This window comes from Hemitrygon akajei, unplaced genomic scaffold (genome assembly GCF_048418815.1).
Source record: "Hemitrygon akajei unplaced genomic scaffold, sHemAka1.3 Scf000041, whole genome shotgun sequence".
NCBI lineage: Eukaryota > Metazoa > Chordata > Chondrichthyes > Myliobatiformes > Dasyatidae > Hemitrygon > Hemitrygon akajei.
In genome coordinates this window covers 8,449,836-8,521,924 of record NW_027331927.1, presented here as the reverse complement: position 1 = coordinate 8,521,924, position 72,089 = coordinate 8,449,836, and the positions used below count along the sequence as shown (strand labels likewise).

Genomic DNA, 72,089 nt, shown 5'->3' with positions numbered 1-72,089 from the left:
CTCATTCCTGATGAAGGATCTCGGCCCGAAACGTTGGCTACTCTTTTCTCATAGATGCTGAGTTCTTCCAGCGTTGTATACGTATGCATACGATACTCCGCTCTCGAACAATAAACATCGAATCATTCAGAATCATCCTGCAGCAATCTGGAAACAAAACTAAAAGAGACAGATGTCTTGAAGTACCTATATTACCTTTCATTTGCAAATTTGGTAGATTGAGCACTCACGTGCAAAATAGCTGAAAATTCAGCAGGTCCGACAAGATCTTTAAAAAAAAACGCAAGCTGAAACTCTCTGACCGGATACCGTGCAATGTGCGCTGTAACTGCGGGTTTACATTGATTTCTCTAAAGCGCCCTCGGCGATTAGTTGCCAAACCATGACCCTCTTCCAGTAGCGAGTACTGTACCCTTTCACCCAGCATGTACTTGTGCGAGGCATCTTCCACTCCCGCTCCACACGCTTCAAATCTTCAGAAATAAGTTGTCTGCAAAGTATGATTGTTGTCAATTACCAGCTTATTTCTTTCCTGTGACATAGTGAGCAGCGAGAAAGTAATAATCATTCTTTTTGCTGTTTCCCAGTGAATTTAGTGGCGATTGTGATCCTATCCCGGGGCAAGTGCGGCCTCTCCACCTGCATCACGTGCTACCTGGTGGGCATGGTAACGGGGGATCTACTAACCATAATCTTTAATCTTATATTCTGGCTGGTCAGTTACTATTATTTCCAGGGGACTTTCCTTGACATCACCCCGGTATGCAGTGTGATCTTTGTCCTGGGTGAGGCAGCCACTGACTGTTCTGTCTGGTTCACCGTCGCTTTTACATTTGATCGGTTTATCGCCATCTGTTGCCAGAAGCGGAAAGCAAAGTATTGCACCGGGAAAACTGCGGCTGCGGTTCTGACAACAACCGGCGTTCTGCTCTGTTTTGAAAACGTGCCCCACTTCTTTATATATCACCCAGTGAAAGTGATCGACAATATACCCTGGGACTGTATTACAAAGCCAGGCTACTATACGGATCCCGGGTGGGTGGGATATGACTGGCTTTCTACCGTTCTAGTGCCATTACTCCCGTTCGTTACCGATAGGTTTGTGATGCCGATGTATCAGTGAGTGCGGCGCCGACATTGTGAGAAAATTCTCAGTTCGTTCGATGTCCCCTTTACATTTATTACGTGATCTCGGCAGAAATTAAGCCGGCAGTTGAAACAGATGTAGAGCGGATGATCGGTGAGACGGATTCATTGTGTGGCTTCGTAGCAAGCAGTTTCCAAATATCATTGCAAAGCCGCTATATAAAAAACAAACAAACTCCAATGCGCTCGGCGCCTTCAGGAGCTACTTGGAGTTGTTCCGTATCTATAGTGCAACAAGCTTTAAATTCAGATTGAAAGGTGATGCGTCATGTTTTAAGATAAATGTTGCAACGTTGAAGGGAAAGCGGAAGGCGATGCGCCGCTGTGATTCAGGGGAGATCGTTCGTCATTAGTTATGTGTTGCACCCCGAACCATCGGGAGTTTCGGAGATTCCAATAAGCGTCTGTGTGCGAATTAATCTAGCAGGGTTTGTTTCCGTATCGAAGCATTTAGAATTGTCCCGCAGTAATTTGGAGCAAATCCGAAAGAGGCAAATCCGTAAGTTCAAGCGGACTTATATTATCTTTGATGATTTCAGCACGAACGTACGAAGTAGATGAAAATTTCGTCGAACCAGACAGAATCTTTCAATGCGAAGATCGAACTTTCTGGTCGGATGGTTTGACACATTGTAAAATAAAGCCCGGCGAGGAGTAGTTGCAGAATTTAAAAGTGGCGAGCTAAGCGGGTCTCCTCTGTGCGGGTGACGAACGGAAGTCGAGGAGAGAAGGATGAAAATGAGTCTGCTGAGAACGTTGTTCAGAGGCGGAGGGAGCAGGCAGTCGATGTATGGAGAGAGTTACAGAACCTGGGTGAGAGAAACGCGGCAGTCAATATATCTGGTTTCCAGGACTTGACCATCAGCAGAAAACCTAATGGTTGAAAATTTAGAATGATTTCCTCAAATCGCCGTCGACGACCTGTTGACAATGCCTCCTTCCCCAACACTAGTCCTCTGCCAGTACCGAGTACCGTACACGTTCACCCCACGCTCACGTGTGATGGCTGCGACTTCGGGTTTACACGTTTTTAACTGACTGAAATTGTTGTCAGCAAAGTTTGATTGTTCTGAATTTCCAGCTTATCTCTCTCTGGAGACTCACGGAGTGGCGAGACAGTAATTCACTTTTTTTTCTCTGTTCCCCCAGTGAACTTAGTGGCGATTGTGATCCTGTCCCGGGGAAAGAGCGGCCTCTCTACCTGCACTACTCGCTACCTGGTAGCCATGGCAACGGCGGATCTATTAACCATCATATTTCGGGTCATATTGTGGCGGATCAGTTATTATTACTTCCCCGGGACTTTCCTGGACATCACCCCCGTATGCAGTGTGATTTATGCTCTGGGACAGGCAGTCACAGACTGCTCTGTCTGGTTCACCGTCATGTTTACATTTGATCGGTTTGTCGCCATCTGTTGTCAGAAGAGGAAAGCAAAGTATTGCACCGGGAAAACTGCGGCTGTGGTTTTGACAACAACGGGCGTTCTATTCTGTTTTAAAAATGTGCCCTTCCTCTTTATATATCACCCAATGAAAGTGGTTGACAATATACCCTGGGATTGTATTACAAAGCCGGGCTACTATACGGATCCCCGGTGGGTGGGATATGACTGGCTTTCTACCGTTCTGGTGCCATTACTCCCGTTCGTGTTAATATTACTGTTCAACGCTCTGACAGTCAGACACATTTTAGTGACCAGTCGCGTCCGTAAGGGGCTGAGGGGTCAGAGCAAGGCGGAGAACCGCAGTGACCCGGAGATGGAAAGCAGGAGGAGGTCTGTTATCTTACTTCTCACCATCTCCGGAAGCTTCATCATCCTGTGGTCGGTGAATGTTGCCGAATTCCTTTATTACATCATTGCCAGGCTGGATCCAAATAATTACAACGATTCGGAATACATACTTCAACATTCCGGATACATGCTGATGATATTAAGTTGCTGCACCAACACGTTTATTTATGGCGTGACTCAGTCCAAGTTCAGAGAGCAGTTCATCAGCGCAGCGAAATATCCACTCACGACATTTTCATTTGATTTCTTTTATTATTCTTCCAATTATTTATTTTCTAAGTTTTAGATTTGATCAGAAAGTCTTTCCTCTTTTTTTGGTTGAAGCCTCAGAACGAACTGCCCAGCGCATTTTCCCCCTTCTCCTCCCACCCCTTTTCATATAGTGTAATGGGTTTTTTCTTGTTTTTTTTTAAATTAATTTTTCTCTCTCTTTATGAACTGATAAGAGCAGAATTAGCTGTTTTCTGTTTTTATTATATACTACATATTATGATTACACATATTCACATATATTTACATATATTTGTATGATTTTGATAATGTTTATGTCACTTTCTGTTTGTATTGTTTTTGATATGTATATTTGAGATAATTCTCTTGTTTGTATACATGCTCTTTTCGAATCAATAAAAAGTTTAATAAAGAAAGAAATATCCTCTCACCTCAGTTAGACAACTAAATATCTTGCCTATTTTCACACGCGATCGCTGTCTTCTCACCCAGACACTACAGAACTGTCGTCAGCGGAGAGCGCGACAGCCGGGAGAATTAAACTTGTTCAGAAGCCCAGAGAGACTCAGCACCATTCGGCTCACGCATCCCACCATCTCCACGTTCTACCAATTATCACTCTCATCCTACGTTTTATTCGCGCTCTCGTCACTGCCACGCCCCTTTCGATCATGACAGAGCGGGTCAGGGTTGGAGGGTATTCAAGGGAAGAAGGTACCATTCCAGGGGAGGGCAGTGAATTACGACTTCAGTTTGCACAAAGCCTTGCGTCCGAGTAGATTAACGGGTGAGTTATTGGCTGTGACTAATGTTTCTTCAATCCCTCCACCTTCTACACTGATCTCTACGGGCTGGGAAAATGGGTCGGTCATGGGGAGTCCGGTTATCCGCACGGTCTCTATACTCATAGTACTCTCAGGCCGTGCCACAGAGGAGTTACGGACGGTATAGTGGCGCCGGAATCGACCAGGACACGAACTCGTTTCTCAGCTATTTCTACATCCGGGGATGGATCCTCCTGCGGCTTCTCATGGAGCCCGATCAGAACCGATTGTATCGTCTTCCCCTCGTGGCCTCCCTACTGGAACCTGAAGGGGTTATGCAGAGTGAAATGAGTCACTTTCCAGGGGTACTCGCAGGTCATCCTTTCTCCATATCCTCTCCTATCACTTCCCTCCTCGTCGCCTCAGCTCTGTCTGGCCTAATGCCCCTCTCGTGCACATTTCCTACATACGCCCTGCCGTTTGTCGCGGGGCATTGGCCGAACTCCCGCCTTCCTCTCCGCTTTCTGTGTGTACTGCCCTCTTTCTCCCGTGATCTTGAACAACCCATTTCGTTCCATGTCGGTCAGGGTCTGGGTTACCACATTCCGTTGCTGCGTCTGTCCGTTCAGATTGGTCCATTAAAAGGCATGGGCGACCTCGGGTCGGAGTCAGTTCGGGAAGGTTCGTACAGCCCACCGGACATTTTGTTGGTCCAAGTGTATTCCAGCATTTGTGACCCAGGTGTCTTTGAATGGACCGATGACGTCAGTGACGGTCTTTCCTTTATTTTGCATGCACCGGAAAACTTCTCAAAAGCCCCCATGTTGTCGAGCTGCGGCAAGAATAGGGGGATTTAAGTTCGCACACCCTCGTTTCCATAGCCTGTCGGGCTTCCTCGCCGACTGACGGTGGCCAGTCTCCCTCGGGAGTAGCCTTGGCAGCGAGAAGTTGGTCTCCGCCCTAGCCTAGGAGGTTCCGTATATGATACAGAGGAGCGCCCGTAGATCTCCAGGCAGCGGGTTAAACATTTGACAGTTCCGAGTGAGCTAATTATGAAAAGCTACAGGTTTTCTTAGTGGATCCGGGGCGTCGCTGATCCGACTGCGAACGTCAGCCGGGGTCCAGGGTTTTAAAATAGGGATATCGTCCAATATTATCCGGGGGATTTGAAGGGTCCCTCTCCCCTGTCGGATGGAAACTCGACCCTCCGTGAACAGAGCGTCCGTTCCCGCCCGCGGGCTCCGGGAGAATCGGGCAAAGGGGCAGGGTTCCAGACCAGGCGACCGAACATCTGGTGCCGTCACCCCCTGGGCTGGCTACCCGTTCCGGGGTCTTTATTGTTGCAATCCCGCTGCCATTTCTACAATCTCGATATCATTCATGGGGAGTCCTAGGGCGGGGCAGGCGCCAGCTGAGGCTACAAACCTCCCAATGGGGCTTCGGTCTGACGCCAGAATCCGCCATTGAACTGTTATTCTCCCATTTCTTGGCCTTTACCTTAGGGCGCTGGTGCCGCTTTTCCACCTCTTCCCATTCAGTAAAACATGCAAGTCAGTTCCCAATTAGGATCCTCACGCCCGTTCTCAGATTCTCCCTTCCGATATCCGATTCTTACCAAACCGAAAGAGACTCTATGGGGGCCAAACTACTTGATCGATCACTTAAATCACTAGAAAAGGTAGCAGAGTACCTGTTGTCCCCGGTTTCCACCCAAACCTTATAGGCGGGCGAAACCCAGAGGAATTAACGTGTCGCGCAATAATTGTTCTGTGTGCTTGTATTTTGCAATTTTCCTCTCCGTGTCCTTATTCACTAAGGCCTTCGTGTTCGGATCGGCCGGGCGTCGTTCATGGGGGCGTCCTTTGTTCTTCTCCAGTTCGCTTGACCAAGACTTACTGGCCTTAGGGAAGAGAGGGTAGAAGTCGGGAACAGCGGGTCTGACTGTGAGCAGGTTTGTGCTTCGGTAGGGGGTTGCTCTGTTAATGAACCGGAGTACTGAAATGAACGGATATATCACTGCGCTTTTCACCTGCTCTCGGAATCTGGACTGAGTGGCGGCGTAAATGAATGTGCTCGTTCAGCAGCTGAAATTCCTTAGCAAATATCCGGCATAGGCGGAAATAATTTCCGAGTCATTCCCCTGTGTTCCTATCCCGGTGATGTGATAGTAGATAAATCCTGCTACATTCGTCATCCACAGGAGGATGAAGCTGCCGGAGAGGGTCAGGAGCAAAACCACAGACCTCTTCCGGCTCTCCATCTCCGGGTAACTGCTGTTTCCCCCCCTTGCTCTGACCCCTCAGTCTCCTACGGACCCGACTGGCCACTAAAATGTGCCTGACTGTCAGAGCGTTCAGCAGCAGAATTACGCCGAATGGGAGGAACGGAGTCAAAACGATGTCAAACCAGTCATAGGCCACCGACGCCGGTTCAGTGAAGTAACTTGGCTTCGGACAACAGAACATTGGTACATTGTTAAGGATCTCTCTGTAAGTGAAGTCGAGTGGGCCGTTTTTCAGACAGAACAGACCGCTAGATGGCGCTAGAACCACGGCCGCCGTTCTCCCCGTGCAGTACTTCGTTTTCAGTTTCTGACAGCAAATGGCAACAAACCGATCGAAAGTGAAAGTGACGGTGAACCAGACGGAACAGTTCACGGCAATGCGGGACAGGACACGGAGAACAGTGCACACAGAGGGGACGTTCAGGAAACAAACGGGAAAATAATGATAATCGAGTTGATACAAAACGACCTCAGTGATAATGACCAGTAGATCCGCCGCTGCCATAACCACCAGGTACCGCGTGGTGCAAAAGGACAGGCCGCACTTTCCCCGGGACAGGATGACAATCGCCACGAAATTCACTGGAGAAGGAGAATGGAATGACATTTTAAAAATATGATTCGCAATCAGGCACCTCCATCCTAATCGCCCTCCACTATCTATCACGGGTAAGGTTGAGTTACTGTTAACCTCAGATTCACTGAAGGTGGGAGTGGAGGATGCTATCACGTATTTGCTGCACAAATCACTCTCTCACCTAGATGGGGTCAGTTGTGCTGTGAGGATTACATTCCTTGACTTCTCTAGTGCCTTTAACACCATCCAGCCCAAGATCTTAAAGCACAAACTAACGGAGATGGGAGTAGACTCTCACATGGTGGATTGGATAGTGGACTACTTGACAGATAGACCTCAGTATGTACGGTTGGGAGACTGTAGGTCTGACACGGTGGTCAGCAGCACAGGAGCGCCGCAGGGAACCGTACTCTCCCCGGTCCTGTTCACTCTGTACACATCAGACTTCCAATATAACTCGGAGTCCTGCCATGTGCAGAAGTTTGCTGATGACACGGCCAAAGTGGGGTGTGTCAGGAATGGACAGGAGGAGGAGTATAGGAAACTGATACAGGACTTTGTGATATGATGCAACTCAAACTACCTGCGTCTCAATATCACCAAGACCAAGGAGATGGTGGTGGACTTTAGGAGATCTAGGCCTCATATGGAGCCAGTGATCATTAATGGAGAATGTGTGGAGCAGGTTAAGACCTACAAGTATCTGGGAGTACAGTTAGACGAGAAGCTAGACTGGACTGCCAACACTGATGCCTTGTGCAGGAAGGCACAGAGTCGACTGTACTTCCTTAGAAGGTTGGCGTCATTCAATGTCTGTAGTGAGATGCTGAAGATGTTCTATAGGTCAGTTGTGGAGAGCGCCCTCTTCTTTGTGGTGGCGTGTTGGGGAGGAAGCATTAAGAAGAGGGACGCCTCACGTCTTAATAAGCTGGTAAGGAAGGTGGGCTCTGTCGTGGGCAAAGTACTGGAGAGTTTAACATCGGTAGCTGAGCGAAGGACGCTGAGTAGGCTACAGTCAATTATGGAAAACCCTGAACATCCTCTACATAGCACCATCCAGAGACAGAGAAGCAGTTTCAGCGACAGGTTGCTATCGATGCAATGCTCCTCAGACAGGATGAAGAGGTCAATACTCCCCAATGCCATTAGGCTTTACAATTCAACCGCCAAGACTTAAGAACTTTTTTAAAGCTATTATTAATGCTTTTTGAGATAGTGATTTAGATGCATATCATATTTTACTGAGTTATGTATTGTATGTAATTAGTTTTGCTACAACAAGTGTATGGGACATTGGAAAAAAGGTTGAATTTCCCCATGGGGATGAATAAAGTATCTATCTATCTATCTATCTATCTATCTATCTATCTATCTATCTATCTATCTATCTATCTATCTATCTATCTATCTATCTATCTATCTATCGGATTCCAATGATTCACCACTCACGAGCGGTAAAGAATTCCATCTGATATCCGTCGTGAACAGTGTATTCATTCTTCTGATATTTTGCCTCCCAGACCTCGACTGCACAGTACGGGATACATATTCCCTGCTCCCAGACTGTCAATCATAGAATCATAGAAATCTACAGCGCATTACAGGCCCTTCGGCCCACGATGTTGTGCCGACCATGTAAACTCAGACGGCGATTATCTGCAATATTTGCAAATCATTCATCTTGCTCAGTGTGAATGAATGCACAGGTCATTGTTTGAATAAAGCAGCTTCGTGACGGAGCGTCCAGTCCACGTGATCCAATCCCCGTCACAGTACAGCCACGTCAGAAGCCAAGATGGTGAACATTCCTCTATTGCGAGCAGGTATTTCTTAAGCAAGGAGCACAGGCTGCACGCGATACAACAATTTTTGCCTCATAATGTCGAGACGAAGTTGGAGTAGGAAAACATGACTCTGACAGGGGGATAAAAGTTACTTGCTGAGAATATCAACTGACCGTCTCTGAATCTAACTGGTTGCTCGATTTACACAGTGAAGAGTGTTCCAGGTGACCTGAGAACTGGCACACGAAAAATTTCGAATATATTATGCAAATCGATATTTTGGTCGAACATCTCTTTTAATTTTCTCTCTACATTACATTTATCCACGTCATTTATTTAATTGCCATGGATTTTCACACATATGGAGAATCACTAAATTGTACTGGATCATCCCGGCCTCCTCTTAATTCTCAAGATCGATCAATTTCACCTCGACCGGAATGTCAGAAAAGAAAACGTCCAGGTCTTTCTCCACATCGCCTAATTTCACAGACAGACAGACAGGCAGATAGACATACTTTATTGATCCCGAGGGAAATTGGGTTTCGTTACAGTCGCACCAACCAAGAATAGTGAAGAAATATAGCAATATAAAACCATAAATAATTAAATAATGATAAGTTAATCATTCCAAGTGGAAATAAGTCCAGGACCAGCCTATTGGCTCAGGGTGCCTGACACGCCGATGGAGGAGGAGTTGTAAAGTTTGATGGCACAGGCAGGAATGACTTCCTGTGACGCTCAGTGATACATCTCGGTGGAATGAGTCTCTGGCTGAATGGCTGACTCCTGAATGAGTCTCTGAATCTAACTGGTTGTTCGATTTACACATTGAAGAGTGTTTCCAGGTGACCTGAGAACTGGCACACGAGAAATTTCGAATATATTTGCAAGTCGATATTTTGGTCCAACATCTCTTTTACTTTTCTCCATACATTACATTTATCCACGTTATTCATTTAATTGCCATGGATTTTCACACATATGGAGAATCACTAAATTGCACTGGATCATCCCGGCCTCCTCTTAATTCTCAAGACTCATTCAGGAGTCTGCTCCTGTGCCTAACCAGTACATTATGGAGAGGATGGTAGTCATTGTCCAAGATGGCATGCAACTCGGACAGCATCCTCTTTTCAGACACCACCGTCAGAGAGTCCAGTTCCAGCCCACAACATCACTGGCCTTACGAATGAGTTTGTTGATTCTGTTGGTGTCTGCTACCCTCAGCCTGCTGCCCAGCACACAACAGCAAACATTATAGCACTGGCCACCACAGCCTCGTAGAACATTCTCAGTATCGTCCGGCAGATGTTAAAGGACCTCAGTCTCCTCAGGAAATAGAGACGGCTCTGACCCTTCTTGTAAACACTCAGTGTTCATTGACCAGTCCAGTTTATTGTCAATTCTTATCCCCAGGTATTTGTAATCCTCCACCATGTCCACACTGACCCCTTGGATGGAAACAGGGGTCGCCTGTTCCTTAGCCCTCCTAGGTCCACCACCAGCTCCTTAGTCGTTTTCATATTAAGCTGCAGATGATTCTGTTCACACCATGTGACAAAGTTTCCCACCGTCGCCCTGTACTCAGCCTCATCTCCCTTGCTGATGCATCCAACTATGGCAGAGTCATCAGAAAACTTCTGAAGATGGCAAGACTCTGTGCAGTCGTTGAAGTCCAAGGTGTAGATGGTGAAGAGAAAGGGAGACAGGACAGTCCCCTGTGGAGCCCAGTGCTGCTGACCACTCTGTCTGACACACAGTGTTGCAAGCGCACGTACTGTGGTCCGCCAGTCAGGTAATCAATAATCCATTACACAGGGAAGCATCCACCTGCATCACTGTCAGCTTCTAACCCAGCAGAGCAGGGCGAATGGGTTGAATGCACTGGAGAAGTCAAAAAACATGACCTCACAGTGCTCGCCGGCTTGTCCAGGTGGGCGTAGACACGGTTCAGCAGATAGACGATGACATCCTCAACTAGTCGGGGCAGATAGGGCGAAATGGAGGGGGTCTAAGTGTGGCCTAACCATAGGCCGGAGCTGCTCTAGAACAAGTCTCTCAAGGGTCTTCATGTGTGGGAGGTCAATGCCACTGGTCTGTAGTCATTGGAGCCACTGGGGCGCGGCGTCATCAGTACAGGAACGAGGCAGGACGTCTTCCACAGCCCAGGAACCCTCTGGAGACTCAGGCTCAGGTTGAAGACATGGTGAAGTACTCCACATAGCTGGGGGACACAGGCTTTATCACCCTGTGGCTGACACCATCCGGGCCTGCAGCCTTGCTTTCTTCTTCATGTTTCAGCTGTCTTCTCACCTGTTCAGCTGTGAAGCCCACCTTGGTGGTTCCAGGTGTGGGAGGGGTGTAGTCACGAGAGCAGGGTGGGGGTCTGTGTAGAGGAGGAAACTGCATCAGTGATTGCCCAGGTTTCAGAAGTGAAATAAAATTAAATGGCTTTTATTCGTCGGTGAAGTATTGCTACGATTTGTTGGAACCTATGCTCACAATCGTGAAATAACTGAATTCGCAATATACAGCTTGCAACCAGTCGCAATGTCCTGCCAAAAACTTGACAAGTTTGGAGATTTGCTCCAAGTGAAATTAGCAAGAACCCGTGGTGTTCAAGGGATTTCACTGGCTGATGTGACTAAGGTGCATGTGAAGGGTTCGTTTTCCACGAAGTCATGGGCAAACGACGGAAGACGTGGGAGAGGTTGCAAATTAATACGTTTCGTCGGTATTCGTCAAGAGGGCGGACGTTAGACTTACGTGATTCACGAAAGGGAAGGGGAATTCTACAACGGGCGTCCATAAATACGGTCGCTATCGGAATGTGCTTAAACTAGAATCACTCACCGGTCTGAGTGAAACCTTATTCCATGGGGTAGGTTGGGCGAGACAAGCAGACATGTTTCTAAAGACTAGGAGAGAATAGAGACAGGGAGAACTGCAGCCCAGAAACAGGCCCTTCTGTCCATGTAGTCCATGCGGAACTATTCTGACTCGACTTGTGCCTGGGCCACAACCCCGCATACCTCTCCCACCCAAGTATTTATCCAAACTTCTCATAGATTTTGCAACCGAACCTGCATTCATCACTTCCGACAGCAGCTTGTTCCACGCAGTCAGCATGCTGTGAGTGAAGAAATTCCCTCACATTTTTCCCTTTAAACATTGCACCGTACGCACTTAACCTCTGACCACTAGTCTCACACAAACTCAGTTCTACAGGCCAGCTTGCATTTACCCCATTTATACCCCTCATAATTTTTTTACACAAACGTCAAATATCCCATCGTTTTACTAGGCTTCAGGGAATAAATTCCTAACCTATGTAACATTTCCCTATAACTTAGCTCGTCAAGAATCCGCAATAACCCTCGTAAAATATCTGTGGACTTTTTCGAACTTATTGATATCTTTCCTTTAGGTAGGTGACCAGAACTGCACACAACACTCTTCCAAATTAATCCGCAAACGTCTTATACAACGTTAAAATAAAATCAAAATGCCTGGACTCGACTCTTTGGTTTGTGAAAGCCAATGTGCCAAAGCATCTCTTACCGACTTTGATGTCATTGTCAAGAAATTCAGTACCTGTATTCCAGGATCCCTCTATTCCACGGTACTCCTCGGTACCTATGAATTCTCGCCCTAAGTCTTACCCCGATTTATCCTGCCGAAGTATAAAAACTGGCACTTAGCTGCATGAAATTGCATCTGTCACTCCTATGCAAATTTCACTAGCTTTCGTTATTTAATCGAATGACCAGTGTTGTGGGTCAGTGATCGGCCTTGCGTTGTTCTACTGTTTTCTACAAACATGATTCATTGACTTTGATGCATGTTGGAAAGTCGGGTATGGTTAGAACACAAGCCAGCGATAGCAGACCTGTGCTGAGTCTGAAGGGACAAGTATTTCTAGACGTTTAAGCCCATAGATCCTCAGAGGTAACAACAGGTCAGAATGTACGTGGCATTTCCTACGTGTTTCTTTGCCCGGACCGGAGTAAGAACAGAACATCTTCCTGGATATCGCAGTTTCCTGGAGCCACGGATCGAATAATCACCAGCACAACATTTCCATCTCAAGTAAAATGTATGCTTTCTTTATTTACATGAAGCACAGTGTACAAGAACAGAATATGTTATTGCAATTGTACTTGGCTCGTTTCAGCTCCGACTAAAGCGCTACACGCAGCTTTCGACAACGCGCTATCAGGAGAAAGATTCCCAGCACAAATGTTTCTGGGATGGAAATTGTCATTACAGGGACACAGAGAAAGATTCAGTTTCACACCTACAGGGCGGGGGGGGGGGGTGGGGAGGTGCATTGTGGCTCCGGACTGCAGCTGTAATTATCATTACAGGGACACACGGAAAGATTCAGTTTCACACCTACAGGGCGGGGGGGGGGGGGGGGTGGTGGTGCATTGTGGCTCCGGACTGCAGCTGTAATTATCATTACAGGGACACACGGAAATATTCAGTTTCACACCTACAGGGCGGGGCGGTGGGGTGGTACATTGTGGCTCCGGACTGCAGCTGTAATTATCATTACAGGGACACACGGAAATATTCAGTTTCACACCTACAGGGCGGGGCGGTGGGGTGGTACATTGTGGCTCCGGACTGCAGCTGTAATTATCATTACAGGGACACACGGAAAGATTCAGTTTCACACCTACAGGGCGTGGGGGGAGGGGGGGTGCATTGTGGCTCCGGACTGCAGCTGTAATTATCATTACAGGGACACACGGAAAGATTCAGTTTCACACCTACAGGGCGGGGGAGGGGGGCGGTTGCATTGTGGCTCCGGACTGCAGCTGTAATTATCATTACAGGGACACACGGAAAGATTCAGTTTCACACCTACAGGGCGGGGCGGGGGGGGTGCATTGTGGCTCCGGACTGCAGCTGTAATTATCATTACAGGGACGCACGGAAAGATTCAGTTTCACACCTACAGGCCGGGGGGGGGGGGAGGGGAGGGGGGGTACATTTTGGCTCCGGACTGCAGCTGTAATTATCATTACAGGGACGCACGGAAAGATTCAGTTTCACACCTACAGGGCGGGGAGGGGGGGGGTACATTGTGGCTCCGGACTGCAGCTGTAATTATCATTAGAGGGACACACGGAAAGATTCAGTTTCACACCTACAGGGCGGGGCGGGGGGGGGGGGTGCATTGTGGCTCCGGACTGCAGCTGTAATTATCATTACAGGGACGCACGGAAAGATTCAGTTTGACACCTACAGGGCGGGGGGGGGGGGGTGGTGGTGGTGCATTGTGGCTCCGGACTGCAGCTGTAATTATCATTACAGGGACACACGGAAAGATTCAGTTTCACACCTACAGGGCGGGGGGGGGGGGGGGGGTGGGTGCATTGTGGCTCCGGACTGCAGCTGTAATTATCATTACAGGGACACACGGAAAGATTCAGTTTCACACCTACCGGGCGGGGGGGCGGGGCGGGGGGTGCATTGTGGCTCCGGACTGCAGCTGTAATTATCATTACAGGGACACACGGAAAGATTCATTTTCACACCTACAGGGCGGGGGGGGGGGGGTGGTACATTGTGGCTCCGGACTGCAGCTGTAATTATCATTACAGGGACACACGGAAAGATTCAGTTTCACACCTACAGGGCGGGGTGTGGTGGTGCATTGTGGCTCCGGACTGCAGCTGTAATTATCATTACAGGGACACACGGAAAGATTCAGTTTCACACCTACAGGGGGGGGCGGGGTGGTGCATTGTGGCTCCGGACTGCAGCTGTAATTATCATTACAGGGGACACACGGAAATATTCAGTTTGACACCTACAGGGCGGGGGGGGGGGTGGTGGTGGTGCATTGTGGCTCCGGACTGCAGCTGTAATTATCATTACAGGGACACACGGAAAGATTCAGTTTCACACCTACAGGGCGGTGGGGGGGGGGGGGGGGGGGGTACATTGTGGCTCCGGACTGCAGCTGTAATTATCATTACAGGGACACACGGAAAAATGCCGTTTCACACCTACAGGGGGGGGGGGGTGGTGCATTGTGGCTCCGGACTGCAGCTGTAATTATCATTACAGGGACACACGGAAAGATTCAGTTTCACACCTACAGGGCGGGGAGGGGGGGGTACATTGTGGCTCCGGACTGCAGCTGTAATTATCATTACAGGGACACACGGAAAGATTCAGTTTCACACCTACAGGGCGGGGGGGGGGGGGGGGGTGGGTGCATTGTGGCTCCGGACTGCAGCTGTAATTATCATTACAGGGACACACGGAAAGATTCAGTTTCACACCTACAGGGCGGGGGAGGGGGGGTGCATTGTGGCTCCGGACTGCAGCTGTAATTATCATTACAGGGACACACGGAAAGATGCAGTTTCACACCAACAGGGCGGGGCGGGGGGTGCATTGTGGCTCCGGACTGCAGCTGTAATTATCATTACAGGGACACACGGAAAGATTCAGTTTCACACCTACAGGGCGGGGGGGGGGGGGGGGCGGGGGCTACATTGTGGCTCCGGACTGCAGCTGTAATTATCATTACAGGGACACACGGAAAGATTCAGTTTCACACCTACAGGGCGGGGGAGGGGGGGTGCATTGTGGCTCCGGACTGCAGCTGTAATTATCATTACAGGGACACACGGAAAGATGCAGTTTCACCACCAACAGGGCGGGGCGGGGGGGTGCATTGTGGCTCCGGACTGCAGCTGCTCTGCATCTGAACACAGAAACTGGGGAGTTGTGGAACCAGCTCAGCTCGGTAAAGCAGCCACCATCATCAAAGGCCGACCCACGCCGTTAATTCTCTTCCCCCCCCCCCCCCACCCCACACCTTCAGCGCCACCATCCATCGGACCGAGGATACAAAAGCCGGAAAGCCCCAGCCACCAGGTTCAGTAACAGATTCTGTCCCGCTCTAATAAAACAATTAAATGTTTCCATAGTCCAATCAGATTAAATCTTCGCCCGCACAATCTCCCTCGTTATGATCTTGCACCTATTTGTTTACATGCACGTTACCCACTCCGAAAAGTTACACTTTTTACTGTTATTGATTTACCTTGTTCTATCCTAAGTATAGTGTAGTCACTGGCGTTTATGGAACGAAACGTAAGTCACATTTTCACCATGAGAAAAATATCTAAAATAGTAAAACAAACAATAAACCCAGACAGAGGAAGCACTGGACGGGCGTGCGTGTGTCCGCTGGAGCGAAACACCAAAGTGAGAGAGTCACAATTATCAGCAGAGCATAGTCAGTTTTATTTTATTCCACACAAGGCAAGCGTCTTAAATCCGGCGGGATGCAGTACTGTGCGAAGGTCTTAGGCACCACGTGGTAATTTAGCTCAGTACTGTATTTTGTCAACGTGGAGCGGAGAGCGAGTTTGTAAACCCCGGCGGGAGCAGACGATACTGGGAATGGCGAGGGTGGATCGCCGCAGGAGGGGTGTGGGACAGGCGGCAGAGAAGGAATGCGAGAGGCGGGACTGGCAAATGTGAAGATACACCAGTCCTGAGACACCAGGCAAGTTCGACTGTTTCCAAACAATTGATCAATTGGTTTATTGATCATTACAGTGTCCCTCCGGTGCCTCCCGCTCCCTCCCCTCTCCCTTCTCCTTTCCCCAAGTACAATTTCCTTCTCCCTACTTCCTTTCCTCTATCGTTCCAGGATAGAAATCTTTATCAGAATCAGCCTTATCATCACTCAGAATTGTCATGAAATGTGTTGTTTGTTTTTTTTGCGGAAGCAGGACGGTGTATATATAGGTCAGTGTATATAATGTATCTATATACAGAGTCATTGCATTAGAAATGTGCAGATGAACATTTAGATAGAGGGGGCAGAGAATCACCATCATCAAACTCTAGTAAGTGAGAATAACTCACTTGGAAACGCTGCGTCACCGTTTCGTAATTCTATCAATGTACATACCTGTGACGTTAAAGTAGCCGTTCACCTCTCATTGTGGTCTGGGCAAGTCAACTCAATGTGGGCGGTCTGATCAGTCCACGGGGTGTGACATCCCCGCCCCCAATGGTGGGAAATCTGCTTCCGATAATTTCCATGTTTCACCGCTGGTGAATGGAATTGGAATCGGTTCAATATTGTCAGATTTACCGAGATGCTGTGAAATTCCAGCCTTGTTCACCGATCGTGCAGATCAAATCGTTATATAGGAACAATAAATTAGAATCATTTAAAACAACAACAATGCTGAATACAGTGAAACCACAACAGATACAATGAACAGCAAGTAGACAAGAAACAACAAAATCACAACGAAATAGACACTCTGTCTTAGACACGGAAGTGAAGAGTCCATATTCTCCCACTAGGGAACCTTTCAATAATCTTACAATCAGCGGAGCAGGCGGTCTCCAAGAGCCAGTGTTTGCCGTCTTTCGCACCTTACCAATGTTTTCCCGATCTTTTCCAGACAACAGTTTCTCGGTCAGCTCTCCCACCTCTCTGCGCAATGGGACGCGTGCAGTGATACAGTTTTCCTCTCAGTTGGCCTCCGTAATAAAGACAATCCGACCAGTGACGGCTCTATTTAACCGAATCAGCATTGCATAAAATATGGCAGCGTCCATTCTTGAAATTACACCTATACCATAAGACGATAAGCTATAGGAGCAGAGGTAGGCCAATCGGCACATGAAGTCTACTCCACCATTCAATCACAGGCTGATCCAATCCTTCCAGTCATCCCTACTCCCCTGATTTCACCCCATATCCTTTGATGCCCTGGCTAATCAAGAATCTATCTATCTCTGCGTTAAAAACGCCCAATGACTTGGCCTCCACAGCCGCTCTGGGCAACAAATTTCACAAATTTACCGCACTCTGACTGAAGTATCCGTCAGTGATGTGCCTGTTGCAGAAATGACGTTTCTATTTGTGTGCGTCGGTTTGAAGGTGGAAACTGCATCAGTGATTACAAAAGTTTCAGAAGTGCATTAAATTTAAGTGCCTTATTTCTGTTATTGGAGGGTGAAATGTTGCTCTATTGGTTGGAATCAACCAGGTATTTGACGTAGATGAAAAACAACAGGCTCAAAACACCATTAATAACAGGGCACCAGTTACAGAAACAACTGCAATTTCTGCACAAGCCCCCGACATCATCTGGGGGTATTTCTTGGCCTTCGGCTGAGATCTTTTTTCTAACCACGCCTGAGATGCCGGATGACTGGACACATTAACCGCCAGAAATAAGGAAATAGGGCACGTGATGACGCGTTAATCTTTGACAATTAGCAGCATGCTTCACATAGACCTTGAGGGGCAAAGGGCTTGAATCTGTGTTGCCCCGCTTTCTGTTATTTTGAATCTAATGACCAATGTTATTGGCAATTATCGGTGCCGCGATGCTCTTTTGGCCCAATATCTCTAATGCATTTCCAAAGTCCGGTAAGGGTGGAGCAGACGCCGGTGACAGAGGTCTGTTCTGAGTCTGAAGAGACAAGCTGTTCTACACGTTAAATCCACAGATCCCCATAGTCAACAACACGGGAGAATGTGCGCTGCATTTCCTCCGTGTTTCTTTTCCCAGGGCGAGTGAGAGCAGAATAGTCAACACGTACAAAAGCTGGGTGAACTCAGCAGGTCGGGCAGCATCCGTTGAAATGAGCGGTCAACGTTTCGGACAGAGACCCTTCGTCAGGACTGAAGAAGGAGAGGGCAGGGGCCCTAGAAAGAAGATGGGGGGAAGGTGGGAAGGTGCCAGGTGAAAAACCAATCAGAGGAAAGATCAAAGGGTGGGGGAGGGGAAGCAGGGAGGGGATAGGCAGGAGAGGTGAAGAAGGAATTTAAGGGGAAGGCACTATGGGTAGTAGAAGGAGGAAGAATCCTGAGAGGTGATAGGCAGCTAGAAGAGGAGACAGAGTGAAGGTGGGATGGGGGAATGGAGAGGGAGGGAATTACCGGAAGTTGGAGAATTCAATGTTCATACCAAGGGGCTGGAGACTACCCGGACGGTATATGAGGTGTTGCTCCTCCAACCTGAGTTCGGCCTCATCATGGCAGTAGAGGAGGCCATGTATGGACATATCCGAATGGGAATGTGAAGCAGAGTTGAGGTGGCTGGCAACAGGGATATCCTGTCTTTTGTGACGGATGGAGCGGAGGTAAATAGCGGAGGAGCAGAATAATCCCTGGATTCCACACACTCCCGGAACCAACGAGCCCAACGTTCCCAGCTAAACCAAAATGTAACTTTCCTTTAATTGACTGAAACATAGTACACAAGAACAGAGATGTGTACTTACTATGATTCAGGATATTTACAGAGACAGTTGCATAAGAAAAAGGTCCGAATGATCATCGGCGACCCGAGTCACCCGAACCACAAACTATTCCATTTGCTACCACCCGGGAAACGGCACAGCAGCATAAAAACCAGGATGACCAGGCTCCGTGGCAGCTTCTTCCACCAGACCATCAGACTGATTTGTGCGTATTTCTATGTTACCTTCTATTTATTATAAATTGTTATAAATTACTATGACTGCACATTGCACCTTTAAGCGGAGATGTAACGTAGAGATTTTTACTCCTCATTTATGCGAAGGATGTAACAAATAAAGTCGATTCAATCCAAAACATCCCGATGGCTTTTGGAACCGCCGGTAAAGGAAGTCATTGAAATAGAACTAACGAGGACAAAGGTCTCGCTCTAAGTAAGAACTGAAATTCGATTGTAAACAAGTTGGGGAGCGGGCACCTGATTGGAAGAGGACTATCGAATCAGGAGGGACAATACAGGGGAATAAATACCACTGGACTAGACAGGCCCAGGCATCATCCTTGAGGAAGATGACAGAGTTTGTCATCGTAACGTTGGTTACAATTGGTATTTGTATCTAGCTTGAAGGCGGAGATGAGTTTATTCATTCAACTATTTGCTTACATGCACATTACCTACTCTGTAAATGTTACACTTTATTTTTCTTATTGATTTACATTGCTTGAAAATACCACGTGGCATCATTGAATTTTTGTGGAATGAAACGCCAGACAAATTTTTCACTGCATTTCGGTAAATGTGAGAATAATAACTCCAGAACAGTACGAAACCAATAAACCCAGTCGGAGGAAAGGATTAGATTGGCAAGTGTTTGTGTCCGGTGAAGCGAAACTTTCTGAGGCGGAGTGAATCACAATTATCAGCGGACGATATCCAGCTTTAACCTTTTCCACATAAGGCAGGCGTCTTAATTCAAGCAAAATGCTGTACCGTCCAAAAAGCCTTAGGCATATCTATACACTGTAGCTAGGATGCCCAAGACTTACGCAAAGTACTGTATTTTTGAACGTGGAGCGGAGAAAGAGTTTGTATATCCGGCATGAGCAAACGTTGTTGGGACTGGCAAGGATGGAGCGCCATGGGAGGAGTGTGTGACAGGGGGCAGAGAAGAAGTGCGATGGGCGGCGAAGGTTGGGGGAAGGGGGGTGAGTGGCGTTGGTGCAGACACACCTAGCCCTGGGACACCAGGCAACGTCAGGCAAGGTCCGAACAATTGGTTTAGTGATCATGACAGAATATGTCTTCGGTGTTTCCACAATCCCTCCTCACTCCGTCCCCCTTCCCCCAAATATGATTCCACTCCCCGTGCACCCTTCCCACTTTTAATCCACAGCAGAGACCCACATCCGTATCAAATTGATCATCATGCATATATATGTCATGCAATTTGTGTGCTTCTTCATTTGCGGCACCAGTACAGTGCAATACATAAAATTACTACAGTACTGTGCAAACGTCTAAACCGTTTACTGTGTGTGTGTGTGTGTGTGTGTGTGTGTGTGTGTGTGTGTGTGTGTGTGTGTGTGTGTGTGTGTGTGTGTGTGTGAGTGTGTGTGTGTGTGTGTGTGTGTGTGTATGTGTGTGTGTGTGTGTGTGTGTAGTACTGTAGTAATTTGATGTGCATATGCCCAAGCCGGTACTGTAGATTTTTATAAAGAGTAGCGAGCAAAGAGGTTATCAGAATTTTTATTTCCCTGACCGGGAAAGCGGCTACAGACCTGAAACACGTTGCGCGGGTGACCGGCGAAGGCGGATAGTATCTAATATTGATGAACGCTTGAGTAGAAGGGGCAGTGAACTATCATCGTCGTTCTAGTAAGTAGAAATAACTCACCTGGACTTTACGACTTCATGACTTTAGGAACCTGTGATATCCAAGTAGCCGTTCACTTCTGACTGTGGTCCTGGCAAGGCAGCCCAGTGTGGGGGGGGGGGCTGTTCAATCTACGGACTGTGACACCCCCCCCTCCCATGGTGGGAAGTCGGCTTCAGATATATTCCATGTTACACCGCGGGTAGATGAATTAGGAATCTGTTTAATGTTGTCACTAATCAGAGATACTGTAAGATTCTAGTCCTGTGTACAATTCATGCAGATCCAATCACTTTTTTTTTTGAGTAATGAAGCTGACCAGGGTGATACAATAACAACGCTGGATAAAGATATAACAAGCCGACAAAAAAGGAGGAAAATCACAACGAAATAGACAAGGAAGTGAAGGGTCCACATTACCATACTCGGGAGCCATTGAATAATCTTATATCAGCAGAGTAGAAGGTCTCCCCGGGCCTGGAGCTGCGTGTTCCCAGGCTTTTGTACCTATGCCTATGCTTTCCCGATCTTTTCCAGAAAACAACTCCGCTGTCAAAATTCCCTCAGTGAGACGCATTCAGTGATGCAGGATCGCTTTTATAAAGCGTCTCTAATGGACACAACCCGTACAGTTTCACCCACTTTTAATAACTCTCCTGGTTGGATACAACCTGATAACGTTCATGCTTCAAAGCATTGCTAAATTTCGCAAAGACACGGCTCCAGAAAAATTTAAAAAAGACAGGTGAATGTGTAATAACTGTCCGAACACATCTTCATTTACCGATCTTCAGGCCTTGAAATATCACAGCCGGGTAAGACGGTCTTACGCGTGTTACCACACGACACACCTGCCCACGGCATCACCTGCGGTCGAGATGAGGTTAAAAAAAGAACAACCTCCTCCCCTCATTCCGGATTGGCACTCGCATCTGCACAGCCCGGACATCGAATTTCCAAACATCCGTTAACATTATGATTGCAAGACGTCTCTGGAATCCCTGAAATAGTCACAGAGGTTTCCGGGGCAACAGCTGATATCAAGTCGCCGTCTGCGAAGTGGGGTAACTAGACCGTTAAACAGCAGTGGCTTCGGGATCCCAGAATCGCACGTCGGGGCGGAGCAGTGCAGCTGAACCAGCCGGACAGTGCGACATGCAGGGCGGAACTGGGGGTCACAATGTTGGCGGTGCTCTACAGTAACAAACACAGGTTGTTCCACTGGGGAAGAGAAAGGGATAAAAACCGGCAAATGCAGAAAATAAAAGCATTGATTGGATCGCCAGTGAGCAAGTGTGAGGAATCATCCGCGATAGTAAAGTGGGTGGACAATGATCTAACAAGGAAAACGCCGGACTCTATACTCATTCCTGCCTGTTTATGCCCCTCACTAAGAACTGCACAACGCTGCTCTCGTATCTGCTGACATCAGCGCGTTTTCAATAACAGTGTGCCGCACACATTATTTCTCCATAAAACTGGTCCCTTTCGCGTTAAACCGAAGCCCACTTACACTTGAATATAAAACGTGGCAATTGCTGATCCAGATGCATAAAATATTGACTGGACTGCGTTTGCTGATTATGGTCCCTTTCACTGCGGAAGAAACCTGCTATTCATGAAGAATTAGTCAGGAGACATCAGTGATTTATGAGATCCTTCCGAAAGTGAGCGCCAGGGGATGTTTTATCGCGATTTTGAGTTGCTCCCTGAACTTGGTCTGGGTGACGGTGTAAAGAGCCGTGTTTGTGCAGCAGCTCAGAAGCTGCAGCATCGAGCCCAGTTCTCGCAGAGAATCAGGAGGACGCGTCACCGCAGAGGAAGCAGACAGTCAGTTCCACGCAGAATACACAGTGAACGGTGCCCACAGCAGGACGAAATTGCCAGAGATGATTAGTAGTAAAACGAGGGATTTTCTGCGGGTTTCCATCTCCGGGTCTCTGGCACCCTGTCCCTTGTCAGCAAACCGGAGTCTCCTGCGCCCTCTGCTGGCGATTAAAACGTGTCGGACGGTTAAACCATTCGTCAGGAGAACCAGCAGGAATGGGATTACAGGAGTGAGAAGGTAATTAAAAAAATCGATTGGCATTGAGACAGATGAAGACAAATAATACACCGTATCGAGACAAATAAATGGAGCAATTATCAATGTATAGTGCCCTGCGAGCCGAAAATACCAGTACGTGTTTCTTAAACAGCTGATCACAGTCACCATCCCCAGAATCACAGCCGCAGTTTTCCCGGTGCAGTATTTAGTTTTCAGCTTCTGGCAACAAATGGCGACAAACCGATCAAAGGTGAACGTGACGGTGAACCAGACCGAACAATCGGTGGCGATGTAAAGCAGGACGGCGTGGATTTTACACACTGGTGTACCCGCAGCCCAGAGGAAAAGTTTCACTGGCACGTAAGTGTATGGAATCTTGCTCAATATCAGGTCCAGGACAACGACCATAAGATCCACCGCTGCCATGGCAACCAGGTAGCGAGTGACAACTCTGGAGAGACCGCACTTTCCTCTGGACAGGATTAAAATTGTCATCAGGTTCACTGCAAAGAGTATGAAAAAGATAATCAGTGGGCACGCATCCGGAAGCGTCCAATGTTACATGAACATACAATTTATACGATTTGTTCCCGGTTCCTTGTCGTGTTAGAAAATCCTCAGGAAGTCTATCGAAAAAAATCAATCATTAGAATCAAGTCTTAAGTGAAGCCAATGAAAGATCAAACGCAATAGTTGCGGACGGATATCACCCAAAACAGCAGCGAATAATACAGATAACAACCACTGATAATTGGTAACTTTGTACATGATGAGGGAAAAGATGTAAATGGGACATAAAGTGCGAAATCTACAGACACTTAAATTTCATTAAATAACTTTCCTCAACACTGACTGTTTAGATCAAAGGCAGCTCCCTCTCCTGATCACTGTACACTATTATGCAAAAGTCTTAGACACATATATATATAGTTGGGGATGCTGGGAATTATTGACAATTACAGAATGTAACCATGGTGCTGCCCGCTCCATTCACTCTCTCACTCCCCCCCCCTAAAAAAATTTCCAACTATGATGCCCTCTCCCCAACTCCATCCAACTCTCAGTCTACAACAGAGACCCATATCAGAATCAGGTTTATCAGCACCAGCTTACGTTCACAAATCAGTTCCTTTTTTTTTGCGCCGGTAGTACAGTGTAATAGACACAATCACTCGGGTACGGTCTCGGGCATCCTCGCTATATATGCAATGCTGTCACCGATCATCCTGTCAGCAGTAGCTCCTTTCAATCCGCTCGGTGAGCGAGTGATTCTGAACAGCGGAACCGAACCAAGTCTCACCCGACCCATGAATGTATTCGAAGCCGCTGACCTAAAGCTGCGAGAAACTGGTCGACTCTCTCGGACATGTTGAGCGGGAGATCTGACTTTGCTGCGGCGGATGTTAGCTCACAGGCCGAGAGTTAACTAGGCAAATCGTATTCCTTCGGAATCTTTCCTACAACGTTCTTTATCCCCTTCAGATACTCCTGGCCTTATGGAAGAGATTTCCCTCCATTCCTTTGCATTTATTACACTCCCGATTAAGTTTTCCTTCCCCGCATTGTCATCCGTCTTTTATCCCCAAAGAAATGCATCACTGTCTGAATGTTATGACCTGTTTGTCATCTTCCAGTTTGCAGACTTTCTGAACAACCACCGGGTGGACAGTCAAATGTAAACGCAGACGGTAATAAAATAATCAGTTGAGGACGTTTTTGAATTGCAATCGGAGGAGGGAATCAGTTAGAGCGAGGACTACTCTAAATCACTGAGATCACAGTGAAATGCGGCGGCCGTGAATTAAAAACAGGACAACAGTAAGGACATTGGCGTTTTATAATTGCCGAGTTCCAATTGCAGAATGACGTCTGATGCAGACATCGTTTGGAGGAGGATAGTCAGAGGAGAGAGAGCGTGTGATCGTGAGATTACTTTAACGCAAATGCACTGGAAATTACGAATCCTTTCCTTTTTTTTTGAATAGAATTTAAATGAAATTCGACGAATAATTCCAAGCTTGGAACGGTATTGCACAATTCAGTCGATGCAGACAACTACAGTGTCTGTTGTGCAATGTTATTCAGATCACTATTGTGTGAAATGAGCAGAGAATGAGAGAGTTGCAAATATTCACCATAATGTAACTTCGTTCATGAGAAGACAGATAATGAGCCGTCTCTATTTTCATTGTAACACAATTCTGCGAAATCCTCAGAGAGACATTTAAAAAGCGAACATAGGATTAAAAAAAAATCACGTGAATGAACGCAAGAAAGGGCAGTGGAACATTTCGAAGCGATTGTCTGCGAGAATAATGCGTATTAGGAAGTCAAATTAAATTGCGTTGCAAACACAAGGAGTTGAAGCAACTTGATTCAAAAGCCGATATTTCCGAGGGGAATATGGAGAGACTGAAAGGAGGCAACGCTCCCGGAGGCAAAATATTAAAGCCTCGGTCATGAAATGACGTGAGCAACGATTGAACGGAGTTTGCCGATTGGATCATTGGCCATTACACCCGCACAATGACAAGAGCCACAGTGAACAGCATCGTTGCAGAATTTGGAGATTTCTTACCTGGAGTGTGCGACAGGAGCAATAATTTCAAACGGGCGATAAACATTAGAGAACAGTTAAATACTGTTGTGTAGTTGAGCTTTGGACAGACACTCACCGGGAACTGCAATGATAGCGAGGACGGGGAAGTAAATCACTTGAATGACTTTTAATGCCTGTGCGATTCGAAGATCCAAGGTCATCCATTCATACTTCGCAAAGACAAACTGAGCAGCCCAGAAGACATTTTTCGGAATTTCTGCCACACTCCACGCTGCTGTTCCCGGACTCTGATCCATTCCGGAACCAGCAAACCTTCCTTCTGCAGCGTGCTCTCTCTGTCCCTCTGTGTGGATCGGCGAATCACTGTGAGTGCCGGAGCGGCTGTTCAGTGAGAGCTCAGTGATTCAGATGCGTATTAATAGGAGAGGGAAACTCTCTTGTGGCGCTGAAACCCTCCGTGGAAATAACGATATCGGCCTTTAATTAAATGACACATGCAGTTAACACTTTTTGCATAGTACCTGAGCAGCAGTTGTGGGGAGGTGTTGTCAAATAGGTTTTAGCTGTTCATAATCTGTATCTCAACAATTCAGTAGTTTTAGCGAAAAATTAAGCTAAGCAAAATTTGAAGATAAAGGTAAAATAAAATGTGCAGATTCTCGTTTACAGGGAAATGATATTTGTCTCAAAAGCTTACTTTGAATATTGTGAATGTAAGGAAGAGTGGCATGAACATTAGTCTTAGAGAGAGAGGGAGAGAGAGAGGAGAGAGAAGAGAGAGAGAGAGGAGAGAGAGGAGAGAGAGAGAGAGAGAGCGAGAGAGAGAGAGAGAGAGAGAGAGGGAGAGGGAGAGAGAGAGGAAAGAGAGAGAGAGAGAGAGAGAGAGAGAGAGAGAGAGAGAGAGAGAGAGAGAGAGATCATTATTATCCTTTGCACTCGGTCTTTCTGTTGCTTTTTAAGTGTTTAATAACCAGTTTTTATATCATCAGAATAAAGTGGTTTTCTCCATGAAACGTGCGGGAGAGTTTTTAAAGTACAAAAGCGGTTGCATTGAGGAAATACCACTCTCTTGACCTCAGAAGTCCATGACGCTGGTCAGTGTAGGATCAAGCGTCATAAGCTGACCTCTTTCTTGGTTACAGTGACGAATCATCAGGTCACCTGTGCCTTGACAGGCCCTTCGCTCTTCCCGGAGCGTTGCAGTACCGAATGTAAACAGATATTTTCAGAATTAAAATCAGGTTTATTAACAACGGCGTGTCGTGAAATTTGTTAACTTTGCAGCAATAGACAGTAGGTGTGGATGTAGGCCATTCGGCCCCTTCTAGCCAGCACCGCCATTCACTGTGATCATGGCTGATCATACACAATCAGTACCCTGTTCCTGCCCCCTCCCCTTATCCCTTGACCCCGCTATCTATGAGCTCTATCTAACTCTCTCTTGAATGCAACCAGAGACTTGGCCTCCACTGCCATTTTCTTAGTTACATCCTCAAAAAACTCCAGAATGTCAGTCAAGCATGATTTCCCCTTCATAAATCCATGCTGACTCGGACTGATCCTTCTACTGCTATCCAAATGTGTCGTAATTTCCTCTTTTATAATTGACTCCAACATCTTTCCCACCACTGACGTCAGGCTATTGACTCCAGCATCTTTCCCACCACTGACGTCAGCAGCAGTTCAATTCAATACGTAATATAGAAGAAAAAAGTAAATCAGTTAAGGTATATGTATATTTAATAGATTAACAAATCGTGCAAAGCAGAAATAATACATTTTTTTTGAAAGTTAGGTAGTGTTTGGCAGAGAGGAAGACGCTGTTGTTCAGATGGTCTCAGGCCGTGTGAAGAGCTATTTAGATTGCATCTGCCGTTGACCTGTTGTGGCGATAGGCAGTCTGCAGTGGGTCCAGATCCTTGCTGAGACAGGAGTTCAGTCCAGTCATGACCAACCTCTCAACGCATTTCATCGCTGTAGATGTGAGTGCGACCGTGCGATGGTCATTAAGGCAGCTCACATTAATCTTCTAAGACAATGGTATAATTTTTGCCTTTTTGAAGCAAGTGGAAACTTCCGCACGCAGCAGTGAGAGGTTGAAAATGTCCTTAAATACTTCCGGCAGTCGGTTGGCGCAAGTTTTCATAGCCTTACCGGGAACTCCATCGAAACCTTTCAGCTTCTGAGGGTTCACCCTCTTAAAGACAGCCTAACATCCGCCTCGGAGACAGAAATCACAGGGTCATCAGGTGCAGCGGGGATTTTCACAGCTGTAGTTATAGTCTCCCTTTCGAAGCGCGCAGAGAAGGCGTTGGGTATATCTAGTAGTGAACCATCGCTGCCATTCGTGCCATTGGGTTTCGCTTTGTCGGAAGTAATGTCTTGCAAACCGTGCCAGAGTTGTCGTACATCCGATGTCGCCTCCAACCTCGTTCAAAATTGTCTCTTCCTCCTTGAAATGGCCCTCCGCAAATCACACCTGGATTTCTGGTACAGGCGCGGGAGGCCAGATTTAAAAGTCACTGATTTAGACTTCAGCAGACGGCGGACCCTCTGTTTCATCCACGGCCTTTGGTTTGGGATTGTACAGTAATTCTTTGTAGGAACATACTCATCCACACAGGTTTTAATGTACTCCGTAAGAACTACACCATACTCAGCCAGGTTGGAAGATGAATCGCTGGATACAGTCCAGCCCGCCGATTCAAAGCCGTCCTCTAGTCGCTCCTGCGCTTCCCTGGTCCAAACGTTCTTGGTCCTCACTGCGGGTGCTGCGGTCTTCAGTCTCGGCCTATACTCAGGGAGCAGAAGTACAGCCAGGTGATCAGACTTCCCGAAGTGAGGGAGTGGAACCACACGGTAGATGGTGGTGTAAGAATGGTCCAGTCTGTGGTTTCCTCTGGTACTGCAAGCGATCCGTTGTTGTTAATTGCTTGGTGATTTTGTCAGACTGGCCTGGTTAACATCCCCCAAAACGCCGGTGAAGGCGTTAGGGGGCGCTGTTTCGTGCATGTTGATCCCATTGCTCCTTCCTTATGCCACCAAAATTCGGGCTCACACCTATTAAGTTTGTGACTGAAATGTCTGTTCTCTCTCTTCTCTCTAACAACCTCGAAACTAGTGGAGTGACGGTCATTCGTCCCAAACGAATTCCCCACCGAACAGGAGCGACGTGAAACGTCTCGTCCCCTCACAAGTGATCGAGTGTAACGGTCTGACTTTCAGTATCATCTTCACTTCACTTCTCAAAACAGTCCCGGAGTCACATAACACATTTGACCCGATCTACATTGGCGGCACTTCGACAGTCTCGGGCAATATTTGAGAGGAATTCTTCAAGTATCTCTACTACTTCTATTATTATTGCTATTATAGTGATTATTATTCGTATGCCTATCTCCGAATTCCCCACGTATTCGCACCTCTACTTCCTGCTCACGACTGGGTGTCCTGGTGTGCTATCCCAGGCATTATGGATTGCCCTATCCGCAATACTGGATCGCTCGTCATGTTATTGTAGGCCTCTGGCTCTAAAACAGGACGCGGATTGTATTTATAGTAATGTATAGCACCTTTTATGCGTTTACCACTTAAAGCAACTCTTTGGTGAATGATGTTTGCCACGTGATCGTGTCCGTGTCAGTAACCAGATGAGAAGCTCCCGCACGGGAGGCTGGTCACGAAGGTTCAGTCGCTCGGCATTCACGATGAGGCAGTAAATGGGATCAGACATCGGCTTTGTAGTGGAAGCCAGAGAGTGGAGGGAGATTGTTGCATCTCTGACTGGAGGCCGGTGACTCCTACAGTGCCGCAGGGAGCAGCACTGGGTACGTTTTTGTTTCTCGTCTATATCAACCATCTGAATGATAATGTGGTTTACTGGAAATCTGCGGATGGCAACCTGATTGGAGGTGTAGTGGACAGCGAGGGAGGCTGTAATGACTTACAGCGGGATCCGCACCAGCTGGAGAAATGAGCTGAAAATGGTTGAAGGAATTTAACGCAGACAAATGCGAGGTGTTGCTCTTCGGTAGAACTAACCAGGGGAGGTTGAACGGTCGGGCACTGAGGAGTGCGGCAGAACAAAGAGAGCTGGGAATACAGGTCCATAACTTGTTGAAAGTGGCGTCACAGGTAGATCGGGTCGTAAAGAAAGCTTTGGGCAAACTAGTCTTCATGTATCAAAGAGTTAAGTACAGGAGATGGGATGTCGCGCTGAAGTAGAATGATACATTTTTGAGGAAATTTACAAGGATGTTGCCGGGTCTGGAGTTCATTCTGTTCCACTGATTAACAGTTTCTTCTGTCGTGATACTTCCTTCATTTTACATATTTACACCACACGCAGAATCCGCAAAGGAAACAGCATTATGACGGACCCCATGCTCCCCTCATACGATCTCTTCTCCCTCCTGCCGTCTGGGAAAAGGCTCCGAAGCATTCGGGGCCTCACGACCAGACTATGTAACAGTTTCTTCCCCCAAGCTATCAGACTCAATTCCCGAAGCCTGGACTGACATCTTGCCCTACTGTTCTGTTTATTATTTATTGTAATGCCAGTACTGTTTTGTGCACTTAATGCAGTCCAGTGTAGGTCTGTAGCCTAGTATAGCTTTCTCTGTGTTTTTTTTTTAATATTAGTTTTTTGTACTGTGTCATGTAAACCATGGTCCTGAAAAACGTTGTACCAGCAGTTATGGTCGAAATGGCAATAAAGTTTGACTTGACCTGACTTGATTTTCATCCTTCTGCTTACATTTCATTTTAGTTTCATGTACTTCATATCAGAATAGTTTGATTCCCGCATTTGTCTGCCTGTCTGACTGTCCCTCTCTTTTTTCTCACTGCCTCTAAATCTTTCTGTATAACAACCACCCTTCTCTCTCCTCGCACTTCCTCCCGTGGGAGATTCTGGGGTTTGAGATGGAGAGAAAGGGACTGCGGCATCAGGAAGAAAGAGAGAGAGAGAGAGAGAGAGAGAGAGAGAGAGAGAGAGAGAGAGAGAGAGAGAGAGAGAGAGAGAGAGTCTGGAGCGGGTCGGAGAGTCTGAGGCAGACAGAGGAGGGTGAAGAGTGGGGAAGGACCCTGGAGGAAGAAAACCCTGCCTAATTACCATCAGCAGATATGTTTCATTGATTCTATGATGGTTATGATGTTATGTTGTTTTGTGTATGTTCGGCTCAGCTTTGTGGGCCGAAGGGCCTGTATTGTGCTATATGTCTGTGTTCTATGTTTCTAAACTGAATCTCAGAGCTGTTTCTGGTGACATAGATGTGCTTTCATAATAAATTTGTTTTTAACTTTGACGGAGAGAATTGGAGAGAGGGAGTCTGGGAGAGAAAGAATCTGGGAAGGCGGAGAGAGAACGACGAGGGAGGGAGGATAGTGAGACGGTGAGAAAGGCCATTGAGGGAGCGGGAGAGACCAGGTTGGGAGATAGACCAGGAGGAGAGAGAGATAAGTCGTAGATGAGAGAGCAGCCGGGGTGCGGGAGAGATTTGGAATGAGGCCAGGAAAAAAGAGATGGGGCGAAGTGGCGTGGGGGAGGGTAGAGAGACTGGGGGCCTAGACAGTGTAGGAAGATGGTAGGAAGAGACGGGTGGGAGCAAGTGAGCAGGAGAGGATAAAGAGTGATGGGGACGGGGTAGAAAGGAAATAAAGGGCAGTGAGGGGGTGGAAGGAGGAGGATAGGGTGGGGAGAGAGTTGGGGGAATAGATGGGGGGAGAATAGGGAACAGAGGAAGAGAGAAAGGAATGTGGGAGAGGGAGGCTGAGGGGGTGGGGAATGGAAGACGGTAGAGTGATAATGATTTTATTCATCTCGTCTTGTCTCCCCGCATTTTCTTCTCCCCTCTCCTCCTCAATCTGATCCCTTCCTCTCATACCCCATCCGCAGAGAATAGTGGTGATCCACGCTCACCAGCCCGCATCACCGGTCCTCGCCTTCATCTCCAGCGAGCCAGCGCCCACTCCTGCCTTAGACGGGCCTCAGTGACGACACGTTCCCCAGTCTACGAGACAGTCTGAAGGATTCGGGCCGAACCACCTGAGGACGGGTTGAAAAATTATCGAAGCGGGACTTTGGAGACGCTGGTGGTGGGGGCAGGGGTTATCGGTTCCAGCCTCTTCCTCCTCATGGTGCCCCACAGTTACAGCCCCCTTGTAATGGGTCGCCCTCTCCCATCTTCGCCATCCCGCCACTCCTGAAACACTCCGCTCTCTATTCCCTCGCTCTCCCCTCTATTACCGTCCATCTCACCCTAGCTGACGGCCATTTTGTGATGGTTACCATTGGCAACCGTTCTCCCAGCATCGTAGAATGGGTCACACACTTTTCCACATCTTCCACTCACTTCTTTCCCTGTTTATTCAAGCTCAACTGCCCATCCTTCCTCGCCTTTCCCTCGGTACCCGCTGTCACATCTCTCCATTTAACCTTCTGCAGACAGCCATTTTGTGACAGGGTGAGACCGTCCCTCCCTGTCCTAGCTCTTACCCTCCCTCCCCGTCCCATCACTCCAGCTCCCCTCCTGTCGTCTCACTCCTCGCCCCGTCTGGATCTTCTCCATGTCGGCCACCAGTTTGTGACAGGAACATTCGCCCCTCGCCTTACCGTCCCCTATTGAGTCAGTGGACTTCGCCACGCTCACCGTCTCATCAGTCCAGTCCTCGTCCCGTCACTCCTCTTCCTCCCAAACCCCTTACCCCTCCTCCCCAAAACCCACATGTACATATGTATGTGTGAATATCTGAGATATATACATTAGTTTATTCAATGACAACATCACTAGAATTAAAACATATACACAATACCCAGGACTGTTCGAAACACAAATTAAAATATTGTTATTACATTAACCAAGGATTCGCCCATTTTAAATCAGCGCGTCGCTCCCTCTCTTGGGCTCACTTCTATCAAAGCCCTCAGATCCTCCCCAGCGGCCATTTCAAGTGAAGCGTCGGCCATTTGAGGTCAAGGTGTCCTTCACTCCTTTTCTGCCGCTCACTTTAACAGAGGCGTCGCTCCGTCCTTGGTCCCGTTTCAACCCGGCCGAACGGGGTCTCCTTCAGTCACCACATCTCTCCCTTTTCCTCGACAGAATTAACCATGGTGGCGGTCATTTTCAATCGACCATTCACGCCCTCCCTACACGGCGCTCACTTTAAACAGGGTATCACTAACCCTAAACTGCCTCATCAGACAGCTGAAGCGAAGCAATGGCCATTTCATATCAGAGCGTCACTTTCTCACATTAGATCATTTTACATCGACCCATTGCTCCCCCTCTCTTCTCAATGTGCAACTGTCTCCATTTCGGCCATTTTACCCGGTGCGTCTCTTCCTCCCTGTTGGCCATTTGAAGTCTGTCCATCACTCTCTCCCTGTCGGCCATTGTAACAAAGAAATCAGGGACTATTTCAGGTCGGGCCGCCACTCCCTCCGACTTGTCACTTTCTGGGCTCCATTTTCTCACTGTGCATCCCTCCCTCCCTCCCTCCCTCCCTGGAGACCGTTTTCAATTCGCACGTCTCTCGCCTGGTGGCAATGTTATGTTGGTGCGTCACTCTGTCCCGGTAGTAATTTTATTTTCTGGTTTTAATCCATAATCCTACTTTTAGTCAGCAGGTAACTCCCTCACCCCGTGATAATTTTCACTCAGTGCGTCATCCCCACCCTGTCGGTCATTTTAACTCTGCCTGTCACTCCCACTGTCTTGTCGGTGTATCACTCCCTCCCTGTCGGCCATGAGAAACGGCCATCTTAATTCCGCCCATCGTCCCCTCCCTGGCGCCCATTGTCACACAGTCCATCACTTTCTCCCCGGAGACCATTTTCAGTCAACCTTTCACTCCCTCCCTAGTGACCATTCTAAATCCTTCTGTCGTTCCCTCCCTATTCACCATTTTCAATCAGGAGCCCCTCGCAGGACAGACACTCTCGACCACCCTACACACGATTGCGCAGACTGTTTATCACAATTAATAAATATATCCCAAACGATAGAGACCGATCCGACATCCTCATCTCCGGACCCTGTGCGTTATCACTCCGCGTGTCGTAGAGAGAGGAGACACCAGGAAACGTGTGCGGTATTAATCCCGGTGTCGATACAGAGACCCGATACCGTGCGCGGTAAAACTCTCGGTGTGGAGACAGAGATCGGGAACCGTGCCTGGCAAAGTTTCCAGTTTGGGATATGGAGTCGGGGAACCGTGCCCTGTATAACTTCCTGTGTGTTATGTGGACACCGGGAACCAGGCGTAATGAATCACCCCGTGTTGGGACACTGAAACCATAAACCTCTCTCTCACGCACCCCACCCCATTTGCAGGAAGACCTGCCGAAGGTCCTTCCTTTCGATCGTATCCACCGTCTCCGCCAGAAGTGAGAACCCCGTCAGTGTTACAAAGTCGTCAACATCCTCACGACCCTCGACTTTCCTTGTAACTAATAAAGCATCGGCGTTCTCGTCAAATTCCCTAAACGCAGCCCTGAGTTCTGTCAAACACGGAATTCAGGAGTGCCCGGCAATTTCCAGGTTCACAGACCCGTTGGAAATGAACTGGAAGGGGTGTCATTGGGAGGCAGATGATGGCAGTGAATAGGAAGCGGTGGGGCCCAGTTGAAATGTTCGGACGATGGAAACGAATGGGTAGGGGTGCGTCCCGTTAGGAATGCGGATGGTTTGAGTGAATGGGAAGGGGTGTGTGCGGAGGGAGATTTACTCTGTGTCTGACCCCGGAATTATGTGATGGGATGGTATGGAGGGAGATTCACTCTGTGTCTGACCCTGGAATTGTGTGATGGGACGGTGTGGAGGGAGATTCACTCTGTGTCTGACCCCGGTATTTCATCCCCAGTCCCTCTCGTACTACGGATTTTAGTGGTGTCACGTCTGATATTACAGTCGATTTTAACTGTCTCCCGGGGGGGGGGGGGGGGCGAGAGCGTGTCAGTTAGCCAGGAAGGGGCTTTGGTGGAGATGAGATCCTGGGCATCCGACCTCCCTCAGCACGGAGCTGAGACGCTACTGTGTCAGTGTGAGGAGCTCCGACCCACTGTTGCAGTGCACAGGGTGCGGGGGGCAGCAGAAACCTCAAATAAAACTCGAGTCCGGCACCAGGACAGGAAGTTACAGCGGTCTATTGATTTCATCATGACAAATGTAAATTAAACAATGTGTGAGCTGCTGACGTGCGGGAATAAATAAGCTGCTCCTGATTCACTCCCAGTCACACACAATTAACTGACCGGCGACAACGAGTGACCGGTTGAATAATCAGTCCCGTCTTTCACCGTCACTCTACATCGGGGAACCGATGATAATAAAATCACACTTTAGGGCTGTATTCGAGATCGCTGCAGATCCAGGGTCACTGCCGAGGTATTTTTGTCAATTAGACATCATTATTTCTGCCAGACTGTGAATTCATCGTCCTCAGCAAAGGGAGTAAAGGGATTCTTTCCAGGGATAATCCCACCCCGGGACACCGGTGTCCCGGACTGAGTCCCGGACCACGGGCTCTTCCTGTCAGTGTAATTTCCCGGGGTCTCACGTGGGGGAGTCTCGAACCCGCACATCCGGCGGAAGCTGCGCCGCCGAACAGCAGGCGGAAATACGTCAATGCGGGATGGCTTCCGATGTCACTGAGCTGGAGACTGGAGACGGTTCCGTTAAAACCGTTGGGAATTACCCCCGGCGCGCGGTCATTACAGGTAAAGGCGGCAGTTAAAGGGGAGAGGGAGTTAAAGGAGAGTGCGGGGAATCGGCCAAAATGTCCCCATCCCGCGGGCGCGGATGTTCACAGTCCACTCTCAGTCCGGGTCTGGGTTCCTGCAGAGATCTCAGTTCCGTCTCCCCGGTCCGACTGAACCGATTCTCCCCCAGCCTGAAACAGATGTAAGAATAAAGATGAAATAAACATTTTGCACAACAGTGTCAGTAACAGGGGACTGGGGTTAATGTTTCAAGAACACTCACAGACAAATATCACCAGAAAACCCGCGGATCCGCTGATATTTTATCACTTTGAACATTAACACAAACACTCACCAGATCCGCTCCAGTCTCGGGTGGGTCAGTATAAGGCGGCGGAGAGCGGGGACAGATCGGTCTGTCAGCGAGTTGAATACCAGGTCCAGCTCCATCAGTGATGGGTTTGTACTGAGAGCGGAGACGAGATCCTCGGCACCAGAATCTGTGAGACCGACACACCACAGCCTGGAGATGAGAGAGAGAGAGTGAGGGTGAAGGACACAGAGAGACAGGAGACGGTACAAATCCCCAGTGTTTATCAGTAACACAAATATTGATTACATTAATGTTCAGTGTCAGACACCCAGTGACTGTAAACACAATCTCCCACAGTCTGGTACTTACCGCAGTGTCTGTATTTTACACTCCGGGTTCCTCAAAGCCGCAGACACCAGTTTCACTCCTGAATCTCCCAGTTCATTATGACTCAGGTCCAGCTCTGTCACTGATGGGTTTGTACTGAGAGCGGAGGCGAGATCCTCGGCACCAGAATCTGTGAGACCGACTTCCCACAGCCTGGAGATGAGAGAGAGTGAGGGTGAAGGACACAGAGAGACAGGAGACGGTACAAATCCCCAGTGTTTATCAGTTACACAATTACTGATCACATTGATGTTCAGTGTCTGACACCAAGTGACTGTAAACACAATCTCCCACAGTCTGGTACTTACCACAGTTTCTGTATTTTACACTGCGGGTTCCTCAGAGACTCAGACACCAGTTTCACTCCTGAATCTCCCAGTTTATTATAACAGAGTCTAAACACAAACAAATTGATGAACAAAGTGAATCAAACCGTAGGTTTGTGGGAATTTCTCTCACTCGGATATTTCAGGAAACATTAAACCCTTCAGTAAATCACTGACCGGAGTTCCCATCACTGTCAATGTCCCTCAATGACCAGCTCCAGGGTTTTATTCGAATGTCAGTAATTTAGTCTGTCAATGTGACCCTGTAAACTCCACATATTCTGCTCCATTCCCGATGGAGAGAAAAGTGTTCCTGACCGAAATGCAGAAATGTCAATGCAACACAGTGAAATAGACCCACCCGAGCTAAAGGGACGGGGAGAAGAGATCCCACAGCAGGAATGTATGGGGAAGAGAGATCCCACAGGATGAAGGGAGATGGGGACGAGGGATCATACAGGACGACGGTGGATGGGGAAACGAGATCTTACAGGATGAAGGGGGATGGGGAACAGAGATCCCACAGGATGTGGGGACATGGAACACAAGATCCAAAGGAGGAAGGGGGTGGGAACGAGAGATCCCACAGGAAGAAAGGGGGTGGGGAAAACAAATCCCACAGGTGGAAAGAGAATGTGGAAAGGAGATCCGACAGGAAGAGGAGAGTCGGGGAAGGAGTTCATACAGGAGGAAGGGAGATAGGGAAGAGAGATCCCACAAGAGGAAAGTGTATGGGGACGGAAATCCCACAGGATGAAGGGGGATGAGGAAGAGTGATCCAATAGCAGTAATTTGATGGGGAAGAGAGATCCCACAGCAGGAAGCGGGATGGGGAAGAGACATGCCACAGGAGGATCGAGAACGGTGAAGAGAGATCAGACAGGAGGTTGGGGGATCAGTAGGAGAGAAACCACAGGAGGAAGGGGGATGGACGACCGATCCCAAATAAGGACGGAGGATGGGGCAGATATCTCACCGGAGGAAGGGGGTTGGGGAAGAGAGATCCCACAGGAAGTGGGGTGATGGGAACAGAGACCGCACTGGAGGAACGTGGATGGGGATGAGATTCCACGGAACAAAAGGGAAGGAGATAAATCCCTTAAGAGGAAGGGGATGTGGAAGAGGGATCCGATAGGAAGAGGAGGGACGGGGAAGAGAGATCATACAGGAGGATGGGGAGTGAGTATGAGAGATACCTCAGGAGGAATGGGTTTGGGAAAGAGAGGCCCCAGAGGAAGAAGGGACATGGAGCAGAGGACACACAAGAGGAAGGGAGATGGGGAAGAGAGATCCCACAGGAGAATGCGGATGGGGAAGAGAGATCCCACAGGAGGAAGAGGGGTGGAGAAGAGAGACCCCACAAGAGGGTGTCGGATGGGGAAGAGATATCCCACTGGAGGAAGGGGGATGGGGAAGAGACACACCACCGGAAGTCAGGGGATGCGAACACTGGCCGCATAGCAGGAAGGGAAATGGGGCAGAGATCAAACGGGAGGAAGGGGGTTTATGGAAGAGAGATCCAACAGGAGGAAGGGGGATGGGGAAGAGAGATCCCACAGGATGAAGGGAGATGAGTAATGCAGATGCCACAGGTAGAGGGGAATGGGAACAGAGGCCCAACAGCAGGAAGGGGATGGTGAAGAGAAAGCCCACAGGAGGAGGTCAGATGGACTGGCTATCCAAAATCAGGAATGGGGATGTAGAAGGGAGATCACACAAGAAGTGTGAAAGGCCCAACTGCAGGCAGTGGGATGGTGAAGATAGATCCCACAGGAGGAAAAGGGATGGGAAAGAGAGATCGCACAGGTGGAAGGAGCGTGTGGAATAGAGATCCGACAGAAATAGGATGAACGGGGAAAAGAAATCATAGAGAAGGATTAGTGTGCAAACTTAAAGCAAACGGTATTGGGGGTATGGTATTGATGTGGATAGAGAATTGGTTGGCAGACAGGAAGCAAAGAGTGGGAGTAAGCCGGACCTTTTCAGAATGGCAGGCAGTGACTAGTGGGGTACTGCAAGATTCAGTGCTGGGACCCCAGTTGTTTACAATATATATTAATGATTTAGACGAGGGGATTAAATGCAGCATCTCAAAGTTTGCGGATGACACGAAGCTGGGCGGCGGTGTTAGCTGTGAGGAGGGTGCTAAGAGGATGTAGGGTGACTTGGATAGTTTAGGTGAGTGGGTAAATTCATGGCAGATGCAATTTAATGTGGGTAAATGTGAGGTTATCCACTTTGGTTGCAAGAACAGGAAAACAGATTATTATCTGAACGGTGGCCGATTAGGAAAAGGGGAGGTGCAACGAGACCAGGGTGTCATTGTACACCAGTCATTGAAGGTGGGCATGCAGGAACAGTAGGCGGTGAAAAAGGCAAATGGTATGTTGGCATTCATCGCAAAAGGATTTGAGTACAGGAGTAGGGAGGTTCTACTGCCGTTGTACAAGGCCTTGGTGAAACCGCACCTAGAGTATTGTGTGCAGTTTTGTTCCCCTAATCTGAGGAAAGACATTCTTGCCATAGAGGGAGTACAGAAAAGGTTCACCAGATTGATTCCTGGGATGGCAGGACTTTCATATGAAGAAAGACTGGATCGACTAGGCTTATACTCACTGGAATTTGGAAGACTGAAGGGGGATCTTATTGAAACGTATAAAATTCTAAAGGGATTGGACAGGATAGATGCAGGAAGATTGATTCCGATGTTGGGGAAGTCCAGAGCGAGGGGTCACAGTTTAAAGATAAAGGGGAGGCCTTTTAGAACCGAGATCAGGAAAAACTTCTTCACACGGAGAGTGGTGAATCTGTGGAATTCTCTGCCACAGGAAGCAGTTGAGGCCGGTTCATTGGCTATATTTAAGAGAAAGTTTGTTATGGCCCTTTTTGCTAAAGGGATCGGGGGTGTGGAGAGAAAGCAGGTACAGGGTTATGAGTTGGATGATCAGCCATGATCGTACTGAATGGCCGTGCAGGCTCGAAGGACCGAATGACCTACTCCTGCACCCATTTTGTTATGTTTCTATGTTTCTAAGAGGGGAATGGGAACAAAGGCCCAACAGCAGGAAGGAGGATGATGAAAAGAGAGCCCTCAGGAGGAGGTCGGATGGAGGAACGATCAAAAGCAGGAAGGGGGATGTGGAAGGGAGATCTCATAAGAAGAGTTGGACATGGGGAAAAGAGATCCCACAGGAAGTGGGGTGATGGGAACAGAGACCCAATAGCAGGAAGGGGGCTGGGGAAGAGAGATCCCACAGGACTAAAGAGGATGGGAAAGAGAGATCCCACAGGAGGAAGGAGCGTGGGGTAGAGAGATTTGACAGGATGAGGAGGAAGAGAGATCATACAGGAGGATGGTTGGTGAATAGGAAAGATACCTCAGGAGGTATGGGGAGGGGAAAGAATGATCCCATATCAAGAGGGGAGATGGAACAGAGGACCCACAGGAGGAAGGGGGATGGGAAGGATAGCCCACGGGAGGAAGTCGGATGGACGAGTGGTCCCAAAGAAGGAAGGTGGATGGGGAAGGTATATTCCATTAGAGCAATGGGTATGGGGAAGAGAGATCCCACAGGACAAAGGGAGATAGGGAAGAGGGATTCCACAGGTGGAAGGGGGATGGTGAAGAGAGATCCCACAAGAAGAGGTCGGATGGACTAGCGATCCAAAAGCAGGAAGGGGAGTGTGGAAGGGAGATTCCACAAGAAGAGTGGGGGATGGGAACAGAAGCACTGCAGGAGGACGTGAGATGAGGAATGGAGATCCCACAGGAGGAAGGTGATGGGGAAGAGAAATCCCACAGGAAGATGGGGGATGGGGAAGACAGATCCCAGAGGAGGAAGGTGAATGGGGAAGGGTAATCCCACAGAAGGAAGGGGGATGGGGAAGAGAGATCCCACAGGAGGCTCGGAGCATTGTGAAGAGAGATTAGACAGGAGGATGGGGGATCAGTAGGAGAGATCACACAGAAGGAAGGGGAATGGGGAAGTGAGACCCCACGGGAAGTGGGGGGATGGGAACAGAGGCCGCATAGCTGGAAGGAGGATGGGGCAGTAATCCCACGGGCCTAAGGTGGTGGGGGAGAGAGATCCTATAGGAGGAAGGTAAATAGCGAAGACAGATCCGACAGGTGGAAGGGGGATGGGGAAGATAGATCCCACAGGAGGAAGTGGGATGAGGAAGAGAGATCCCACAGTAGGAGGTCGGATGGACTAGCGATCCAAAAACAGGAAGGGGGATGTGGAAGGGAGATTCCACAAGAAGAGTGGGGGATGGGAAAAGACATCTCACAGGAGGACGGGGGATGGGGAAGAGAGATCCCACAGGAGGAAGGGGATGGCGAAGAGAGATCCCACAGAAGGAAAGTAAATGGGGAACAGGGCTTCCACAGGAGGAAGGAGTATGTGGAAGAGAGATCCCACAGCAAGAAGGGGGAATGGGGATGAGAAATCCCACCGGAGGAAGGGGTTTGGGATCAGGAGCCCCATTTGAGGAAATGGGATGGGGAGGAGATATCCGACAGTCAGAGGAGGGACAGTGAGGAGAGATCATACAGAAGGACGGGGGATGAGTAGGAGAGAAACCTCAGGAGTTATGGGGATGGGAAAGAGTTATCCGACATCAAGAGGGGACATGGAACAGAGGACCCACAGGAGGAAGGGGAATGGGACGAGAGATCCCAAAGGAGGAAAGTGGATGGGGAATGGATATCCCATTAGAGGGAGCAGTATTTGGGAAGTGCGATCCCACCGGAGGAAAGGGGATGGGGAAGAGAGATCCACAGAAGGAAAGGGGTTGGGGAAAAGAGATCCCACCGGAATAAGGGGGATGGGGAAGAGAGATCCCACAGGAGGAAGGGGATGGCGAAGAGAGATCCCACAGAAGGAAAGTAAATGGGGAACAGGGCTTCCACAGGAGGAAGGAGTATGTGGAAGAGAGATCCCACAGCAAGAAGGGGGAATGGGGATGAGAAATCCCACCGGAGGAAGGGGTTTGGGATCAGGAGCCCCATTTGAGGAAATGGGATGGGGAGGAGATATCCGACAGTCAGTGGAGGGACAGTGAGGAGAGATCATACAGAAGGACGGGGGATGAGTAGGAGAGAAACCTCAGGAGTTATACGGATGGGAAAGAGTTATCCGACATCAAGAGGGTACATGGAACAGAGGACCCACAGGAGGAAGGGGAATGGGACGAGAGATCCCAAAGGAGGAAAGTGGATGGGGAATGGATATCCCATTAGAGGGAGCAGTATTTGGGAAGTGCGATCCCACCGGAGGAAAGGGGATGGGGAAGAGAGATCCACAGAAGGAAAGGGGTTGGGGAAAAGAGATCCCACCGGAATAAGGGGGATGGGGAAGAGAAATCCCACAGGAGGAAGTCGGATGGACGAGTGATTCCAAAGGAGAAATGTGGATGAAGAAGACAGATCCCACTGAAGGATGGTGAATGAGGAAGGGTAATCCCACAGGAGAGTGGGGATGGGGAAAATAGTTCCAACTGCAGGAATTTGATGGGGAGGAGAGAGCTCACAGCCGGAAGGGGGATGGAGCAGATATACCACGGGCGAAAGTGGGTTGGGGAGGAGAGATCCCATAGGAGGAAGTGGGGTGGGGAAGAGAGATCTCACAGGAGGAAGGAGATGGAGAAGAGAGATCTCACAGAAGGAAAGTAAATGGGGAATAGAGATTCCTCAGGATAAAGAAGTATGGGGAGGAGAGATCCGATAGGAGGTAGTGAGATGGGTAAGAGAGATCCCACCGGAGGAAGGGGTTTGGGAACAGGAGCCCCACATGAGGAAGGGGGATGGGGTGGAGAGATCCCACAAGAGGAAGGGTGTTGACATAGAGAGATCCCACAGGAGCAAAGGGAATGGGAAGGGAGATCCGACAGTAGGAGGAGGGACTGGGAAGAGAGATCATACAGGAGGATGGGGGATGAGTAGGAGAGATTCCTCAGGAGTTATGGGGATGGGGAAGAGAGATCCTACATCAAGAGGGGACATGGAACAGAGGACCCACAGGAGGAAGGGGGATGGGGAGAGCCCACAGGTGGAAGTCGGATGAACGAGAGATCCCAAAGCAGTAAGATGGATGGGTATATTCCATTAGAGTAAGGGGTATGGGGATCCCATGGGAGGAAAGGGGATGAGGAAGTGAGATACCACAGAAGGAAGGGAGATTGGGAAGAGGTATCCCATAGGAGGGTGATGGTTGGGGAATAGAGATCCCACAGGAGGAATGGGGATGGGAATGAGAGAGCCGTCCGGTAGAGGGGACATGGAACAGAGGACCCACAGGAGGAATTGGAACGGGGAGAGCCCACAGGTGGAAGTCGGATGAACGAGAGATCCCAAAGGAGGAAGGCGGATGGGGAAGGGATATCCCATTAGAGGAAGCAGTATGGGGAAGAGCGGTACCACCGCAGGAAAGAGGATGAGGAAGAGAGATCCACAGCAGGAAAGGGGATGGGGAAAAGAGATCCCACCGGAATAAGGGGAATGGGGAATAGAGTTCCCACGGGAGTAAGGGATTTGTGAAAGGAGGAATTTGAATGGGGAAGGGTAATTCCACCGGAGTTGCCAGCGGAAGAAGGGGGATGGGGAATAGAGTTGCCAGCGGAGGAAGGGGGATGGGGAAGAGAGTTGCCAGCGGAGGAAGGGTGATGGGGAAGAGAGTTGCCAGCGGAGGAAGGGGGATGGGGAAGAGAGTTACAACAGCAGGAGGTTGATGGGGAAGAGAGATCCCAGGGATGGAAGTGAGATGGAAGAGAGATCCCACAGGAGTAAGGGTTGGGGAGGAGAGTTCCCACAGGCGGAAAGGGATGGGAAAGGAAGATCCCACAGGAGAAAGGGTTGGGAAAGAGAGAACCCACAGCAGGTTGATGTGGAACAGAGATCCCACAGGAGAAAGGGAGATGGGGAGAGGGATCCCACTGGAGGAAGGGGGATGGGGAGGAGAGGTCCCACACGTGGAAGGGGGATGAGTAAGAGAGATCCCACAGGCGGAAGGGGGAAGTGGAAGAGAGACCCTACAGGTGGAAGGAGGATGGGGTAGAGAGATCCACAGGAGGAAGGGGGATGGGGAGGAGAGATCCCACAGGCGGAAGGGGGAAGTGGAAGAGAGACCCTACAGGTGGAAGGAGGATGTGGAAGAGAGATCACACAGGAGGAAGGGGTTGGGGAAGACAGAACCTACAGCAGGAAATTGATGGGGAAGAGAGATCCCTCAGGAGAAAGGGGGATGGGGAAGAGAGATCCCACAGGAGAAAGGGGGATGGGGAATAGAGATCCCACAGGAGGACGCTGGATGGGAAAAGAGGCCCCACAGGAGGAAGTGGTTTGGTGAATAGTGATCCCACAGGAGGATGGGGTGTGGAGAAGAGAGTTCTCACTGGAGGATGGGGGAGGGGGAAGAGAGATCCCACAGGAAGAAGGAAGATGGGGATGAGACAGATGAAGGGGGTGGGGTAAAGACATCCCACAGGAGGATTAGAAAAGTGTAATAGGGAACCCACAGGAGAAATGGCGATGAGGACTTGATCCCAAAGAATGGAAGAGGGATTTGGATGAGGAGGATTCCAACGGTAAACGATAATCCTACAAGACGAGAGGATGCAGAAAATATTTGTACGTGTGTGTTGGGTCTGAACAGAGGCCCAGAGGAGATGCGCCCTCACTCGAAGTGAGCAAGTTCACACATGGGGAAGGGCAGTGGGAGGACAATCTCACAATGGTATTTCTTTCCTTCTCACTGGGACAGTCTGCTGACGGTCTCTTGTCCCTCACCGGGAAGGGGGTGTGAATCTCTGACCCAACTGCTGCAGTCAGTGTCGGTCTGGGGGTCAGTAACAATGAGAAGGAACATTGTCAATGGACGTGTCACAGGCAGCGAGAAACACGGCCATTCCTGTGACCTACTACCATTAAACCAATGGTCGTTGTTCACTGATCTGATGAAGTCTCCAACATCCCTTCACAAGAAAACACAGTACCCTCCCGTCCTTGGGGAATTACTGACCAAACCTGGGCATTTGTCATAATTCTTCTTAATCTGATTTACTACAAATTTACCGAAATTCCTTTACATTGGAACAACACAATGAGGCAGTTTCACAGTTCAGAGTGAGAGATAAACCAAGTTACCTCAGCTTCTGGCACTTGTGCAGCCCGGGTCCCAGCCGCTGGATTCCTTCACACTGAATGTGGCAGTTCTCCAGGTCGAGGTGTTTTATTGTGTCACAGAATCCGATGACATGAGACAGGACCGCGCAGTCAATCGGGGTCAGTGTCATTCCACTGAATGAAAGTGTTTCCACTGATCCCAGTGTTTCCTGAGCCAGCCCATGATTCTGAGACTCAAACAGGTAGTGCAATGTGTTCAGGAGGCTCCTTTTACGAGCTTCAGTCCCAGTGTTTCCAATCCGGTGCTTAACCTCCTCCTTCACCCAGTCAATTACCCGGCAGGTTGTTTCACGATGAAATGGACCCAGAAACTCCTCCAGGCCCCGAGCTGACATTGGGTTGGAGAGACCAGCAAGAAAACGGAGAAATACCTCAAATTGCCCATCTGTAATGCTGTAGGCTTCAGTGAGGAATATCAGGATATCCCCTGGATGTGGATTCAGGAATTGTGCGACTGCAGCTACAAACTCTTGGATGGTGAGGTGTGGGAATAAGTACACCACGCTCCAAGCGGAATCCTCTCTCTCTAAAAGCTCCATCAGGAATCCGGACAGGAACTGGGAAGGCTGCAGATCGTACTTGATCAAATCTCCATCTGTAAACACAATCTTCTTCTCGGACACCCCTCTGAAGGCCATCTGACCAACCCTGAATAACACATCACGGGGGTTCTCAATTTCACGGCCGTGGTTTTTCAGGATGTTGCAAATATAGTAGGAGTACAGTTGGGTGATGGTCTTGGGAACTCGCTGTGGGTCCCTGACTCTTTGTGTGAAGAAGGGGCCTAGTGCCAGTGCGAGGATCAAGCAGTAGGAGGGGTTGTAGCTCATGGTATACAGGATCTCGTTCTTCTTCACGTGTTTGAAAACAGCTGCTGCCACTGTCTGATCTTCAAAATGTCTGATGAAATATTCCTTCCGTTCCTCACCAACAAATCCCAGGATTTCAGCCCAGACACTGATCTTCGCCTTTTTCAATAAATGTAACACAGTGGGGCGGGTGGTCACCAGCACTGAACACCCGGGGAGCAGCTTGTGCTGGATTAAACTGTATACAATGTCAGACACCTTGCACTTGAATTCAGGATCTGTGCATGTGGAGCGAGGTTCTGCGTCTTCCCGACTGTCAGCAAAATCAATTTTATCATTGAATTCATCCAAACCATCGAATATAAACAGCAATCCCTCTGGGTTCTTCCAGACTTCTCTCAGGATATTCCCAAAGTAAGGATATTGATACAGAATCAGTTCCTTCAGGTTTATTCTGCAGTTAATGGAGTTTAAATCCCGGAATTTGAAACTAAATACAAACTGGAACTGTTGGTATATTTTCTCCGTGGCCCAGTCATAAACAATCTTTTGTACCATTGTGGTTTTCCCGATCCCCGCGACTCCGGTCACTGCTGCTGAATCCCCAGGTTTGGATTTACTCCAGGAAAAGCGGTTCTGGAACAACTGGTCAGTCCGGATTTTCTCCAGCTTTCCGCAGAGATGTTTTTCTCTCCACTCCTCGTGGTCTCTGACTCTTGCCAGCAGCTCATGTTCCACCATTCTCCGATCTCGAACAGTAGAAATGACCGTGAGCTCAACGTATCGATCAACCAGCTGGAAAACCTTCACCTTCTCCCTCATCAGGATCGTGTTCACTCTCAGTGTTTCAGTTTGTGCCCGCAGAGTCTCCTTGTGTTTCTGTTGAACATCTTCCATGGCAACAGAGAACATAATCAAAATGTTAAATGGCTCAACTGACAAAGAACATTATAACTGCATTTCAACATTCAGTGTTTGAGATTACATGAATTAATTCAATGCTACCATGGATATTAGGACAGAAAGTTAAATTCTGTTGATAGACAGTGGAATTTGACAGCGATGGATGTCCCAGAAAATGTCCAAACCTCATATTCTGATATTAACTAATCTTCAAGTGAACGTTCCCCTGATATCTTATCGCAATCCTGACTGCTCTTCCGTTACAATAACATTTGACTATATTTAAAACATCATTAGCAGACGATGAACACAAAGGAACTGCAGAGACTGATAGAGCTTGGCACCAGAAGTTTCCCCCATGAGGGGTACAGCGTGAAATCACTGTTTTCCTTCATCTGGATGAGCTGCCAATCACGGCCGACGAGCCCCGATTGCCCGAAATGACTGGTTATCAGGTGGCAGTAACCCGCATTTGTCCTTTCTACTATCGGAAGAAATGCCTCTACCAAGCTCAGTAGCTAAGTCACACGTGAAGGCCAGGAGCTGGACCTGATTGTCAGAGGCTGTTTGAGTCGCACGCCACTGGGAGCATTTAATAGGTCGTGGGAGCGTATCCCCGCTACCACGCCTGGGTGTAACAATCTTAAACAACCAAGCAGCTCTGTGTTATTGACAACAACAACTTGGCAAATTGTTTTTTTATAGTCACATGTACCAAGATACAATGAAAATGTTTATGCATGCGATCCAAATAAATAATATCATCACGTCGGTGCAATGAGGTCCTACAAGGAAAAACAGAACAGTTCATGGGAACTACTGCACAGGGTCGGCCACTCAGGCACACTCAACGTATGAGAAACAACTTCTTATTCTCTACCATCCAGTTTCTGAATGGACACAGAACCTATCGATACTGACCCACTAATCTCTTTTTTATTTCTATTTCTACACAACTTATTTAATTTAATATTTTATAGAATCACATAGACATGCATAGCTATATATGCTATGTATGGTTTCTTTGGAAATTAGTTCCATTATTTGAATTAATTGTTTTAGCTCCACTGATGCAAGAGTAACTAATTTCCAATCATCCCTGTATAGCTGTGTAAGGTAAAATTCGTTGTTTTTTCCCCCCGATTCGATACAGACTTTTGTCTGATTCAGGAAATTCAAGAGTGGATTTGACGCCAGACGAAACCATAGTGGGCTTAGTGTGTCACTCTGGAAAAAGTCTGCATTTATTTTGGTAACAGTGGTTTTTCCGTTGTGGTTGTTATTAGGGCGTTTATTGTAATTCATTAGATGTTGTAGAAATTTCACAAGTAGTGGATGCATCTTTTATAATATTGGAACCTCCTAACCATGTGAGAGACAGAATCAAATGGTTTTTGATAGACAATATAACATTGAAAGATTTCTACTCTTCCCAGTGCTCGATAGATACATAATCTATTATTAGTTGCTCCTTAAATCCGTTCATACACTAAGTGTATTCTTTCTGCTCTTCTGTAAGTATATTGTGGTTATCTAAGTGAGTGGTTATTAGTTACGAGATGCACGATGTTGCAATTTTATAAATAAAGTTGTCTTATTATTATTAAGAGCCAATAATAACATAGTTGCTGACAATCAATAGCCTTATAAATGCAGAATTAAAGCTGTCCTTGAGGCTGGTGGTACGGACCTTCTGCCTTTTATATCTTCCGTCCCGCGGGTGTATGACAGAGAGAATGTTTGAGGTGGTTTGGTGTTCAGCAGCGAGGTTTTGGGCGGGGTTAGCGTCTTGTTAACTTGATGGAGTTCTTCCAGGAGGTGACAAAGGTGACGGATGAAGTTACACATGGAGATTTTTTACTTGGATATCAGTCGGGTGTTTGACAAGTTCCCACAAGGAATGATTATACAGAAATTTAACATGCTTGAGAACTGTGTGAATTGTCCTGGCTGGAGGTGATCCACATTGGGAGAAACTTCTTTCACTGGCAGGTGGTGAATCTGTGAAATTATTATTATAGACAGCTGAGGAAGACAAGTAATTGGGTATATTTAAAATGCAGGTCAATAGGTTCCTAATTAGGAAAAGCATCAACGTTTACTGGGAGAAGGCATAATAATGGGGCTGAGAGGATTTGCAGAGCAAATTGACTGAACCGATTGGCTTAATTCTGCTCCTGGACCTTATGGTTTTGGGTGCATCTGGAATATTGTATTCACTTCTGATTGTCCAGCTCTTGGAATGATTGGAAAGGGTGCAGAACAGGTTCATCAGGATGTTGCCTGGATTCGGTGGCATGTGCTACAAGTGGAGGTTTGATAAACTTGGTTTGTTTACTCTGGAGTTAGAATAGAGATCTGACTGAGGTGTACAAGTTTGAGAGATAAGAGTTTGGGTGGACAGCCTGTATTTTGTTTGTTTATTTTTACATAAGACTGGTGTCTAATAGCAGAGGGCATTTGGTTAAGGTGAGATGGGGTAAATTTACAGCAATTGTGGGTAGTTTTCTTCACAGACTTGTAGGTGCCTGGAATTTACTATGTCGGTCGTGTTGGAGGCAACTATGTTATAGATGCTCCTAGATATACATGAATATGCAGGAAATGCAAGCAAATGGTCAATAATAGAAGAAAAAATACCAAATACCAAATACCAAAGTATTTTTTCTTTCTCAGATATATAAAGAATAAAAAAAGAAGATAATCGGACATCTGAAAAATGATGTTCTAGATGCAGTAACAGGTGTAAAGGAAATGACAGACAATCTCTGTGGAGGTCAATAGCGAATTGTACCTCTCCCTATAGATGCTGCCTGACCTGCTGCGTTCCACCAGCATTGTGTGTGTGTTGCTTCAAATTCCAGCATCTGCAGATTTCCTTGTATCAGCGAATGATTAATGGTGAATTTTGATTCCCAGATTTTGCGAAGTCCCAGACTAACATTTGAGGCGTGATTTGAACTGTGCATTTCATCACTCACCTATCAGTTGAGTGGGTAACTCAAATAACCCATGGGCAATGTTCATGTATTCCTGTGGATTAGGACCTGTTTAAATATATTTTTTTTTAAATCCATGAAAACAGAGCCAAAATAATTAAATAACTAAAATTTATTTCAATGTACCTTAGTGTTCAGTGTGTGTTTTTAACATACCTCGCTCCTGTATTTGCCTCAGTATTCTGTCCAACTTCGGTAACTCAGTCCTCAAAGTCACAAAGGATTTCCACATCGCCCTCCGGGCCCGAGAGCCTTTGTCCATCACCAAACTGAGGAAGAGTCTGGAACTCTCTGCCCGGTTTCCCTTCTCTGTCAGGTCAGTGACTTTCTACAAAAGGAAAACAATGAACTTATTATGGAGCAGACGGACAGACATGGAGAATGTTGAGGAAAATATATGTTCATGGCCCCACTAGCTTCATAACAGATGCAGTCACTGGCCTGCTGTCTCATCCTTACTGGGTTTAGTCGTTAATAGAGAAACAGGAGCTGAGGGAAATTCTAAATCAATAGTGTGTAAGAATAAGGATTCACTGACGCCCTGCCGTAGATGCAATGTGATTAATTTACCCGATCTGTCAACGTGCAGAAGTACCTCAACAAGATGTGACAAGAAGAACGGAACGGAGGGGAGAGCGAGAGAGCAAAAAATAATGCATGGTGGGAATCACTGAATCATGGCTGAAAGCAGTTCATAGTTGGGTGCTCACATCCAAGGATAAATATTGAATCGAAAGGATAGGCAGGTAGATGAAAGGGTTGGGTTTACTATGCTGTCATTAAAAATGAAAAGTCCTGAGAAAGAGGTGATATCGGACTGGACGATGCAGATGTTAAGAGACTGCATAGGTAAAATGACCCTGATGGAAATTATATACAGGGCTGTTAATAGTAGCCAGGATGTGAGCTACAAATTACAATGTGGGAGAGAAGAGGCCTGTAAAAATGTGAATGATAAAGTTGTCCTTGGCAGCTTGGAAAATCAGTTCGGTGCTGAATCCTGAGTCAGGGAAATTGTAGAATGCCTGTGAAATGGCTTTTGAGGGAAGCTTATGATTGAGCCCACTATAGGAAAGGCGGATCTGTATTTTGTGTTGTGTATTACACAAGATTTGATTAGGGAGCTTAAGGTAACTAAACCCTTAAGAGGCAGCGATCATAAAATAAAGGAACTCCCACTGCAGTTTGAGAGGGAGAAGGTAAAGTTAGATGTATCAGTGTTACCGTGGAACAAAGGAATTACAAAAGCATGAGAGAGGAGCTGGGCAAAATAAATCCGAAAATGACACTAACAGGGACAATGGCAGAGCGGGAATGGCTGAAGTTTCTCGGAGCAATTCAGAAGGTGCAGGACAAAGGATCACAAAGATGAAGAATTATTCTAAAGGGAGGGTGATCAACCGTGGCTGACGAGGTAGTCAAAGCAGCTGAAAAGCAAAGGAGAGGGCACAGAACATTACAAAATATAGTAAAAAGCTGGAGGACTGTGATGTTTTTACAGATCAACAGAAGGCAATTAAAAAGCCGTAAGTAGAGAAAATATGAAATATGAAGGTATGCTAGCGAATAATGTAAAATAGCTTAGCAAAAGGTCCGTCTGATATATGAAGAGTGAAAGAGAGGGAAGTGCATATTGGGCCGCTGGAAAACGACAGTGGAGAGGTACTGTCAGGGAAGAAGGAAATGCCAGAAAGTATTAGTAAGTATATTGCGTCAGTCTTTACTGTAACAAACAATAGAACGTGCCAGATATTTGAGAATGTCACGTGGCAGAAGTGAGTGTATTTGCAATTATCAAGGAGAAGGTGCTCGGGAAGCTGAAAGTTCTGAAGATAGATGAGTCCAGATCAACTGCACTCGATTGCTTCTGAAAGAGGAGACTGAAGAGATTATGGAGACATTAGTAATGATCGCTCAAGAATCAATAGATTTTGGAATGGTTCCGAAGGACTGATCATTTTAAATTATAGGCCAGTTAGTGTGATCAGCGTTTGGGAAGATATCAGCAGTCGATTATTGAGGATAAGGTTTCGGGGTATTTGGACGCACATGATAAAAAAAGGCCAAAATCCATGGAAGGGATCTTGCCTAACAGACCTGTTGGAAGTTTTTGAGGGAACAGCATGAAGATGAAATGATGAAGATGGTTACTGCCTGGCACTCATGCTGTAAAATGGTGATCACTTCCTGAATGCAGTCTTGGGCTCCCTCATTAACTGAAGAATTATGAATTACACATCGAATAGTTTTCAAGAAACATACAGCGATAATGGAATTAAGGTAATTGATGATGGAACTGAATATGGATGGGCTTAGGTCATTGCTCTGAGAAATAAGAGGAATGATGTTCATCATTCTGAGACATTGATGCCTGTTTGATTAATAACATAGAGCGCCAATGAATCCCAATGAGAACAGAGTCACGCAGGGGTATAACGCACTTGATTTTCTAATACCACTCATGGCTGAATAGGTCAGATCTAGGACAAGACAATCACTGTTTGTGAGCTCCAGGGAGAGTGACCTGAAATGGTGTATCCTTGTCTCTCATTAGTTAGATATTAAGCAAGTTATCAGATTTCTTTTTCGGTTGCCAAGACCGGATGTGGTTAGCAGGTTTCCCTCCGTCAAGTGCCACAGTGAAGCCGGTTGGCCCAATTTACAATCTGACTGTTTCATGTTCATACTGTATCAATGAAATGAGGTGAATCTGCTCGGCGGTTCAGCCAAGATTTCAAATCAGTTTCAGACTGAATGCCTGTTCAAAGTCCAGATATGCAGCCACTGTTCCTATTTCACACTGATAAATACAGCAGGTGAGAGAAGAAAAGGTGATGCTGAACCCAGTGCTCCTCACATGAACAGCTGAAAGCAGATCTGCGAGAGACAAGTCAGAGATCAAAGTCTCCATTCCCATGTAGAACTCGTAGAACGTGCAGGAGATTAATACTGATTACTATTCCCTCTGATACCAGCAGTTCGGTGGCAATACATTAAATACACTCACCTCATTTTCTTCTCTACTGAAATGTCCCTCCTTTGTCAACATTATACCGAGTCTCTCAACCTTTTCTTCAATCGCTTGTTTGAGTCTGTCTCTGTAGAACTTTGTCAGTTGGTACAGTCGATATTCCTCCCCCTGTGCCAGGAGGTCAGAGATTGTGAACTCTGACTCTGTGAATATAAAAAGGAAACTGTAGACTTGAACTCAGATATCACTCGTCTCCACCGCTCTCACCCAACTGAACAAAAACAAAAAAAAACATGACTTGAACCTGCTCACAGACACTGAAACGGTTTAATTCCCCATCTCCAACACTGGCCTTAAAACCGAACCCACAATATCCTGGGCATTAGGTTCATAGTAGGACCCATTTCAATTCTGGATGGGCAATCAATGTTGGGACTGTCGGTAATATTCACTTCCCAGAGATACTCTTTCCATCCTGGCGAATACATTTCCCCTGATTCACAACCCGGAAATACCCTTCTCATCTGGATAGCTGCTTTTCCTCCAATACACATCCTAGAAATCCTCACAGTAGGTAGTACATTTACTGCAGTGGGGTAACGGCTGCCCACTACACCACATGTACCACACCTACACATTCCCCCTCTCACCTGACAACCTTCCAACAAGGCCTCACCTTTACCCTCCTCCCTGCCATATTCTGAGTACCCCTCACCCTCATATTTCACTCACCTGCTCCTTGTTGGGGACTTGACAATTCCATGTTCAATGAGCTTCCGAGCTGACAGGCAGTCGCCTCACTTGTGCTGGTTCCAAGGTCCTGATCGGTGTCGCTGACGTCACTGTCTCTGGGCTGAATTTGCTCCTCCTCCTCTGCGGCGAGACCACTTTCCATTGGGACATCGCTCTCAATCTGACCCTGATTTGGTACCTTGCGTCCCGTGTCCCGATCATCTTCCCTCGATGATCCGCCTGGTAAAATCCTCTTCAGTCCTATCGCTGCTCGTTTCAATTTCCTAACTGAAATAAGTGATGAATTGCAGGGTATACCAATATGATTTATGAGAAAAGCTGATTCAGATTGCAATGGAGCTGAGACTCTGTCTGACCCGATTTGGAGTGGGACTGTGCTGGTTTCTGTGAACCGTACATCCTGCCAGGTGACCATCCCGATAAGCCGGTGACTGGACACATTCACTCCCAGTAAAATAACAGGATAGACACAGTAATACTGATAACTGAATTCACAGCAGTTGAAAACAAGGATGGCCACGCGATCTTAATGCGACGGTTTCCGGTGATACTGGGAAATATCACCGCGATTATCTTCCACAAGCTAAATTCTCCTGGGTCACTTAGTGTCCAGTAGTCTGTGTCACACACATACCAGCAACGGGATTACACATGGTCCACTCTGTTGGATCACACATTCTCTCATCTCTTTGTCACACAATATCCTGTCCCCTTGGTCACAGACTGACCATTCCCTTGAGAGGCACATCGTCCGGTCCCCTGGGTCACAGACTGACCATTGCCTTGAGACGAACAATGTCCATGTCCCCTGGGTCACAGACTGACCATTACCTGGAGATGAACAATGTCCAGTCCCCTGGGTCACAGACTGACCATTGCCTTGAGACGAACTATATCCTGTCCCCTTGGTCACAGACTGACCATTCCCTTGAGAGGCACATCGTCCGGTCCCCTAGGTCACAGACTGACCATTACCTAGAGATGAACAATGTCCAGTCCCCTGGGTCACAGACTGACCATTGCCTTGAGACGAACAATGTCCAGTCCCCTGGGTCACAGACTGACCATTGCCTTGAGACGAACAATGTCCAGTCCCCTGGGTCACAGACTGTCCATTACCTAGAGATAAACAATGTCCAGTCCCCTCGGTCACAGACTGACCATTGCCTTGAGACGAACAATGTCCAGTCCCCTGGGTCACAGACTGACCATTGCCTTGAGATGAACAATATCCAGTCCCCTGGGTCACAGACTGACCATTGCCTTGAGACGAACAATGTCCAGTCCCCTGGGTCACAGACTTAACATTGCCTTGAGATGAACAATATCCAGTCCCGTTGGTCACAGACTGACCATTGCTTTGAGACGAACAATATCCAGTCCCCTTGGTCACAGACTGACCATTGCCTTGAGACGAACAATGTCCAGTCCCCTGGGTCACAGACTGACCATTACCTAGAGATGAACAATGTCCAGTCCCCTGGGTCATAGACTGTCCATTGCCTTGAGACGAACAATGTCCAGTTCCCTGGGTCACAGACTGACCATTGCCTTGAGACGAACAATGCCCAGTCCTCTGGGTCACAGACTGACCATTGCCTTGAGACGAACATTGTCCAGTCCCCTTGGTCACAGACTGACCAATACCTAGAGATCTATGCTGACCGCTCCCCCGGTTCTCTTCTTTTCCCCCACCTGATGATCGTCATGTAACGACTATGCAAGTCATTGGCAAAGTCTCACTTGGAGAGCTTTGTGTGCAGTTGCAGTTGCTAATCTATAGGATGGAGGCGATTAAGCTGGAAAGTGTGTAGTGGAGAATGACCACCACGGTACTGGAGTAGGCTGTTGTTTTTTGTGTTATATGGTTCGGCTGGGACAGCTTGCTCTGGAGCTCAGGAGCTTGAAGGGTGACCTTACACATGTATGTGAACATAAAATAATCCAGGACATAGATAGTGTAGAGGGTCATGTTCTTTTTCCCAGGGTAGGGGAGTCTGAGACTTGAATCTTTTAAAAGAAAGTTAAAAGGGACCAAAGGGGCATTTTTCACGTGGTGTCTGATGGGTATAAATGACGTGCAGACAGAGGAGTCTGCAAACACAAATAAAATTACAAGGTTGACAGCATGCGGACAGGAAAAAGGATAGAAGAAGCTTACAAGGGAAATTTGGGAAAGGCTGCAGGAAAATTGGGCAAGCTCAGACATTTAGATCAGCAAGAATTAGATGGGCCGAATGACAGGTTACCAGGCTGTCACATCTTTTTATTACAGCTGGAATCACAGATTTAAGCACAATCACAATGTCTACAGGTGACAGAGACATTTGGTCATTGGTTATACCGAGTTTTCCAGCAGAGATCCTGGGAATTTAAATTCAGGTAGAAGATCATCTCAAGGGGGAAGTAACTCGCGTTCACCATTTCTCTACAACCCAGACATTCACTGGGGTGTTAAAACTCCGAAGCAGATCACAAATGTATCTACAATGAGCTGCCTCCTGATCCTCAGCCATTCCCAACACCGGCAATGATCTCCGCTCTGCTACTGAAAACAGATTTCGGAGACACCCCTCTTCCCTTTGCGCAACATCCATTTAAAACCCAGGGGGTCCTGTTAGCTTTCTTTCCAAACCCTGAAATGCTGTGTTAACACACAATCTCTGAAAACCCGGAAATGTTCCTATCATCTGGCGTTCAGTTTTACAAGTGAAAGTTGGCGATGTCTTACACACCAGGGCCTGTCTGGAGGTGAAACGGTCACTGATCCTGAACATTTACATAACCACAAGACCGCTGTCGCACTCCCGTCTGTGTTTCACTCACAACCACCTGATTCAGGAGCCCCTGTTCCTTTCACTCAGCTGAAGCTTTGCCTGGTGAGCGGAGTCATTCGACCATTCCCGGTGTCAGGTCCCTGCGCTGGAACTGTTAGGTTGATCAATTACTCAAGGCCGCTTTACCAGTGGGATAAATGACACTGCCTGATGAAACTTTTCTATGCACTGTTAACACCTGTGTCAGTTTTTTCATCTGAACTACTGTGTACAAACGCGACAAAAGTTTAATTCAAAAATCCCAACGTATCATACCTGTGTCCATTCTGATTCTGACCGACGATTGTTGATCGTCGTCGTCTTGTTTACATCCTGGTCCCGGTTCTGGAAAGCTCCACCTGCTGGTGATGCTGTGAATTACACAACAAGCAGACAGTGGGTCAGAGAGAGTACGATTACTTTGCAAATATGACAGTATCTTCATCCCCTGTATCAGAGAAGCAGTTGGCTTGGGTACCAAGCATTCCCCATTAACAACACCTTCCACACGATGTCTATGTCTTTCCGCTGATACCTGGCGCATCTACTGACAAACTCACAGAGCAATAGAGTCCAAATTCAGAGTGTTCGGCCCAAGGAGACATTGCCAACCACAGTGCCCACTGAGATGATCACAATTTTCTGTGATGGGCCTATTTCCCTTCTGGCCTTTTCACTCCATCTACACATCCCAGCTGCTTTTTGAATTATGCGACTGCGCCTGTCTCATCCACTTCCTCTGGCTGTTTCCTCCACATAATCCCCAATATCTGCATGAACCCGTTGCAGCTCGGGTTGGTTTTGCAATCTGTTTACCACCCCCTGTCCATTTTGATCCCGTATATGCTACGATAAACTTCTCTGTGAACAACAACTACTAATGTTGTGCATTCTGCGAACTTACCGAACAGCACAATAGAATCATTTGCTTGAATCAGCTTTTGTGTCATATACTTAATGCGCTGTGGAGCAGGGTGTGGAATTACGTGCTGACTGATGAGAAGCCCAGGTTTATATGTGTGTTATCGACTGAATCTCGCTCACGGTGTGTTCACTTACTGTTTGGACCCACAAAGTTCAGATACTCGGATTCGCTGGAACAGAAACAGAAGCTCAGCACCGAGTACACACAGAGACCGTACTGGGTGGGGAACGTTGTGATGTTTCAATACGTCCCTCGTCATGAGAGGATTTCCAGTGTTTCTACCTGTTCAATATTGTCTTTAAAACTGTGGCATTACGGACATGAATGCTTTTTTCTGTGTGTGTGTTTTTAAGGAAAACAGACATGCACCTGGCAGTGATATTTACAATGCAGAGATTACAGAATTAATTGGAACAATCTGCTTCTGCTGAATGTTGAGGAGGTCATTCGAGGGAGGGGTGAGGGAGAGGGGTACAAAGCGGGAGGGGGAGAGAGGGGGAGAGAATTGGGGGAGAGAATGGGGGAGAGAATGAGAGGAGACAATGGGGGAGACTGTTTTCAACTGCTTTCAGTTCCTCCCAGAACAGGAACTATTTTGTCGACGTCCCTGTCAAGACGCCGCAGGATACTTTATTTCTCATCAAATATCCCAGTGATTTTACCAAACTACTACGGATACAATCAACTACACCACCGTGTAAACTCAGGTCATGTCGAATTCTTCTCAATCACTGAAAAAAGCCAAGATCACAGACGTTTCCTCACAGGACAACTCACAAGGTGCAGATGTCTCTGTGTTAAACCTTCTTTTCCTAGATCTATTCCTAGATTTCCTGGTGTTGCCCGGGATTGCCAACAACTTCAGATTTTCTCGTGTTTGTACATTAGCAACGTGCTCATTTTACCGTTTCCATCCTGATCTCGGTCCCTCAATTGTATTTTTGTTCGAATCTGTGTTTGTGCATATCCAATTGTATTAACTTCATTACTTACATCCCTGATATACATGAGAAGCAAAATTCTTTACGTTACGTCTCTGTTTAAATGTGCAATTTCCCACCTACCCACACACTTCTGACAGAAGGGAATCAACACTGCAGGCGCTGATCCACAACAGGTCTCATCAACCGACTAGATAATGGAACCATCAACTCTTTACACCCTTCCCTCCGACCCCCTCCCCCGCTATAAACTGCAGTGTGAGTAGTTCTCATAATTTCACCCTCTCCCAGCAGCTACCTACCGAAATGTCGTAAAGGGCAGACAGATAGTGTCGATTCCGCCTGCGATGGAATATGCAAAGCGAATCCTCCGTTCCCTCGGTCGGGGATCAGTAAATCTCCGAGTGTGGTTGGACTGGCTTCCTGCTGTTGCAAGCAGTAGCCCGGGGTCACTTCCGAGATACGGGAAGCTCGCACCTCCCGAGCCTTTGCTGATGATTCGGAGCTGGGTTGAAAGTTGCGGCGTTTCCGATAACACTTCCAACTGCCCCGGTTTCCTGCGGGACATGCACAGGAAGTCGATGCATTCAATTAGCTGAAGGGAATTATTAATTCTTTCAAAAGTGATTAGCTATAGTTCAATTGTTGAAGAACCGAATAAGCTCTCAGTCTCATTTAAGTGTCTGACTGCCTTTGTGATGTTTATATTTCAGTATATACTGTTTCTTACCGTGTACAGCGGCTCCAAGTTCTGTTACCACCCTGTCCCAGTAGCTGTGTTACGGGTTCTGTAAGTAATGAACACACCCTGGTTAATGTTCAGTCAGCTCCTGGTGATAATCATCAACTAAACCCAAAGCCTTATCAACGGTTCTCTCCGTGCCCTGTTCCTTAGCACAGGGTACGTTCTGTCTCCAAACAAACATCACAATGGAGATGAAATGTGATCTCAGTGATTTTGAGAGTGGAATGTTTGTCGGTGCCGGAGGGTGCAGTTTGAATATCGCAGGAACTGCTGAACTCCTGGGATTGTCCCGTTCAACAGTCTCAGTTTCGCGGAGAATGGCGCGGAAGAAGATCAGTGAGCGGCGGTTCTGAGAGCGAAAACGCCTTGTTAATGAGAGAGATCGAATGAGAAAAGCGAGATTGGTTCAATCTGCCGGGAAGACGACAGTAACTCAAATAACCACGCTGCAAATGCATTGTGCATAGAGGCGTCATTGGACGTGTCACATGTCGAACATTGAAATGGACGGGTTACAGATGTAGAAAACCACGGACATACAATCAGTGGCCGCAGTATTAAGTACGGGACGTGCACAGTACAGTGCCCATTGATATGTGTTTTTGTCAGCCAGAAGTTGCTGATGGGAGATTTAATTACATTGGCATCCCGCATTCACTGTGACCAACGCAGATCAGACTGTGATCTCGGCTCATCAATCCTGCCTCTCACCTGTAACATCTCACTCATTTGTGTATCAAGGGCCACTACACTGCAGGATTACAATATTAACTGAAAGACTCTCCTTCTCCTGAATATTGAGGACGGTCATTCCCATGACACACTAGACCCACAGAGAGAGAGAAAACATCTCAACTGTCTTCAACTGGCGGTGCCTGGTTTCAGATCCTCACACAACAGGAACTATTTTGTCCACGTCCCTGTCAAGCTCCGCGGCATACTTTATGTCCCATCGAAGTTCCCACTCATTTTACCAAATTACCGCGGATGTAATCAAGTGCATTGTTTTTACAAAACTGTAATGTATACAAGCAGGTCACCCATGTTTATTGTAACGCCACAGGTGAAGATCACAACAGATTCTTCATAGAAAAACTCACGGGGACAGATATCTGTCTGCTGAACCTTCTTCTGATCTCCCACCTACCCACTAACATCTGACAGAAGGGAAACAACACTGCAGACCGTGAACCACAACAGGTCTCACCAACCGACTATATAATGGAACCATCAACTCCTTACACCGCCTTCCCCCACGACCACCCCCCGCCCCGGCTGTAATCTCCAATGTGGGTGGTTCCATGCTTTTGACCACAAACCGCGATGCCGTCGAGGATGGACAGATAGTCTCGGTCCCGCCACTGAGGGAATAAACAAAGCGAATCCTCAGTTCTCTCGGTCGGGGATCGGTAAAGCCCCGAGTGTGGACGGACCGGCCTCCTGCTGTTGCAAGCAGTAGCCCGGGGACCGTTCCGAGATGCGGGAAGCTCGTACCCCACGAGCACTTGTTGTTGATTCGGAGCCGGGTTGAAAGTGCGGCGATTCCAATAACACCCCCAACTGCACCGGTTACCCGCGGGACATGCACAGGAAGTCGATGCAATCAATTAGCTGAAGGGAATTATTCATTCACTTAAAAGCGATTCGCCACAGTTCTGATATCGATCAGCACAATACGTTATCAAACACATTCGTGTTCATAAAACTGGGTGACTGCCTTTGTGATGTTTATATATCAGTATATAGAGCTTCTTACCTTGTACATCGGCTCCAGGTTCTGTTACCACCCTGTCCCAGTAATGTTGTGTTACGGATTCTGTAAGTAATGAATACACCCTGGTTAATGTTCAGTCAGCTCCTGGTGGTAATTATTAACTAAACCCACAGCTTTATCAGCGGGTCTCTCCGTATCCTGCACAGGGTACGTTCTGTTTCCAACAAACATCACCATGGAGGTGAAATGTGATCTGGATGACTTTGAGAGTGGAATGTTTGTTGGTGCCAGACGGTTCAGTTTGAATATCGCAGGAACTGCAGAACTCCTGGGATTGTCAAGTTCAACAGTATCAGTTTTTCGGAGAATGGTGCTGGGAAAAATTCAGGCAGCGGCAATTATGAGAGAGAAAAATCGTCTTAGTAATGAGAGAGATCGGTGGAGAAAGGCGGGACTGATTCAATCTGCCAGGAAGACGACAGTAACTCAAATAATCACGAACTACTGCACTGTGCAGAGAGGCATCACTGGACGCGTAACGTGTCGAACATTGAATTGGACGGGCTACGGCAGTAGAAGACCACGGATATACAATCAGTGGCCGCATTATCAGGTACAGGAGGAGCACAATACAGTGCCTATAGAGATTTGTTATCAACAGCCAATGGGATTTAATTCAGCAAGTTTTATTTTAAATATCACTGACTGATACTTGCTGTCTTTCCTAAAATAGCACACTCACTCCTGCAGAAAAATCAGGCGGATCCGCAAAGCCACACAGTTTGAAAAACAGTATTGAAATGGTAGAAACACTAGAATTCCTGCCGTCACAAGGGGGCGTATTAACGCATCGTAACGTTGCCCACTCAGTACAGTCTCTGTGTTTACTCTGTGCTGAGCTCCTGATTCTGTTACCAGCGAATCCGAGCACCGGAATTCTGTGGACCCAAACAGTAAGTGAACACACTCTGGCCAATATTTAGTTGAGAACACACACATAAACCTGGACGTCACACTCATCAGCACGTAATTCCACACCCTGCTCCACCGCGCAATAACTAAACGACACAAAAACTCCTTCGAGCCAATGGTTCTGATGTGCTGTTCGATCCAGGCTTAATTTTGTACCTCAGTAGACGGTGACAAAGATTACATACTGTATCGCACGAGAAATCGATCTGCTCCAGGGAGCAACCGCGACCCGAATCCTGGCTCAGATCGGGTCGTGTCATCGCATTAAATTATTGTTTACTTTGGATCCAATTTACTGTCAGACACAGTATAGGAAAGACACAGTAGCAGGACGGGCCATGTGAACTCTGGTGAAAAGTTATGATTTTGGAATCATCTTTTCTTTTGAACACAGGACATTCCCTTTCACAAGATTTAACTATGCCCCAGCAGCCTGGAGCAGCACTGATCTCAGAGTCAACAACTTTATAAAGCAATCTGAAATATTTGTCCACAATGGGGCCATTACATAAACGGGCAAGGCAGCAACTGTGTGGAGATAACAAACTGGAGATAACTAGGTCCAAAAGAGTACAGCAAGATAATAATGGATTTCACCTTCAGATTATTGTTCATTTACTGGAAATAAATAATCTTATCAATCAGATGACTTTCATGACTGATGGGTCTATTTACGTTACTACGGTCGGCGTGTTTCTCCGCTCTCATCTTTACTTTACAAATACCTGAGCTGTTTCTCCTTACAGAATGATGAAAACCCCTTTAACATTAAATTCACTGGATGTGTTTTTGTCAGCCAGAGGTTGCTGATGGGAGATCTAATTACATTCATATTCCGCATTCACTGTGACCATCGCAGATCTGTCGGTGATCTCAGCGCCTCAATCCTGTAACATCTCACTCACGTGTGCATCAAGCGCCATTACACTGCAGGATTACAAAGACTCTGTTTTTCCTGAATGTGGAGGACGATCATTCAAATGACGTACTAGACTCTAGGCGAGGGACAAATGCATTTCATCTGTCTTCAACTGTTGGTGCCCATTTTGAGTTCCCACCCCGCCCCAACCCCCACCGGAACAGAAACCATTTTCTCTGCATCCCTGTAAAAACTCCCTGGGTTTTTTTATGCTGCATCAACATATATAGAACCTGTCCTGTATACAGTCTGTCGTGTATACAATCTGTCATATATACAATCTGTCATTTACAAAATACGCCATGTACTGTATACAACCTGTCATGTATAAAATCTGTTATGTACAAAGTGTGTTATGTATGCTATCCGTCATGGACACAATCTGTCTTGTACACAATCTGTCAAGTATACAATCCGTCATGTATACAATCTGTCGTGCGTATAATCTGCCACATATTCAATATGTCATGTCTACAATCCAGTCTCCCCTCATTCATCTAACACCACGTTATGTAACTATTTCTAACCGGAAAAGTTCTAAATGTATGAAAACAAGCCAAGATCACAGAGGCTCCCTCACAGGACAACCCACATGGTCCAGTATCTATATCCTGATCATTATTTGAACTGCAACCTGCCCTGTTCTGTGCTATTATACCCGTCAAAACAGACAGTGCCGGCCCTATGCTTGAGAAGGGAAAGCTCAGGCAAGTCACGAAATTGGAGCTCAATGCACTTTCCTCAACGGCAGCTAAATTGCGGGAAAATGTTTGTAAGGGATAGAATTTACTCGCTTCTGAAAAAAAAGCAATAATTGGCACGAAAGGAGAGAGAAAATAAGCAGAGCGAGTCAGACATAGAGAAACAAACATACACACACATACACAGCCATACAGAGACATACAGACAGAAATCCACAGAGACACGGAGAGAGGCACGGAGGCAGAGAGAGAGAGAGAGACAGAGAGAGAGGGAGATACACAAGGAGATAGAGATACAGAGAGAGAGAAAGAGATACACAGAGAGAGGGAGATAAACAGAGAGTGAGATACAGAAAGAGAGAGATACATAGAGTGAGGAGGTACACAGAGAGAGATACAGAGAGATACACAGAGAGAGGGAGACACAGAGAATGAGAGATATAGAGAGAGAGATACAGAGACAGAGGGAGATACAGAGATACAGAGAGATACACAGAGAGAGATACACAGAGAGAGATATACAGAGGGAGACAGAGAGAGAGAGAGATACACCTTCACATACACAGATACACAGAGAAAGGGAGATACAGAAAGAGACACAGAGAGAGAGAGACAGATACACAGAGTGCGGTAGGTGGTACTAGGTGAGAGTAAGCGTTCGGCACGGACTAGAAGGGCTAAGATGGCCTGTTTCTGTGCTGTAATTGTTATATGGTTATATGGCTATAAAAGCTGATTGAAGCAAATTATTCTATTGTGCTGTTCGGTCCAGGCTTTCTATTGTGCCTCAGTGCCCGGTGACACAGATTACATCCAGTATCTGTCCACAACTCGATCTGCTCCAGGGAGCAACCGCGACACGCATCCCGGCTCCGTTCAGTCGGTGTCATCACACTAATCCATTGCTACACGCTCAGAATGCTGGAGGAACTCAGCGGGCCAGGCAGCATCAATGGAAAACAGGACAGTCGACATTTTGGGCCGAGACCCTTTGGCAGTACCACTTTGCGGAAAACCGACACTTTGACAGCCAGAAAAAAAACGGCGGTATCTCCCAGTGGCCAGCCATTTTAATTCCACTTCCCAATCCCATTCCAACATGTCAATTCCTGGTCTCCGCACTGCTGTGGTGAAGCGACACTCAGACTGGAGGACCAACACCTCATATTACGTCTGGGTCGCCTATAACCTGATAGCATGAACATCGATATCTCAGACTTCAGGTAATACCGCCCCCTTCACCATTCCCCATTCCTCTTTCTCTCTCCGGCCTTATCTATTTGCCTGCCCATCGTCTCCTTCGGGTGCTCTTTCCTGCTTTTCTTTTTCCAGGCCTTCTGTCCTCTCCTATCGGATTCCCACTTCGTCAGCCCTGTATCTCATTCACCAATCAATTTCCCAGCAGTTTACTTCATCCCACCCCCTCCCGGTTTCACCTATCATTTTCCGCGACTTCCTCTACTCCCCTCCCCCTCCTTCTAGCTCTGTACCATCATCTTTTTTCTTTCTCTAGTCCTGATGAAGGGTCTTGGCCAGAAACTTCGACTGTACTCTTTTCCGTAGATGCTGCTTCGCCAGATTTAGCTGTGCCTCGGCAACCTGGAGCAGCACCGGTCTCAGAGTCAACAACGTTATAAAGCAAACATAAATATTTGTCCACAATGGGGCCATTACAATGACGGGCAAGGCAGCAGCTATGTAGTGATTACAAACTGTAGATAACCACGTCCAAACGAGTACAACCTATTTCACAAACAGATTAGTGTGCACTTACTGGGAAAAAATAACCTTATCAATCAGATGACTTACATGACTACCGGGTCTATTTACGTTACTCCCGTCGGTGTGTTACCCAGCTATCACCGTTACTTTACAAATACCTGAGCTGTTTAATGAAGAGGAAGTACTGGCGCTATTAAGGAATATAAAAGTGGATAAATCTCCGGGACCTGACAGGATATTCGTTAGGACCTTAAGGGAAGTTAGTGCAGATATAGCAGGGGCTCTGACAGAAATATTTCAAATATCATTAGAATCGGTGGTGGTGCCGGAGGATTGGCATATTTCTCATGTGGTTCCATTGTTTAAAAAGGGTTCTAAGAGTAAACCTAGCAATTACAGGCCTGTAATTATGAGGTCAGTGGTGGGTAAATTAATGGAAAGTATTCTTAGAGATGGTATGTATAATTATCTGGATAGACAGGGTCTGATTAGGAGTAGTCAGCATGGATTTGTGCGTGGAAGGTCATGTTTGGCAAATCTTATTGAACTTTTTTGAAGAGGTAACGAGGAAAGTTCATGAGGGTAAAGCAGGGAGTGTTGCCTATATGGACTTCAGTAAGGCCTTTGACAAGATTCCGCACGGAAGGTTAGTTAGGGAGGTTCATTCGTTAGGTATTAATATTGAAGTAGTTAAATGGATTCAACAGTGGATGGATGGGAGATGCCAGAGAGCAGTGGTGGATAACTGTTTGTCAGGTTGGAGGCCGGTGACTAGTGGTGTGCCTCAAGGATCAGTACTGGGTCCAATGTTTTTTGTCATATAAATTAATGATCTGGATGATGGGGTGGTAAATTGGATTAGTAAGTATGCAGATGATACTAAGATAGGTGGCGTTGTGGATAATGAAGTAGGTTTTCAAAGCTTTCAGAGAGATTTAGGCCAGTTAGAAGAGTGGGTTGAAAGATGGCAGATGGAGTTTAATGCTGATAAATGTGAGGTGCTACATTTTCGTATGTTACGGATTCAGGCAACAATAAATATATGAGTTAGGCAAGGGTTTTTATAATAAATAGCACGTTTATTAAACACTGAAAACAAACCCTCCAAAAGTAAACAAATCACTAATGTAACCGGAAATCAGCTGTTGTGCGGCAGCTTAAACAGTTCTTAAAGCAATGAAGCTTAAACAGTTCTTAAAGCAATGTTGCAAGAACAGTTCTTTAAAGTAGTATTGCCAAAAGTTCAAAATGGTCACAGTCCATTTAAGGGAGAGACTTTTTAAGACGATTTAAATTCCCTTTCACGTCGCTTTGTTTCGTTCCGCGAAGTCGAACTCTTCCCACGAAGAATTTTACGAAACGAAACGGCTTAAAGACACTGACCTTTCCTTTACCGCACTGTCCTCGATCTTTTCTGCTATTCAGCAGAGATTAACACGAGAACAGTCAACGAATTCCTTCCGAATAAGGATCAACCAAGTTCGAACCCGTTTCACCGTCGAAATCGATTCTCCCCGATCTTTAACTCCCGCACTCCGATCTTCACTCTCCACTGATTCTCAACTAGCAGTATTTGTAAAGAAACTGCTGGCAATGACCTTTTAAACTTTAGGCATTAGATAAAACTTCACCTTTCAACTAAACTGCGTCATAACATTAAATCACGCAGTGGCATGAGGTCAACATGGCAAATCCAGCCATGAACTGCCCCTCCTCACAAGGAGGGGTCCTCCTTTTATACCCTGTAAAAAAAACCTGTCACAGGATCTCTACTGGCGGGAAAATGACATCACTCCACCATCACAAGACCATTACCTCGTCCAGTATAGCTTCAACCCCAGTCACGTGACAAGAGTACCACTGTCACGTGTCACGAGTACGTAACAGGTAGGACTATTCAAAATAGGACATACATGTTAAATGGTAGGGTATTGAGGAATGCAGTAGAACAGGGTGATCTAGGAATAGATAGATAGATAGATAGATAGATAGATAGATAGATAGATACTTTATTCATCCCCATGGGGAAATTCAACTTTTTTCCAATGTCCCATACACTTGTTGTAGCAAAACTAATTACATACAATACTTAACTCAGTAAAAAAAAATAAAAAAATATGATATGCATCTAAATCACCATCACAAAAAGCATTAATAATAGCTTTAAAAAGTTCTTAAGTCCTGGCGGTAGAATTGTAAAGCCTAATGGCATTGGGGAGTATTGACCTCTTCATCCTGTCTGAGGAGCATTGCATCGATAGTAACCTGTCGCTGAAACTGCTTCTCTGTCTCTGGATGGTGCTATGTAGAGGATGTTCAGAGTTATCCATAATTGACCGTAGCCTACTCAGCGCCCTTCGCTCAGCTACCAATGTTAAACTCTCCAGTACTTTGCCCACGACAGAGCCCGCCTTCCTTACCAGCTTATTAAGACGTGAGGCGTCCGTCTTCTTAATGCTTCCTCCCCAACACGCCACCACAAAGAAGAGGGCGCTCTCCACAACTGACCTATAGAACATCTTCAGCATCTCACTACAGACATTGAATGACGCCAACCTTCTTAGGAAGTACCTTCGACTCTGTGCCTTCCTGCACAAGGCATCTGTGTTGGCAGTCCAGTCTAGCTTCTCGTCTAACTGTACTCCCAGATACTTGTAGGTCTTAACCTGCTCCACACATTCTCCATTAATGATCACTGGCTCCATATGAGGCCTAGATCTCCTAAAGTCCACCACCATCTCCTTGGTCTTGGTGATATTGAGACGCAGGTAGTTTGAGTTGCACCATATCACAAAGTCCTGTATCAGTTTCCTATACTCCTCCTCCTGTCCATTCCTGACACACCCCACTATGGCCGTGTCATCAGCGAACTTCTGCACATGGCAGGACTCTGAGTTATATTGGAAGTCTGATGTGTACAGGGTGAACAGGACCGGAGAGAGAACGGTTCCCTGCGGCGCCCCTGTGCTGCTGAATAATGGTGCATAGTTCCCTAAAGATGGAATCTCGTGGATAGGGTGGTGAAGAAAGCTTTTGGTATGTTGGCCTTTATAAATAAGAGCATTGAGTATAGGAGTTGGGATGTAATGTTAAAATTGTACAAGGGATTGGTGAGAGCAAGTTTGGAGTATTGTGTACAGTTCTGGTCACCGAATTATAGGAAGGATGTCAACAAAATAGAGTACAGAGAAGATTTACAAGAATGTTGCCTGGGTTTCAGCACTTAAGTTACAGAGAAAGGTTGAATAATTTAGATCTTCATTCTTTGGAGCGTAGAAGTTTGAGGGGGACTTGATAGAGGTTTTCAAAACTATGAGCGGGGATAGATAGAGTTGACTTGGATAGGCTTTTTCCATTGAGAGTAGGAGAAAGTTAAACAAGAGGACATGAGTTGCGAGTCAGGAGGTAAAAGTTTAGGGGTAACACGAGGGGGAACTTCTTTACTCAAAGAGTGGTAGCTGTGTGGAACAAGGTTCCAGTAGAAGTGGTAGAGGCAGGTTCGATATAGTCATTATGGGCAGGAAAGGAATGGAGGGTTATGGGCTGAGTGCGGGTCAGTGGGATTAGGTGAGAGTAAGCATTCGACACGGACTAGAAGAGCTGAGATGGCCTCTTTCTGTGATGCAATTGTTATATGGTTATATGTGAGGTGATGGACATTCAAATGAAGTAGGACTTGTACAATGAAAGGCAACGCGCTGACAAGTCAGTTCACTGAAAAGCAAGATGGTGAAAAAAAGCGTTTAGCATGCTAGCCTTCATCAGTTATGCTGTAGAGTTTAAGGGCGGTGCTTTATTTGCAGTTACATAAGTTGTTGTTGAGACCACTTTTGGAATATTTTGTACAATTTTGGTTACCCTGTTATAGGTAAGACGCTGCAAAGTTGTAGAGGGTGCAGAAGGGATTTACGAGGATGCTTTTGGGGCTAGAGGGCCTGGGTTACAGAGAGGTTGGCCATGCTGGACCTTTATTCCTTGGAGAATGAGAGGTGAACTCAGAAGTTTAAAATCATAAGGGGTATTGATAAGGTGGATTGTCATTATTGGAGAGTTGGAGAGTCCAACATGAAAGGTCACAGATAGAAGAGAAAGAGGGGAAACATTGAAAAGAGAAATTGGGATAACTTCTGTACACAGAGGACCGTGAGTACCCGGAAGAAGCTACTAAAGGAAGTGGTTGAAGTGGGTTCAACTCCAACATTTAACAGGCATTTGGACAGGTACATGGAAGGGAGAGGCTTGGAGAGTTATGGGCCAAACTAGACAAATGGGACTATCAGGGAGGATGCTGTGGTTGGTATGGACCAGTTGAGCCGAAGGGCCTATTTAGATCGCATTACTCTAGGATTCCATAATTCTAAAGTGACACAAGTTGCATCCCAGTGCAAATAGTTTTATTTGTACACATCGTTCTGCTATCAGTCACTGGCGTCTTTTCAGGGCTCCTGGCATCCAAGGTTTTACTCATACACATTGTGGATCATGCTAACTATCTGCCCTGTTCTGCTATCAGTTATCTGTGCTTTCTCTGGGCTCCTGGAGTCCAAGGTTCACTGCTCTTCATGAAGCGTAAATTCCTGCCATAGGTGATGCTGGTGCCGTTTTCCTTCAATAGATATGGGCCTGCAATGGCTTCGCTGTCTTGTCACAATTGCATACTGCTGAATCTCTGGGTGGAATTAGCCTTGCCTTTGGGACTAGTTATGCCTTAGTTGTAGCCTTCCATAAAGTGGCTTGACCAATGGATGGCAGCGTGGGTGGGCCCCCGCTTATTTAACTTTGAATACAATTCTCTGGTTAAAATAGAAGCAGGAAGCCAAGGTCCGTGAGTATACTTCTCTTTGTTTCTCCTATTGTAGGCATACATAGACCAGGTTGAAATGCCATGAAAATCAGATGCTTTCAGTAGCTGTACTAACACGTTACCTTCCCTGCACTGCCATATATTCGGTTACTAATACAACAGATCAATAACAGATCATCTTCCATAGTATCAATAACCTGTGAACTCAAACTGAATGTTGAACGAGCTGGGGCCTTCCTCTTTAGAGCAAAGTGGGAGGAGAAGTGAATTGATAGAGGCGTATAAGCTGATAAGAGGCATAGATAATGGAGAGCCAACAACATTTTCCCAGGGCAGAAAGGGCTAATATGATGGGGCATAATGTTAAAGTGATTAGAGAAAAGTTTAGGGGATTGTCAGAAGTAGTATTTTTTTTTAAAGAAAATGGTGGGTGTATGGAATGCACAGCCTGGGCAGTGATAAGGGTAGATGCATCAGTGAGAATTAAAAGGCTTTTAGATAAACACATAGATGAAAGAAAAATGGAGAGCTATTTGAGAGAGTAGGGATAAATTGATCTTGGAGCAGATTAAATGGTCGATGCAACATCATGGGCCAAAATGCCTGCATTGTGCTCCATTGCTGTATGTCTCAGTTCAGTTTAAGCCCGAGAGGAGTGATGAGAGCTGTGAAGAGAGGTGGAATACAGCCGTTGGAATCATATATCTTTAATGCCCAGAAAGAAACTATGCGATTTTCAGTTTAATGACAGAGATGGGATCCGATAGGTAGATTTGTTTTTCTGCTGGAATGGAATGCTTCAGGTCAATTAAACTTTCAACAGTGTCAAGGGCCCTGCCTATTCCTTACCTCACCATCACTTTGAGGACAATATTACAAAGCATTAGTGAACCTCATTACAGTTGAAACTTCCCATTCTTCTCACTTATTATGTAAATTTAAAATTTTCTTTGAATTAATCCATATTTATTTCTCTACTTCAGGTGAAAGATGAGAAGACATCGGCGATTCTATGAGAACGTAGTGTTGACTGTTTTGATTACTCTGGGATTGTTCTTCATGTTCTGGGATAATGACCAACGTCGAGAGACTGATGATGTTGCAGAAACTGTTCATCGCAAAGATCTGCCCAAGGTTGTTACAGCTGATGCAACTGAATCAGTGCTCAAGTCAAAGTGCCGCGCGAACAGGACATTGTTGCACCTGCCCTCATTTGATCAACAGAAAGAGCACATAAAAAACTTCTTGATGTATAAACACTGTCGAGACTTTGACATGATTCAAAACGTCCCAGACAAATGCGGTGGTCGAGAAGGATCTCAGAATGTCTTCCTGCTCCTGGTAATCAAATCTGACCCTTTCAACCAGGATCGGCGGGAAATAGTAAAGAAGACCTGGGGCAAAGAACGCAAATTCAATGGGGTCCTAATTAAGAGAGTCTTTATCTCTGGTGTCTCTCCTGACCAAAAAGAAAGGAGGAAATTGAATCAGCTGTTAGCCATGGAAAACAGAGAACACAGAGATGTCCTGCAATGGGATTTCTTGGATACCTTTTTCAACCTCACCCTCAAACAATACAAGTTGCTGCAGTGGGTCAGTGAATTTTGCCCCAGAGCCAAATTCATCTTCAATGGAGATGATGATGTTTTTGCCAACACCGATAACATGGTTGATTACTTGCTAGGCATGAAGGTTCACCAACACCTGTTTGTGGGCCATCTCATTTATGGGGTTGGGCCCATTCGCCAGAAGTCGAGCAAGTATTATGTGCCAGAAATAGTGACCACTATCAAGTCGTACCCACCATATGTTGGTGGAGGGGGCATACTTATGTCTGTGTATACAGCTCATATCATTTACCACATAGCCCAAGACCTTGAACTATACCCCATTGATGATGTATTTTTGGGGATGTGTCTGGCCAAGGCTGGACTAGCCCCACACTCCCATAGCGGATTCAGGACAGCTGGAGTCAGGATTCCTTCAACCCAAGATGACTCTTTTAATCCTTGCTATTACCGTGAGTTGCTGCTAGTGCACCGTTTTCGGCCTTTCAAACTGCTACTGATGTGGGATGCGGTGCATGATGCTAATCTGAATTGTGCTCATGCTGCCCAGAAGTCTGCATCCACGAAAAGGACCGCATGAGTCATGAGAGAATGTAGCAACTGTTGGAATGTAATGCAGTTTGTAAACATGTGTTAATCAGTTGTTTATGCAATGTAAGAAGCTCAATTCCTAAATTATATTGGAGGATACATTAATTCATAGGGTTGGTGCCTTTCTACATTCTACAAATGTTTGTAAAGCTGTCAGGTGTCATCACTCAGCCTAATTCTTACTGCACCCATAATGACATTACAATATTGTCAGGAGCACCACAATTTAAGTCAATTGTAAAGTTATTCCAAGTGAGCAGTCCTTGTTGCATTGCGTGCAGATGGGTACAGCATGTTCACTTGGGGCATTTGTATAATAAGCCACCAATAAAATTTTTTGTTACAGTTATATCTGTGTATTTTCTTCTTGCCGTTTCTTACATGTCCCTTGCAAAATATGAAAGAGATAAATGTGTTTCTTGGACTGGAACTGTGAGGACAACAAAGAATATAGATGTAAAATTGTCTCAGGGTTGGAGGAATAGAGAAACTTATGGTCATCACTTCTGTAGTCAAATGTCAGCCTGCATTGTGTCTGTGTAACTACATATCAAATAAAAGCACACACGCAGGAGATGGCTTTAACTGGAGTATTCACATTGAAGAGAGGGAAGGAGATCAATGAACATGTGGGGACAACAGATCAATATGCAAACATAGGCAGCAGTCCATATGTAGTGCGAAGGGGAGTGGCATTAGATTTGGCAGGTGTCTTGTCTAAGACAATGTACTCGGTTGCCAGTGTCATGTTGCTGGTATTGACACGGTCATCACTGAGAGGTAAGTCCGGTAGCTTTGACTAGTGGCCAACCTGGACATCGGAGATCTGGAGAGGAGGGGACTTCAATAAGGCTCATTGTCCGAGGGGCAGCTCACGGCAGTGCAATAGAGCAATCGGTGACCAATCAACTAGTGGCCAATCGGCATTTGGGATTGATTAGTAAGAGCAAATTAAAGGAAGGTTGGACAAACCCAGTGGCCGTCTTCTGAGTAGAAACA

At 46.9% G+C, this 72,089-nt stretch overlaps 2 protein-coding genes and 1 pseudogene across 3 annotated transcripts; 1 reads left to right on the top strand and 2 right to left on the bottom strand.

Annotated features, from left to right (window-relative positions):
- Positions 1-34,880: 34,880 nt before the first annotated feature.
- LOC140720297 (ribonuclease inhibitor-like) lies at positions 34,881-44,740 on the bottom strand. 2 transcript variants are annotated; one of them, XM_073035163.1, is made up of 5 exons: positions 44,199-44,740; positions 36,038-36,124; positions 35,712-35,882; positions 35,385-35,552; positions 34,881-35,220 (listed from the first exon to the last, which is right to left on the bottom strand). In XM_073035163.1, exons 1-5 carry the CDS (start codon positions 44,570-44,572, stop codon positions 35,061-35,063), a joined length of 960 nt encoding a protein of 319 aa, XP_072891264.1. In that variant the 5' UTR covers positions 44,573-44,740; the 3' UTR covers positions 34,881-35,060. The 2 variants fall into 2 exon arrangements, with proteins under 2 accessions (XP_072891264.1, XP_072891265.1); XM_073035164.1 differs by having other exon boundaries at positions 35,385-35,529.
- Positions 44,741-45,182: 442 nt separating this feature from the next.
- On the bottom strand, positions 45,183-61,045 carry LOC140720324 (uncharacterized). Its single transcript, XM_073035187.1, has 8 exons — positions 60,971-61,045; positions 57,657-57,949; positions 56,548-56,582; positions 55,765-55,859; positions 49,105-49,276; positions 48,931-48,996; positions 45,361-45,936; positions 45,183-45,205 (listed from the first exon to the last, which is right to left on the bottom strand). Exons 1-8 carry the CDS (start codon positions 61,043-61,045, stop codon positions 45,183-45,185), a joined length of 1,335 nt encoding a protein of 444 aa, XP_072891288.1.
- On the top strand, positions 60,096-71,407 carry LOC140720293 (N-acetyllactosaminide beta-1,3-N-acetylglucosaminyltransferase 3 pseudogene; annotated as a pseudogene).
- Positions 71,408-72,089: the final 682 nt, after the last annotated feature.

Bases quoted from the DNA above. Each gene is read 5' to 3' on its own strand.
- LOC140720297 (XM_073035163.1), bottom strand. From the start codon at position 44,572: ATGTCAGCTCGGGGCCTGGAGGAGTTTCTGGGTCCATTTCATCGTGAA. The intron at 36,125-44,198 runs GTAACTTGGTTT...GTTTGTGTTTAG, and splicing joins CACAAGTGCCAGAAGCTGAG to ACTCTGTTATAATAAACTGG. The intron at 35,221-35,384 runs GTGAGTGTTTGT...CATCTGTTTCAG, and splicing joins CCGAGACTGGAGCGGATCTG to GCTGGGGGAGAATCGGTTCA.
- LOC140720324 (XM_073035187.1), bottom strand. From the start codon at position 61,045: ATGACACGACCCGATCTGAGCCAGGATTCGGGTCGCGGTTGCTCCCTG. The intron at 56,583-57,656 runs GTAGGTAGCTGC...TTTCTGTTCCAG, and splicing joins CTGCCCTTTACGACATTTCG to CGAATCCGAGTATCTGAACT. The intron at 49,277-55,764 runs GTATGATACGTT...TTCCTTTTGTAG, and splicing joins CAGAATCAGAATGGACACAG to AAAGTCACTGACCTGACAGA.